The following is a 72,089-nucleotide window of genomic DNA, read 5'->3' as shown; positions in this document are numbered from 1 at the left end:
ACCTGCTATTCGCCAGCACAATGAGAGCAATGGGTTTAACAGTCGGCATGCTAAGAGAATCCGACACAGGGTTCCACGGCATTATACCGACTCGACCCGCTTACTCGCTAGGCAAAACATCATTGGACGTAGTCTTCGGCACGCCCAGTAATTTCAGGAAAGAAAAAATCGAGTTCGAGGTAGTCGACTGGGAATCTCAGTACCACGCCATCCTCGGCAGGCCTGCGTTTGCCAAATTCATGGCCGTGCCTCATTATGCGTACCTGAAACTAAAGATGCCAGGCAACAACGGGACCCCAATAACCGTTCACGGCAGCTTCGCTCGGTCAGACAACTGCGACAGGGAGTTCCAGAAGATCGCCTCGAAGTTTGGAGCCAAGGAAGAACTCAACGCGATCGATACCGTTACAGACCATACACAACCACCAGCCGATAATCGAAACGTAAGATCCGATGAGTTCGATACTGCAAAGGAAACCAAGAAGCTGCAGGTGCACCCTACTGACCCAAAGAAGACGGTCAATACCTCGGCTGATCTCACTGTCGCATAGGAAAGCACGCTCATCGAGTTCCTCCGTGAGCGCTGGGAGATATTTGCATGGGAACCATCCGACATGCCAGGTATCCCCAGGGAACTCGCTGAGCACGCCCTAAATGTTGACCCGACGGCCAAACCAGTACAACAGTCAATGCGACGATTTTCCGAACCAAAAAGAAGAGCAATCGGCGAAGAAGTTAATCGACTCCGCAAGGCGGGATTTATTCGAGAGCTTAAGGAATCTGAGTGGGTGGCCAATCCCGTCATGGTGCCGAAGAAGGACACAACCGCCCTCCGCATGTGCATCGATTACACCAGCCTTAACAAACACTGCCCGAAAGATCATTTCCCGCTGCCTCGAATAGACCAAATAGTCGACTCCACGGCCGGATGCGACCGTCTCTCTTTCCTCGATGCATACTCCGGGTACAATCAGATCAAACTGAAGAAGGAAGACCAGGAGCTAACCGCGTTCATCACTCCACACGGCGTTTTCTGTTACAACGTCATGACCTTCGGGTTGAAAAATGCAGGAGCTACTTACCAACGCTGCATGCAAGCCTGCTTCGCGGAGCAGATTGGAAGAAACATTGAAGTTTACATCGACGACATCGTGGTGAAAACGAAGCACGCAGCCACACTCATCGATGACTTGCGGGAAACCTTCGACAATCTGGACAGATACAAAATCAAGTTGAATCCCAAGAAATGCTTCTTCGGAGTGCCAGGAGGACAAGTACTTGGGTACTTCATATCAGCCAGAGGAATCGAAGCCAATCCCTTGAAGATCAAAGCTATTCTCGATATGGAGCTGCCAAAGAATCTGCACCAAGTGCAGCAGTTGGCAGGCCGGCTAGCAGCGCTCAGCAGGTTCATTGCAATGCTAGGGGAGAAAGCTTTGCCCTTCTACAACTTGATGAAAAAGTCAGAAAAGTTCGAGTGGACAAAGGAGGCACAGGAATCCTTCGACAACTTGAAGAAGATCTTATCGACCTCCCCGGTGCTTGTGACTCCGCGCGAAAAGGAGACGTTGCTCATGTACATAGCGGCAACAGCACAAGTCTTCAGCAGCGTTTTGGTCGTCGAACGAGAGGAAGCAGGGAGAGTTCATGGTGTGCATAGGCCCGTTTACTACCTCAGTGAAGTGCTCACTCCTGCAAGGCAGAGGTATCCCCATCACCAGAAGCTGGCATATGCAGTATGGAGGTCAGCTCGCAAGTTGCGGCACTACTTCACGGAGCACCCGATTAAAGTTGTAAGTGAAGCACCCCTGAAGAGCATAATAACCAATCCTGAAGCCACAGGTCGAGTGTCCCAATGGGCTATCGAACTAGCACCACATGACATAACTTACGTTAATCGAACGGCGATAAAATCCCAAATCCTCCCAGATTTCGTGGCAGATTGGATCCAATCACAGACGCCGGCAGCACCCGATATGTCGGGGTCATGGATAATGTACTTCGATGGGTCAAAACGGAGTACAGGTGCAGGAGCAGGAGTGGTGCTGATATCACCGCAGGGAGATAAGATGAAGTATATACTACGCATGAATTTCTCTCTACCGACAAACAACGAAGCAGAATACGAAGCGCTGTTACACGGAATGAAAATGGCAAAGGCGTGTGGTGCTACTCGCCTAGAAATCTACGGAGACTCAAACTTGGTGGTGCAGCAGTCGATGAACCTGTGTGATGCAGTCAGCGACAACATGATCGCCTATCGGCAGCTGTATCAGAATATGGAAGCTAAATTCGAAGGATGCGAGCTCAAACATATCGGCAGAGCCAGTAATGAGGAAGCCGACACTTTGGCGAACATCGGGTCTACATGCTCCCCCATCCCAGACGGAGTGTTTTACGAAGTGATCACTCAATGATCAATAAAAGAAAAGACGTCGGCACCTCCAAAATCATCGGTTGATGAATTAGAGGCAAGCTCACAGCAAACTTTGATGTCTACGGGTGCTTCTATTCTTGTAGACAGTGTTGGGCCTCCAAGAGCAGAGGTTTGTAGAACAGCAGCAAGTTTCCCTTAAGTGGATCACCCAAGGTTTATCGATCTCAGGGAGGAAGAGGTCAAAGATATCCCTCTCATGCAACCCTGCAACCAAAAAGCAAGAAGTCTCTTGTGTCCCCAACACACCTAATAGGTGCACTAGTTCGGCGAAGAGATAGTGAAATACAGGTGGTATGAATAAGTATGAGCAGTAGTAATAGCGCCAGAAAAGTGCTTTGCTACCCAGGACTGGCGTGTGGTTGATGGTGGTAATATTGCGGACAGTACAGATGCAGTAGAACAGTAAACAAGCAGCGATAGCAGTATTTAGGAACAAGGCCTAGGGATTATACTTTCACTAGTGGACACTCTCAACATTGATCACATAACAGAATAAATAGATAGATGCTAGACTCTACACCCTCTTGTTGGATGATGAACACCTCTAACTGTGTAGGATTACACGAACCCTCAATGCCGGAGTTAACAAGCTCCACAATATTCGATGTTCATATTTAAATAACCTTAGAGTGCATGACAGATCAACACAACCAAACCAAGTACTAACATAGCATGCACACTGTCACCTTCACGCTACGAAAGGAGGCATAGATCACATCAATACTATCATAGCAATAGTTAACTTCATAATCTACAAGAGATCACAATCATAGCCTACGCCAAGTACTACACGATGCACACACTGTCACCATTACACCATGCAGGAGGAATAAACTACTTTAATAACATCACTAGAGTAGCACACAGATAAATTGTGATACAAAACACATTGCAATCATAAAGAGATATAAATAAGCACTTCACTATGCCATTCATAACAGTGAATAAGTATTCTGTGAAATATAGCCTAAGAGACCCACACGGTGCACACACTGTCACCTTTACACACGTGGGACAAGGAGTCTCCGGAGATCACATAAGTAAAATCCACTTGACTAGCATAATGACATATAGATTACAAGCATCATCATATGAATCTCAATCATGTAAGGCAGCTCATGAGATTATTGTATTGAAGTACATAGGGAGAGAGATTAACCACATAGCTACCGGTACAGCCCTTAGCCTCGATGGAGAACTACTCCCTCCTCATGGGAGACAGCAGCGGTGATGAAGATGGCGGTGGTGTTGATGGAGGAGCCTTCGAGGGGCACTTCCCCGTCCCGGCGGCGTGCCGGAACAGAGACTCTTGTCCCCCAGATCTTGGCTTCGCGATGGCGGCGGCTCTGGATGGTTTCTCGTACCGTGGCTTTTCCGTATCGAGGTTTTAGGTCGAGGGGCTTCTTATAGGTGAAGAGGCGGCATCAGAAGGTCAACGAGGCGACGACACGCTAGGGGGGGCGCGGGCCACCCCCAGGCCGCGCCGGCCTACCATCTGGTAGGCCTGTGGCCCCCCTCTGGCCTCTCTCGGGTGTTTTGGATGTTTCCGGGGATTCTAAGATGCTGGGCGTTGATTTCGTCCGATTCCGAGAATATTTCCTTACTAGGATTTCTTAAACCAAAAACAGCAGAAAACAGCAACTGGCCCTTCGGCATCTCGTCAATAGGTTAGTTCCGGAAAACGCATAAATATGACATAAAGTATGCATAAAACATGTAGATATCATCAATAATGTGGCATGGAACATAAAAAATTATCGATACGTCGGAGACGTATCAGCATCCCCAAGCTTAGTTTCTGCTCGTCCCGAGCAGGTAAACGATAACAAAGATAATTTCTGGAGTGACATGCCATCATAACCTTGATCATACTATTGTAAGCATATGTAATGAATGCAACGATCAAAACAATGTAAATGACATGAGTAAACAAATGAATCATATAGCAAAGACTTTTCATGAATAGTACTTCAAGACAAGCATCAATAAGTCTTGCATAAGAGTTAACTCATAAAGCAATAATTCAAAGTAGAGGTATTGAAGCAAGACAAAGGAAGATGAAGTTTCAGCGGTTGCTTTCAACTTATAACATGTATATCTCATGGATAGTTGTCAATGCAAAGCAATATAACAAGTGCAATATGCAAGTATGTAAGAATCAATGCACAGTTCACACAAGTGTTTGCTTCTTGAGATGGAGAGAAATAGGTGAACTGACTCAACAATAAAAGTAAAAGAATGGCCCTTCAAAGAGGAAAGCATCGATTGCTATATTTGTGCTAGAGCTTTGATTTTGAAAACATATAGAGATCATAAAAGTAAAATTTTGAGAGGTATTTGTTGTTATCAACGAATGGTAGTGGGTACTCTAACCCCCTTGCCAGACAAACCTTCAAAGAACGGCTCCCATTTTATTTTTATTTTTGGGTGGCACACCTTCCAACCTTTCTTTCACAAACCATGGCTAACCGAATCCTTCGGGTGCCTGCCAACAATCTCATACCATGAAGGAGTGCCCTTTTTATTTTAGTTTTATTATGATGACACTCCTCCCCACCTTTGCTTTCTCAAGCCATGGCTAACCGAATCCTTCGGGTGCCGTCCAACAATCACATACCATGGAGGAGTGTCTATTTTTGTTAATTAATTTGGGACTGGGAATCCCATTGTCAGCTCTTTTTGCAAAATTATTGGATAAGCGGATGAAGCCACTAGTCCATTGGTGAAAGTTGCCCAACAAGATTGAAAGATAAACACCACATACTTCCTCATGAGCTATAAAACATTGACACAAATAAGAGGTAATAACTTTTGAAGTGTTTAAAGATAGCACTCAAGCAATTTACTTTGGAATGGCGGAGAAATACCATGTAGTAGGTAGGTATGGTGGACACAAATGGCATAGTGGTTGGCTCAAGGATTTTGGATGCATGAGAAGTATTCCCTCTCGATACAAGGCTTAGGCTAGCAAGGTTATTTGAAACGAACACAAGGATGAACCGGTGCAACAAAACTCACATAAAAGACATATTGTAAACATTATAAGACTCTACACCGTCTTCCTTGTTGTTCAAATTCAATACTAGAAATTATCCAGACCTTAGAGAGACCAATTATGCAAACCAAATTTTAGCATGCTCTATGTATTTCTTCATTAATAGGTGCAAAGTATATGATGCAAGAGCTTAAACATGAGCACAACAATTGCCAAGTATCACATTATCCAAGACATTATAGCAAATTACTACATGTATCATTTTCCAATTCCAACCATATAACAATTTAACGAAGAAGAAACTTCGCCATGAATATTATGAGTAAAGCCTAACGACATATTTGTCCATATGCAACAGCGGAGCGTGTCTCTCTCCCACACAAAGAATGCTAGGATCCATTTTATTCAAACAAAACAAAAACAAAAACAAACCGACGCTTCAAGTAAAGCACATAAGATGTGATGGAATAAAAATATAGTTTCAGGGGAGGAACCTGATAATGTTGTCGATGAAGAAGGGGATGCCTTGGGCATCCCCAAGCTTAGACGCTTGAGTCTTCTTGATATATGCAGGGGTGAACCACCGGGGCATCCCCAAGCTTAGAGCTTTCACTCTCCTTGATCATGTTGTATCATCTCCCTCTCTTGACCCTTGAAAACTTCCTTCACACCAAACTCGAAACAAACTCATTAGAGGGTTAGTGCGTAATCAAAAACTCACATGTTCAGAGGTGACACAATCATTCTTAACACTTCTGGACATTGCCCAAAGCTACTGGAAGTCAATGGAACAAAGAAATCCATCCAACATAGCAAAAGAAGCAATGCGAAATAAAAGGCAGAATCTATCAAAACAGAACAGTCCGTAAAGACGAATTTCTAAGAGGCACCAGACTTGCTCAAATGAAAATTCTCAAATTTAATGAAAGTTGCGTACATATCTTAGGATCACTCACGTAAATTGGCATAATTTGCTGAGTTACCTACAGAGAATTAGGCCCGGATTTGTGACAGCAAGAAATCTGTTTCTGCGCAGTAATCCAAATCTAGTATGAACCTTACTATCGAAGACTTTACATGGCACAACAATGCAATAAAAATAAGATAAGGAGAGGTTGCTACAGTAGTAACAACTTCCAAGACACAAATATAAAACCAAGTACTGTAGCAAAATAACACATGGGTTATCTCCCAAGAAGTTCTTTCTTTATAGCCATTAAGATGGGCTCAGTAGTTTTAATGATGCACTCGCAAGAAATAGTATTTAGAGCGAAAGAGAGCATCAAGAGGCAAATTCAAAACACATTTAAGTCTAACATGCTTCCTATTCATAGGAATCTTGTAAATAAACAAGTTCATGAAGAGCAAAGTAACAAGCATAGGAAGATAGAATAAGTGTAGCTTCAAAAATTTCAGCACATAGAGAGGCATTTTAGTAACATGAAAATTTCTACAACCATATTTTCCTCTCTCATAATAACTTTCAGTAGCATCATGAGCAAACTCAACAATATAACTATCACATAAAGCATTCTTATCATGAGTCTCATGCACAAAAGTATTACTCTCCGCATAAGCATAATCAATTTTATTAGTTGTAGTGGGAGCAAATTCAACAAAGTAGCTATCATTATTATTCTCATCAAGTGTAGGAGGCATAGTATAATCATAATAAAATGTACTCTCCATAGTAGGTGGCACCAAAAGACCACTATCATTATAATCATCATAAATAGGAGGCAAAGTATCATCAAAGAAAATTTTCTCCTCCATGCTTGGTGGACTAAAAAGATCATGCTCATCAAAGCCAGCTTCCCCAAGCTTAGAATTTTCCATATCATTAGCAACAATGGTGTTCAAAGTGTTCATACTAATATGTTCCATGGGTTTTTTAATTTTCGGATCAAACCATCCATGTCTTAAATCAGGAAATAGAATAAGAAGCTCATTGTTGTCCATTATGCCTTACTAGTGTAAACAAGAAACAAAAAGATGCAATTGCAGGATCTAAAGGAAATAGCTTCGAGCACACACACAATGGCGCCAGAAAAGTATTGTTACCTGGAACCGGAGTATGAGTGCCTTTTACCTTTCCTCCCCGGCAACGGCGCCAGAAAAGTGCTTGATGTCTACGGGTGCTTCTATTCTTGTAGACAGTGTTGGGCCTCCAAGAGCAGAGGTTTGTAGAACAGCAGCAAGTTTCCCTTAAGTGGATCACCCAAGGTTTATCGATCTCAGGGAGGAAGAGGTCAAAGATATCCCTCTCATGCAACCCTGCAACCACAAAGCAAGAAGTTTCTTGTGTCCCCAACACACCTAATAGGTGCACTAGTTCGGCGAAGAGATAGTGAAATACAGGTGGTATGAATAAGTATGAGCAGTAGTAACAGCGCCAGAAAAGTGTTTTGCTGCCCAGGATTGGCGTGTGGTTGATGGTGGTAATATTGCGGACAGTACAGATGCAGTAGAACAGTAAACAAGCAGCGATAGCAGTATTTAGGAACAAGGCCTAGGGATTATACTTTCACTAGTGGACACTCTCAACATTGATCACATAACAGAATAAATAGATAGATGCTAGACTCTACACCCTCTTGTTGGATGATGAACACCTCTAACTGTGTAGGATTACACGAACCCTCAATGCCGGAGTTAACAAGCTCCACAATATTCGATGTTCATATTTAAATAACCTTAGAGTGCATGACAGATCAACACAACCAAACCAAGTACTAACATAGCATGCACACTGTCACCTTCACGCTACGAAAGGAGGCATAGATCACATCAATACTATCATAGCAATAGTTAACTTCATAATCTACAAGAGATCACAATCATAGCCTACGCCAAGTACTACACGATGCACACACTGTCACCATTACACCGTGCAGGAGGAATAAACTACTTTAATAACATCACTAGAGTAGCACACAGATAAATTGTGATACAAAACACATTGCAATCATAAAGAGATATAAATAAGCACTTCACTATGCCATTCATAACAGTGAATAAGTATTCTGTGAAATATAGCCTAAGAGACCCACACGGTGCACACACTGTCACCTTTACACACGTGGGACAAGGAGTCTCCGGAGATCACATAAGTAAAATCCACTTGACTAGCATAATGACATCTAGATTACAAGCATCATCATATGAATCTCAATCATGTAAGGCAGCTCATGAGATTATTGTATTGAAGTACATAGGGAGAGAGATTAACCACATAGCTACCGGTACAGCCCTTTGCCTCGCTGGAGAACTACTCCCTCCTCATGGGAGACATCAGCGGTGATGAAGATGGCGGTGGTGTTGATGGAGGAGCCTTCCGGGGGCACTTCCCCGTCCCGGCGGCGTGCCGGAACAGAGACTCCTGTCCCCCAGATCTTGGCTTCGCGATGGCGGTGGCTCTGGATGGTTTCTCGTACCGTGGCTTTTCCGTATCGAGGTTTTAGGTCGAGTGGCTTCTTATAGGCGAAGAGGCGGCGTCAGAAGGTCAACGAGGCGACGACACGCTAGGGGGGCGCGGACCACCCCCAGGCCGCACCGGCCTACCATCTGGTGGGCCTGTGGCCCCCCTCTGGCCTCTCTCGGGTGTTCTGGATGCTTCCGGGGATTCTAAGATGCTGGGCGTTGATTTCGTCCGATTCCGAGAATATTTCCTTACTAGGATTTCTGAAACCAAAAACAGCAGAAAACAGCAACTGGCCCTTCGGCATCTCGTCAATAGGTTAGTTCCGGAAAACGCATAAATATGACATAAAGTATGCATAAAACATGTAGATATCATCAATAATGTGGCATGGAACATAAGAAATTATCGATACGTCGGAGACGTATCAAACTCCTTCGACTGAAGAATCTCCAGCTCCTCCTGCCGAACAAGTCCTCCTCCTCGAGCCACTATGGACCAAACCGCTCCTAGCGTATCTGACAAAACAAGAGCTGCCAGAGGACTCTGTGGAAGCTAGGCGAATCGTCAGACGTTCAAAGGCCTTCACCATGATAAATGGTGAGCTTTACAAGCGTAGCATCTCAGGGATCTTCCAAAGGTGCATCGCCATTGACGATGGAAAAGCACTGTTGCGCGAGATACACGAAGGAACCTGCGGGCATCATACAGGGAGCAGGGCCCTTGTGGCAAAAGCCTTTAGGGCAGGATTTTACTGGCCAACGTTTTTCACCAAAACCACACGCTCCGGCAACGGACCTAATGACAATACCCTTGGCATGGCCTTTCGCTCAATGGGGACTCGATCAAGTTGGACCGCTGCCAAGATCGTCACCCGGAGGACACACGTACTTATTGGTTGCAGTCGACAAATTCACTAAGTGGATCGAGGCAGTACCTGTGCGAAACCAAAAAGCTGAAATAGCGGTTCAATTCTTCAAGGGAATAACTTGTCGATTCGGTATGCCCCACAGCATCGTCACAGACAACGGCTCCAACTTTGATTCCGAGGAGTTCAGGAAATTCTGTGATGATGGAGGAATCAAATTGAAATTCGCATCAGTCTCTCACCCCCAGACCAACGGCCAGGTGGAAAGGATCAATGGTCTAATAGGAGATGGCCTCAAGAAACGCCTTAAAGGCGCAGCCGGAGCCTGGGTCGAAGAGTTACCATCTGTACTCTGGAGTTTGCGTACCACACCCAACATGTCGACTCAATACACTCCATTCTTCTTGGTGTACGGAGCCGAAGCAGTCCTACCAGCCGACGTCCGATTTGAAGCTCCTCGAGTGACAGTGATACGTCTCCAACGTATCTATAATTTCTGATGTTCCATGCTTGTTTTATGACAATACCGACATGTTTTGTTCACATTTTATGTCATATTTATGCGTTTTCCGGAACTAACATATTGACGAGATGCCGAAAGGCCTCTGCTGTTTTTGGTTTCAGAAATCCTAGTAAGGAAATATTTTCGGAATCGGACGAAATCAACACCGAAAGTCTTAGAATTCCCGGAAGCTTCCGGAACACCGAAGGAGAGTCGGAGGCGGGCAGCAGGGGGCCCACACCATAAGGCAGCGCGGGTGGCCCCCTGGCCGCGCCAGCCTATGGTGTGGGGGCCCCAGCCGCCTCCTTGCACCGCCTCTCCGCCTATATATTCGTCCCTGACCTAAAAACATCGACCAGCTCGACGGAAACAGAGAAAACCATCCAGAGCCGCCGCCATCGCGAAAGTCCAATTCGGGGGACAGAAGTCGCTGTTCCGGCACCCTGCCGGGACGGGGAATTGCCCCCGGAGCCATCTCCACCGCCATCTTCACCGCCATCGCTGCCTCCATGATGAGGAGGGAGTAATCCACCCCCGAGGCTGAGGGCTCCGCTGTAACTATGTGGTTCATCTCTCTCCCATGTACCTCAATACAATAATCTCATGAGCTGCCTTACATGATTGAGATTCATATGAGTTTTGTATCACAATTAATCTATGTGCTACTCTAGTGATGTTATTAAAGTAGTCTATTCCTCCTCCATGATGTAATGTTGGCAGTGTGTGCATCATGAAGTACTTGGTTTATGCTATGATTGTGATCTCTTGTAGATTATGAAGTTAACTATTACTATGATGGTATTGATGTGATCTATTCCTCCTTTCATAGTGTGATGGTAGTAGTGTGCACGCTATGTTAGTACTTGGTTTAGTCGTGTTGATCTATCTTGCACTCTAAGGTTATTTAAATATGAACATTGCATTGTGGAGCTTGTTAACTCCGGCATTGAGGGTTCGTGTAATCCTACGCAATGGTGTTCATCATCCAACAAGAGTGCAGAGTATGCATTTATCTATTCTGTTATGTGATCAATGTTGAGAGTGTCCACTAGTGAAAGTATGATCCCTAGGCCTTGTTCCTAAATACTGCTATCGCTACTTGTTTACTGTTTTACTGCGTTACTACTGCTTGTTTACTGTCCTGGGCAAAGCACTTTTCTGGTGCCGTTGCTATTGCTCATATATATTCATACCACCTGTATTTTACTATCTCTTCGCCGAACTAGTGCACCTATTAGGTGTGTTGGGGATACAAGAGACTTCTTGCTTTGTGGTTGCAGGGTTGCATGAGAGGGATATCTTTGACCTCTTCCTCCCTGAGTTCGATAAACCTTGGGTGATCCACTTAAGGGAAAACTTGCTGTTGTTCTACAAACCTCTGCTCTTGGAGGCCCAACACTGTCTACAAGAATAGAAGCTCCCGTAGACATCAAGCTATTTTCTGGCGCCGTTGCCGGGGAGGAAAGGTAAAAGGCACTCATACTCCGGTTCAAGGTAAAGTACTTTTCTGGCGCCATTGTGTTTGTGCTTGAAGCTATTTCCTTTAGATCCTGCAATTGCATCTTTTTGTTTCTTGTTTACACTAGTTAGGCACAATGGAAAACAACAAAAAAATTGGTGAGCTTTTTAATCTTTTTCCTGATTTAGAATTGTTTGATGCGAAAATTAAAAAACCTATGGAACCTTATTTGCATGCTAGTAGCGATGTTATTAGTATGAATGCAATTACTGCTAATGCTATGGAGAAGTCTAAGCTTGGGGAAGCTAGTTTTTGTGATCTTTTTAGCTTCCCATCTTTAGGGGAGAAAATTTGCTCTGATAATACTTTATCTCCCATATGCAATAACTCTAATGATGCTTGTGATATTTTAAATCCACCTGCTGAAAGTATTCCGTATAAAATACCTATGAAAATTATTGAACGTGTTATGGATAACCACTATAAAGGGGATGGAACTGTCCACCCTAGAGATCATTTACTGTTTTTGCATTAATTATGCGGGTTATTCAAGTGTGCAGGTATCTCTATGGATGAAGTGAGGAAGAAGCTATTCTCTGTTTCGCTGTCTGGTAAAGCGGCGCATTGGTATAAATTGTTGGAGAATAGTCAATCTGTTGGTTGGGAGGAAATTGCATCTCTCTTTTATTCTAAATTTTATCCTCCTCATGAAGTGCATATTGATAGGAATTATATTTATAACTTTTATCCTCGTGATGGAGAGAGTATTTCTCAAGCGTGGGGGAGATTGAAATCACTAATGCTCAAATGTCCCATTCATGAGCTCCCCCGTAATGTTATTGTTAACAATTTTTATGCGTGGCTTTCAGGACAACATAAGGACTATCTGGACGCATGTTCGGAGGGATCTTTCACAAGCAAGGAGGTTGAAGCTAGGTGGGATCTTCTTGATCGGATTGAGGACAACGCTGAAGGATGGGAGAACGACAAAGGTAAAGAGTCAGGTATAAATTATGATTATGAATGCATTGAAGCTTTTATGGATACCGATAAATTTCGAAATATGAGTGCTACTTATGGTCTTGACTCTCAAGTTGCTGCAAAATCTTTATAAAGCCTTTGCTTCTCATTTTGAATTACCTAAAAAGAATTTTGATAAATATCATGAACCTTTTAAAGAGGCTTGCATGAAGAATGAAATTGTTGTTAATTATTGCAATAAGCATGCTCAAACTCCTAAGAATGCTATTTCCTATAAGCATGTTAATTTTTGTGGAATACATAGACCTTGTGGAATTAATCAAATCAAAGATGAATATTGTATCCATCATGCTAATGAAAAAACTAGAAAGTGGTTTAGGGCTCTAGATGATCTTGGTAAAAAAGTTTGTGCCCTCTATCCTTTTATTTGTGAAGTTTGCGATGAAGTGGGTCATTTTAATTTTCAATGCTCCTCCAATGATAATTTGAACCCAATAAGTGCTGCAAATTTGTATTGTGATGATGAAATTACTCCTAATCAGCATGATGAACTTACTTTATTTTTGGGGTGTGAAGAACTGTCGAGAAAAATCTCTTTGTTACATATGAGTGATTTTGATATTGATGATGTCCTGCATGGGTGTTTTTCTTATTGCATTGATAATAGCCATACAAATACTTACATACAAAATATTTTAGAAGATGACACCTTGCCAAAATATGATAGGACCGCTGTGTGTTTTCAACTAATTAATGAAAAGGAGGGATCCTCCCAAGTTTCTTCTATTGTTTCTGAAAGTAAATCAGGTTATGCGGACAAGCCACCCTTCAAGCCTCTTACTCCTAAAGAAGGGAACGAGGAGAAGGAAGAGAAGAAGAAGAAGAAGAAGAAGAAGAAGAAGAAGAAGAAGAAGAAGAAGAAGAAGAAGAAGAAGAAGAAGAAGAAGAAGAAGAAGAAGAAGAAGAAGAAGAAGAAGGGAACGAAGAAGAAGAAGAAGAAGAAGAAGAAGAAGAAAAAGGAGAATAAAAAGAAAGAGGTAACGGCGTATCCCCGTGTGAATGAGATAACGCTAGGTAACCGTAAGTATGTTGCTCCTAACGATTATTGTGATAATGAATCTGAATATGATGATCTTCCTATGCCCTTTACATACATTAGCAATCATGATTTGAATGAGCACACTACTTTTGATATTGCAAATCTCTGGGAAACTAATTCTGAAAATGATGATGATAATAATTGCCATAGTGTCAGCACTATCCATGCTTCCTCCCATAATGATATAGAAAGCTCTAAGCTTGGGGAAGAGGTGTTTGCAAATCCTTTAGCTACTGGTCATTATGTTCTTGATACATCTCCTTCCAATAACAATAATGGTGTGGACACAGATAAACCGATTGTGAAAGATAACTATTCTATTTCTTATGATGACACTGTGCCTCCGATCTCTAATGATTATTATAAAGAATGCTATGATGTAGGTTCTAACTATCCTTATGAAACTTGTCATAGTCATGATTGGATTACCAAAAACAATTCCCTTAATATGCAATTTGTTTACAATGTTCAAATTCTTGATAATAATCTTGCTCCAATTACTATTAATGAGAATAACTCTTCTTATGCCAAATTTAATGATACTTCTATGCATATGAACCATGATAACAATGTTTTAAGTGATGGGTATATTGTGGATTTCATCAATGATGCTACTGAAAGTTATTATGAGAGAGGGAAATATGGTGGTTATATGCATCTTAATAATATTAAGTTTCCCCTCTTTATGTTGAGAATCTTAAAGTTACTCGTGTTTTATCCTCTTATGCTTGTCACTTTGTTCTTCATGAATTCATTTGTGTATAAGATTCCTTTGCATAGGAAGTGGGTTAGGCTTAAAGTTGTTTTGAATTTGCTTCTTGATGCTCTCTTTTGCTTCAAATACTATTTCCCGCGAATGGATCATTAAAACTGCTGAACCCATCTTAATGGCTATAAAGAAAGAACTTCTTGGGAGATAACCCATGTGTTATTTTGCTACAGTACTTTGTTTTATATTTATATCTTGGAAGTTGTTTACTACTGTAGCAACCTCTCCTTATCTTAGTTTTGTGTTTTGTTGTGCCAAGTAAAGTCGTTGATAGAAAAGTTCATACTAGATTTGGATTACTGCGCAGAAACAGATTTCTTTGCTGTCACGAATCTGGGCAAAATTCTCTGTAGGAAACTCAAAAAATTATGCCAATTTACGTGAGTGATCCTCAGATATGTACGCAACTTTCATTCAATTTGAGCATTTTCATCTGAGCAAGTCTGGTGCCATTTTAAAATTCGTCTTTACGGACTGTTCTGTTTTGACAGATTCTGCCTTTTATTTCGCATTGCTTCTTTCGCTGTGTTGGGTGGATTTCTTTGTTCCATTACCTTCCAGCAGCTTTGGGCAATGTCCAGAAGTGTTAAGAATGATTGTGTCACCTCTGAACATGTGAGTTTTTGATTATGCACTAACCCTCTAATGAGTTTGCTTTGAGTTTGGTGTGGAGGAAGTTTTCAAGGGTCAAGAGAGGAGGATGATATACTACGATCAAGAAGAGTGAAAAGTCTAAGCTTGGGGATGCCCCGGTGGTTCATCCCTGCATATTTCAAGAAGACTCAAGCATCTAAGCTTGGGGATGCCCAAGGCATCCCCTTCTTCATCGACAAATTATCAGGTTCCTTCTCTTGAAACTATATTTTTATTCGGTCACATCTTATGTGCTTTACTTGGAGCGTCTGTGTGCTTTTGTTTTTGTTTTTGTTTGAATAAATGCTTGTGTGGGAGAGAGACACGCTCCGCTGGTTCGTATGAACACATGTGTTCTTAGCTTTTAATTTTCATGGCGAAGGTTGAAACTGCTTCGTTAATTGTTATATGGTTGGAAGCGGAAAATGCTACATGTAGTAATTGGTATGATGTCTTGAATAACTTGATATTTGGCAATTGTTGTGCTCTTGTTTAAGCTCTTGCATCATATACTTTGCACCTATTAGTGAAGAAATACATAGAGCTTGTTAAAATTTGGTTTGCATGAGTGGTTTCTCTAGAGTCTAGATATTTTCTAGTGAGGTGTTTGAATAACAAGGAAGACGATGTATAGTCTTATAATGCTTGTAATATGTCTTTTATGTGAGTTTTGCTGTACTAGTTTGTGCTTGTGTTAGCTTCAAACAACCTTGCTAGCCTAAACCTTGTATCGAGAGGGAATACTTCTCATGCATCCAAATCCTTGAGCCAAACAACACTATGCCATTTGTGTCCACCATACCTACCTACTACATGGTATTTCCTGCCATTCCAAAGTAAATTGCTTGAGTGCTACCTTTAAACAATTCAAAATTTATCACCTCTGATTTGTGTCAATGTTTTATAGCTCATGAGGAAGTATGTGGTGTTTATCTTTCAATCTTGTTGGGCAACTTTCACCAATGGACTAGTGGCTTCATCCGCTTATCCAATAATTTTGCAAAAAGAGCTGGCAATGGGATTCCCAGTCCCAAATTAATTAACAAAAATAGACACTCCTCCATGGTATGTGATTGTTGGACGGCACCCGAAGGATTCGGTTAGCCATGGCTTGTGTAAGCAAAGGTTGGGAGGAGTGTCATCATAATAAAACTAAAATAAAAAGGCACTCCTTCATGGTATGAGATTGTTGGCAGGCACCCGAGGATTCGGTTAGCCATGGTTTGTGAGAGAAAGGTTGGAAGGAGTGCCATCCAAAAATAAAATAAAATGGGAGCCGCTCTTTGAAGGTTTGTCTGGCAAGGGGGTTAGAGTACCCGCTACCATTCGTTGACAACAACATACACCTCTCAAAACTTTATTTTTATGCTCTCTTTATATTTTCAAAATAAAAGCTCTAGCACAAATATAGCAATCGATGCTTTCCTCTTTGAAGGGCCATTCTTTTACTTTTATTGTTGAGTCAGTTCACCTATCTCTCTCTACCTCAAGAAGCAAACATTTGCGTGAACTGTGCATTGATTCTTACATACTTGCTTATTGCATTTGTTATATTGCTTTGCATTGACAACTATCCATGAGATATACATGTTACAAGTTGAAAGCAACCGCTGAAACTTAATCTTCCATTGTGTTGCTTCAATGTCTCTACTATGAATTTATTGCTTTATGAGTTAACCCTTATGCAAGACTTATTGATGCTTGTCTTGAAAGTACTATTCATGAAAAGTCTTTGCTATATGATTCAATTGTTTACTCATTGCATTTACGTTGTTTCTAATCGCTGCATTCATCTCATATGCTTTACAATAGTATGATTAAGATTATGTTGGTAGCATGTCACCTCAGAAATTATCTTTTATCGTTTACCTACTCGAGGACGAGTAGGAACTAAGCTTGGGGATGCTGATACGTCTCCAACGTATCTATAATTTCTGATGTTCCATGCTTGTTTTATGACAATACCGACATGTTTTGTTCACATTTTATGTCATATTTATGCGTTTTCCGGAACTAACCTATTGACGAGATGCCGAAAGGCCAGTTGCTGTTTTCTGCTGTTTTTGGTTTCAGAAATCCTAGTAAGGAAATATTTTCGGAATCGGACGAAATCAACACCGAAAGTCTTAGAATTCCCGGAAGCTTCCGGAACACCGAAGGAGAGTCGGAGGCGGGCAGCAGGGGGCCCACACCATAAGGCGGCGCGGGTGGCCCCCTGGCCACGCCAGCCTATGGTGTGGGGGCCCCAGCCGCCTCCTTGCGCCGCCTCTCCGCCTATATATTCGTCCCTGACCTAAAAACATCGACCAGTTCGACGGAAACAGAGAAAACCATCCAGAGCCACCGCCATCGCGAAAGTCCAATTCGGGGGACAGAAGTCGCTGTTCCGGCACCCTGCCGGGACGGGGAATTGCCCCCGGAGCCATCTCCACCGCCGTCTTCACCGCCATCTTCACCGCCATCGCTGCCTCCATGATGAGGAGGGAGTAATCCACCCCCGAGGCTGAGGGCTCCGCTGTAGCTATGTGGTTCATCTCTCTCCCATGAACCTCAATACAATAATCTCATGAGCTGCCTTACATGATTCATATGAGTTTTGTATCACAATTAATCTATGTGCTACTCTAGTGATGTTATTAAAGTAGTATATTCCTCCTCCATGATGTAATGTTGGCAGTGTGTGCTGATGTCTACGCCCCCTCCTTTTCCTGTAGACAGTGTTGGGCCTCCAAGAGCAGAGGTTTGTAGAACAGCAGCAAGTTTTCCCTTAAGTGGATCACCCAAGGTTTATCGAACTCAGGGAGGAAGAGGTCAAAGATATCCCTCTCATGCAACCCTGCAACCACAAAGCAAGAAGTCTCTTGTGTCTCCAACACACCAAATAGGTGCACTAGTTCGGCGAAGAGATAGTGAAATACAGGTGGTATGAATATATATGAGCAGTAGCAACGGTGCCAGAAAATAGCTTGCTGGCGTGTAGTTGATGGTGGTGGTATTGCAGCAGTGGTAACACTGTAAAACAGTAAACAAACAGCGATAGCAGTATTTAGGAACAAGGCCTAGGGATTACACTTTCACTAGTGGACACTCTCAACATTGATCACATAACAGAATAGATAAATGCATACTCTACACTCTTGTTGGATGATGAACACATTGCATAGGATTACACGAACCCTCAATGCCGGAGTTAACAAGCTCCACAATTCAATGTTCATATTTAAATAACCTTAGAGTGCATGAAAGATCAATTCGACTAAACCAAGTACTAGCATAGCATGCACACTGTCACCTTCATGCTATGTAGGAGGAATAATACACATCAATACTATCATAGCAATAGTTAACTTCATAATCTACAAGAGATCATAATCATAGCATAAACCAAGTACTAACACGGATGCACACACTGTCACCATTACACCGTGCAGGAGGAATAAAACTACTTTAATAACATTGCTAGAGTAGCACATAGATAAATTGTGATACAAAATACATTGCAATCATAAAGGGATATAAATAAGCACTTCACTATGCCATTCATAACAGTGAATAAGTATTCTGTGAAATATAGCCTAAGAGACCCACACGGTGCACACACTGTCACCTTTACACACGTGGGACAAGGAGTCTCTGGAGATCACATAAGTAAAATTCACTTGACTAGCATAACGACATCTAGATTACAAGCATCATCATATGAATCTCAATCATGTAAGGCAGCTCATGAGATTATTGTATTGAAGTACATAGGAGAGAGATGAACCACATAGCTACCGGTACAGCCCCGAGCCTCGATGGAGAACTACTCCCACCTCATGGGAGCAGCAGCGGTGATGAAGATGGCGGTGGAGATGGCAGCGGTGTCGATGGAGAAGCCTTCCGGGGGCACTTCCCCGTTCCGGCGGCGTGCCGAAACAGAGACTCCTGTCCCCCAGATCTTGGCTTCGCGATGGCGGCGGCTCTGGAAGGTTTCTGTGGGTTTCGTCGAACGTGATAGGGTTTTCGCGACGGAGGCTTTAAATAGACGGAAGGGCAGCCTCGGAGGGGCACAGGGCCACCACACCATAGGGCGGCGCGGCCCCCCCTCTGGCCGCGCCAGGGTGTGGTGTGGGGCCCCCAGGGCTCCCCTCTGGCGGCTCTCGGGTGTTCTGGATGCTTCCGGGCAAAATAGGAACCTGGGCGTTGATTTCGTCCGATTCCGAGAATATTTCGTTACTAGGATTTCTGAAACCAAAAACAGCAGAAACAAAGAATCGGCACTTCGGCATCTTGTTAATAGGTTAGTTCCAGAAAATGCACAAATATGACATAAAGTGTGCATAAAACATGTAGATAACATCAATAATGTGGCATGGAACATAAGAAATTATCGATACGTTGGAGACGTATCAGCATCCCCAAGCTTAGTTCTGCTTGTCCCGAGCAGGTAAAACGATAACAAAGATAATTTCTGGAGTGACATGCCATCATAACCTTGATCATACTATTTGTAAAGCATATGTAGTGAATGCAGCGATCAAAACAATGTATATGACATGAGTAAACAAGTGAATCATATAGCAAATACTTTTCATGAATAGTACTTCAAGACAAGCATCAATAAGTCTTGCATAAGAGTTAACTCATAAAGCAATAATTCAAAGTAAAAGCATTGAAGCAACACAAAGGAAGATGAAGTTTCAGCGGTTGCTTTCAACTTGTAACATGTATATCTCATGGATATTGTCAACATAGAGTAATATAATAAGTGCAATATGCAAGTATGTAGGAATCAATGCACAGTTCACACAAGTGTTTGCTTCTTGAGGTGGAGAGAAATAGGTGAACTGACTCAACAATGAAAGTAAAAGAATGGTCCTCCATAGAGGAAAAGCATCGATTGCTATATTTGTGCTAGAGCTTTGATTTTGAAAACATGAAACAATTTTGTCAACGGTAGTAATAAAGCATATGTATCATGTAAATTATATCTTACAAGTTGCAAGCCTCATGCATAGTATACTAATAGTGCCCGCACCTTGTCCTAATTAGCTTGGACTACCGGATCATCACAATGCACATGTTTTAACCAAGTGTCACAAAGGGGTACCTCTATGCCGCCTGTACAAAGGTCTAAGGAGAAAGCTCGCATTGGATTTCTCGCTATTGATTATTCTCAACTTAGACATCCATACCGGGACAACATAGACAACAGATAATGGACTCCTCTTTAATGCATAAGCAAGTGGCAACAATTAATAATTTTCTCATATGAGATTGAGGATGTTGTCCAAAACTGAAACTTCCACCATGGATCATGGCTTTAGTTAGCGGCCCAATGTTCTTCTCTAACAATATGCATGCTTAACCATAAGGTGGTAGATCTCTCTTACTTCCGACAAGACGAACATGCATAGCAACTCACATGAAATTCAACAAGGAGTAGTTGATGGCGTCCCCAGTGAACATGGTTATCGCACAACAAGCAACTTAATAAGAGATAAAGTGCATAAGTACATATTCAATACCACAATAGTTTTTAAGCTATTTGTCCCATGAGCTATATATTGCAAAGGTGAATGATGGAATTTTAAAGGTAGCACTCAAGCAATTTACTTTGGAATGGCGGAAAATACCATGTAGTAGGTAGGTATGGTGGACACAAATGGCATAGTGGTTGGCTCAAGTATTTTGGATGCATGAAAAGTATTCCCTCTCAATACAAGGCTTAGGCTAGCAAGGTTATTTGAAACAAACACAAGGATGAAGCGGTGCAGCAAAACTCACATAAAAGACATATTAAAAACATTATAAGACTCTACACCGTCTTCCTTGTTGTTCAAACTCAATACTAGAAATTATCTAGACCTTAGAGAAACCAAATATGCAAACCAAATTTTAACAGGCTCTATGTATTTCTTCATTAATAGGTGCAAAGCATATGATGCAAGAGCTTAAACATGAGCACAACAATTGCCAAGTATTACATTACCCAAGACATTTATAGCAATTACTACATGTATCATTTTCCAATTCCAACCATATAACAATTTAACGAAGAAGAAACTTCGCCATGAATACTATGAGTAGAAACTAAGGACATACTTGTCCATATGCTACAGCGGAGCGTGTCTCTCTCCCATAAAGTGAATGCTAGGATCCATTTTATTCAAACAAAACAAAAACAAAAACAAACCGACGCTCCAAGCAAAGCACATAAGATGTGATGGAATAAAAATATAGTTTCAGGGGAGGAACCTGATAATGTTGTCGATGAAGAAGGGGATGCCTTGGGCATCCCCAAGCTTAGACGCTTGAGTCTTCTTGAAATATGCAGGGGTGAACCACCGGGGCATCCCCAAGCTTAGAGCTTTCACTCTTCTTGATCATAGTATATCATCCTCCTCTCTTGACCCTTGAAAACTTCCTTCACACCAAACTTCTCATAAACTTCATTAGAGGGGTTAGTACATAATCAAAAACTCCCATGTTCAGAGGTGACACAATCATTCTTAACACTTCTGGACATTGCTCAAAGCTACTGGAAGGTAATGGAACAAAGAAATCCACCCAACACAGCGAAAGAAGCAATGCGAAATAAAAGGCAGAATCTGTCAAAACAGAACAGTCCGTAAAGACGAATTTTTAATAAATACTTCCGTTGCTCAGATCAGAAAATGCAAAACTAATGAAAGTTGCGTACATATCTGAGGAACACGCACGTAAATTGGCATATTTTTCTGATTTTTCTACAGGGAAAATAGCCCAGATTCGTGACAGATAGAAATCTGTTTCTGCGCAGAAATCCAAATCTAGTATCAACCTTCGATTAGAGGCTTCACTTGGCACAACAAAACACAAAACTAAGATAAGGAGAGGTTGCTACAGTAGTAAACAACTTCCAAGACACAAATGTAAAACAAATTACTGTAGCAAAATAACACATGGGTTATCTCCCAAGAAGTTCTTTCTTTATAGCCATTAAGATGGGCTCAGCAGTTTTAATGATGCACTCATAAGAAATAGTAGTTGAAGCGAAAGAGAGCATCAAGAAGCAAATTCAAAACACATTTAAGTCTAACCCACTTCCTATGCATAGGAATCTTGTAAATAAACAAGTTCATGAAGAGCAAAGTAACAAGCATAGGAAGATAAAACAAGTGTAGCTTGAAAAATTTCAGCACATAGAGAGGTGTTTTAGTAACATGAAAATTTCTACAACCATATTTTCCTCTCTCATAATAAATTTCAGTAGCAACATGAGCAAACTCAACAATATAACTATCACATAAAGCATTCTTATCATGAGTCTCATGCATAAAATTATTACTCTCCACATAAGCATAATCAATTTTATTAGTTGCAGTGGGAGCAAATTCAACAAAGTAGCTATCATTATTATTCTCATCGAGTGTTGGAGGCATAGTATAATCACAACAAAATTTACTCTCCATAGTAGGTGGCACCAAAAGACCACTATCATTATAATCATCATATATGGGAGGCAAAGTATCATCAAAGAAAATTTTCTCCTCAATGCTTGGGGGACTAAAAAGATCATGAAAACCAGCTTCCCCAAGCTTAGAACTTTCTATATCATTATCAACAATGGTGTTCAAAGCGTTCATACTAATATTACTACCAGCATGCAAATAAGATTCCATAGGTTTTTTAATTTTCGCATCAAACAATCCATGTTTTAAATCAGGAAATAGCATAAGAAGCTCATTCTTGTCCATTATGCCAAACTAGTGTAAACAAGAAACAAAAAGTTGCAATTGCAGGATCTAAAGGAAATAGCTTCGAGTACTTACAACGGCGAAAATAGCTTAGTAGCCGAGATCCGGAGTGTGAGTACCTTTTACCTTTCCTCCCCGGCAACGGCGCCAGAAAATAGCTTGATGTCTACGCCCCCCTCCTTTTCCTGTAGACAGTGTTGGGCCTCCAAGAGCAGAGGTTTGTAGAACAGCAGCAAGTTTTCCCTTAAGTGGATCACCCAAGGTTTATCGAACTCAGGGAGGAAGAGGTCAAAGATATCCCTCTCATGCAACCCTGCAACCACAAAGCAAGAAGTCTCTTGTGTCCCCAACACACCAAATAGGTGCACTAGTTCGGCGAAGAGATAGTGAAATACAGGTGGTATGAATATATATGAGCAGTAGCAACGGTGCCAGAAAATAGCTTGCTGGCGTGTAGTTGATGGTGGTGGTATTGCAGCAGTGGTAACACAAGAAACAAAGAAACAAACAGCGATAGCGATATTTAGGAACAAGGCCTAGGGATTACACTTTCACTAGTGGACACTCTCAACATTGATCACATAACAGAATAGATAAATGCATACTCTACACTCTTGTTGGATGATGAACACATTGCGTAGGATTACACGAACCCTCAATGCCGGAGTTAACAAGCTCCACAATTCAATGTTCATATTTAAATAACCTTAGAGTGCATGAAAGATCAATTCGACTAAACCAAGTACTAGCATAGCATGCACACTGTCACCTTCATGCTATGTAGGAGGAATAATACACATCAATACTATCATAGCAATAGTTAACTTCATAATCTACAAGAGATCATAATCATAGCATAAACCAAGTACTAACACGGATGCACACACTGTCACCATTACACCGTGCAGGAGGAATAAAACTACTTTAATAACATTGCTAGAGTAGCACATAGATAAATTGTGATACAAAATACATTGCAATCATAAAGGGATATAAATAAGCACTTCACTATGCCATTCATAACAGTGAATAAGTATTCTGTGAAATATAGCCTAAGAGACCCACACGGTGCACACACTGTCACCTTTACACACGTGGGACAAGGAGTCTCCGGAGATCACATAAGTAAAATTCACTTGACTAGCATAACGACATCTAGATTACAAGCATCATCATATGAATCTCAATCATGTAAGGCAGCTCATGAGATTATTGTATTGAAGTACATAGGAGAGAGATGAACCACATAGCTACCGGTACAGCCCCGAGCCTCGATGGAGAACTACTCCCTCCTCATGGGAGCAGCAGCGGTGATGAAGATGGCGGTGGAGATGGCAGCGGTGTCGATGGAGAAGCCTTCCGGGGGCACTTCCCCGTTTCGGCGGCGTGCTGGAACAGAGACTCCTGTCCCCCAGATCTTGGCTTCGCGATGGCGGCGGCTCTGGAAGGTTTCTGTGGGTTTCGTCGAACGTGATAGGGTTTTCGCGACGGAGGCTTTAAATAGGCGGAAGGGCAGCCTCGGAGGGGGCCTGGGGCCACCACACCATAGGGCGGCACGGCCCCCCCTCTGGCCGCGCCAGGGTGTGGTGTGGGGCCCCCAGGGCTCCCCTCTGGCGGCTCTCGGGTGTTCTGGATGCTTCCGGGCAAAATAGGAACCTGGGCGTTGATTTCGTCCGATTCCGAGAATATTTTGTTACTAGGATTTCTGAAACCAAAAACAGCAGAAAACGACAGAATCGGCACTTCGGCATCTTGTTAATAGGTTAGTTCCAGAAAATGCACAAATATGACATAAAGTGTGCATAAAACATGTAGATAACATCAATAATGTGGCATGGAACATAAGAAATTATCGATACGTTGGAGACGTATCAGCATCCCCAAGCTTAGTTCTGCTCGTCCCGAGCAGGTAAAACGATAACAAAGATAATTTCTGGAGTGACATGCCATCATAACCTTGATCATACTATTTGTAAAGCATATGTAGTGAATGCAGCGATCAAAACAATGTATATGACATGAGTAAACAAGTGAATCGTATAGCAAAGACTTTTCATGAATAGTACTTCAAGACAAGCATCAATAAGTCTTGCATAAGAGTTAACTCATAAAGCAATAATTCAAAGTAAAAGCATTGAAGCAACACAAAGGAAGATGAAGTTTCAGCGGTTGCTTTCAACTTGTAACATGTATATCTCATGGATATTGTCAACATAGAGTAATATAATAAGTCCAATATGCAAGTATGTAGGAATCAATGCACAGTTCACACAAGTGTTTGCTTCTTGAGGTGGAGAGAAATAGGTGAACTGACTCAACAATGAAAGTAAAAGAATGGTCCTCCATAGAGGAAAAGCATCGATTGCTATATTTGTGCTAGAGCTTTGATTTTGAAAACATGAAACAATTTTGTCAACGGTAGTAATAAAGCATATGTATCATGTAAATTATATCTTACAAGTTGCAAGCCTCATGCATAGTATACTAATAGTGCCCGCACCTTGTCCTAATTAGCTTGGACTACCGGATCATCACAATGCACATGTTTTAACCAAGTGTCACAAAGGGGTACCTCTATGCCGCCTGTACAAAGGTCTAAGGAGAAAGCTCGCATTGGATTTCTCGCTATTGATTATTCTCAACTTAGACATCCATACCGGGACAACATAGACAACAGATAATGGACTCCTCTTTAATGCATAAGCATGTGGCAACAATTAATAATTTTCTCATATGAGATTGAGGATGTTGTCCAAAACTGAAACTTCCACCATGGATCATGGCTTTAGTTAGCGGCCCAATGTTCTTCTCTAACAATATGCATGCTTAACCATAAGGTGGTAGATCTCTCCTACTTCAGACAAGACGAACATGCATAGCAACTCACATGAAATTCAACAAGGAGTAGTTGATGGCGTCCCCAGTGAACATGGTTATCGCACAACAAGCAACTTAATAAGAGATAAAGTGCATAAGTACATATTCAATACCACAATAGTTTTTAAGCTATTTGTCCCATGAGCTATATATTGCAAAGGTGAATGATGGAATTTTAAAGGTAGCACTCAAGCAATTTACTTTGGAATGGCGGAAAATACCATGTAGTAGGTAGGTATGGTGGACACAAATGGCATAGTGGTTGGCTCAAGTATTTTGGATGCATGAGAAGTATTCCCTCTCAATACAAGGCTTAGGCTAGCAAGGTTATTTGAAACAAACACAAGGATGAAGCGGTGCAGCAAAACTCACATAAAAGACATATTGAAAACATTATAAGACTCTACACCGTCTTCCTTGTTGTTCAAACTCAATACTAGAAAGAGAGTGCATTTGGTGACCGGGTGTATACGTGAGCACGCCCTAGCTGTCGTTGGATCAACCTTGAGATTCGTTTTTTGCTAACGGCAACCATACGGCGTTAATCCTTTCCACGCTCCCTTCCCTTCGTACCCGCACCTTATCCCCTCGTTCTTTCCTGAATCACACTTTTCTCTCACCCCCTCTCCAGACCACCACAAAAACGACCGCCAGCGCTGCTCCCTCGTCTCCCGCCGCTGGCTGGCCGCCGAGGCTGCCTCGCGCTCGACGCGCGGGCCCCGCTCCTCCCGGCCGCTCCCGGGATCCTCCGCCGCTTCTCCGCCGTCTCCAAGCTCGCGCTCAAGTGCGACCGCCGCGCCGACAGCGTCGGCGACCCGGCCCTAGTCCTCGTCGCGCGCCGCCTCGGCCCGGGCCTGCGCCACCTCAAGCTGCGCTCCCTCCGCGCCGTCACCGACGACGGGGTCCACGCGCTCGCCTCCGCCGCCGTCAACCTCCGCAAGCTCCCCGTTGGCTCCTGCGCCTTCGGCGCCCGCGGCATCGAGGCGGCCCTCCGCTCCTGCACCCAGCTCGAGGAGCTCTCCGTCAAGCGCCTCCGGGGCCTCGCCAGCTCGGACCCCATCACCGTCCCCGGCCCGCGCCCCTCCAGTCCCTGTCCATGATGTATGCATTAATTTGAGATTTTGTCTTCTCTTTCTTTTTCATTTTTTCCGTTTCCCCTTTTGGCCCAAGATTGGATGCGTTAATTGTGAGATTGATGGAGTATGGATGCGTTAATTGTGAGATTGATGCGTTAATTGTCCATGATGAGGCTGATAGGGAGCACCGGGGCCACTGCGTCCGTCTTTGCCCCACCCGCGGCGGAAAATGGGCAGGAGCAGGTGCTCATGCCGAGCTGCACGACGAGCTCCAATGCCGCAAGCGGAGTCAATCAGCTCCAGCTCTCCTGTACCACCTTTCTTTCGCTTTCTAATTCCGCTCGTGCCAGTTCTGCTCGATGGCGCGATGTGTTGGTTCAATTAAACATGTTATCTCTCTTTGGATTCCAATCGGGAAGTGTAGAAAATATCGTGTACGATGAAACATGGTTGTTCTTGCTCGCCGGAGACAGGGCCTGGTGTTCCGCGATGGATATCATGGAGATGGGAGAGAGATGATAAGCGATGGGGTTGGGTTGGGATTAGTCTGCTTTTTGTTCATATACGCCATCCAATGGATAGCCCACGGTGGAGTCCCAGAATCATCATTGCATACGCCAAATATTCGCACAGTAACGGCAAACTAACACCGTCGGACACGTGTCAGTCTCTCACCGCGTGCTCACGTATACACCCGGTCACCAGGCTTCATCCGATACTAGAAATTATCTAGACCTTAGAGAAACCAAATATGCAAACCAAATTTTAACATGCTCTATGTATTTCTTCATTAATAGGTGCAAAGCATATGATGCAAGAGCTTAAACATGAGCACAACAATTGCCAAGTATCACATTACCCAAGACATTTATAGCAATTACTACATGTATCATTTTCCAATTCCAACCATATAACAATTTAACGAAGAAGAAACTTCGCCATGAATACTATGAGTAGAAACTAAGGACATACTTGTCCATATGCTACAGTGGAGCGTGTCTCTCTCCCATAAAGTGAATGCTAGGATCCATTTTATTCAAACAAAACAAAAACAAAAACAAACCGACGCTCCAAGCAAAGCACATAAGATGTGATGGAATAAAAATATAGTTTCAGGGGAGGAACCTGATAATGTTGTCGATGAAGAAGGGGATGCCTTGGGCATCCCCAAGCTTAGACGCTTGAGTCTTCTTGAAATATGCAGGGGTGAACCACCGGGGCATCCCCAAGCTTAGAGCTTTCACTCTTCTTGATCATAGTATATCATCCTCCTCTCTTGACCCTTGAAAACTTCCTTCACACCAAACTTCTCATAAACTTCATTAGAGGGGTTAGTACATAATCAAAAACTCCCATGTTCAGAGGTGACACAATCATTCTTAACACTTCTGGACATTGCTCAAAGCTACTGGAAGGTAATGGAACAAAGAAATCCACCCAACACAGCGAAAGAAGCAATGCGAAATAAAAGGCAGAATCTGTCAAAACAGAACAGTCTGTAAAGACGAATTTTTAATAAATACTTCCGTTGCTCAGATCAGAAAACTCAAAACTAATGAAAGTTGCGTACATATCTGAGGAACACGCACGTAAATTGGCATATTTTTATGATTTTTCTACAGAGAAAACAGCCCAGATTCGTGACAGATAGAAATCTGTTTCTGCGCAGAAATCCAAATCTAGTATCAACCTTCGATTAGAGGCTTCACTTGGCACAACAAAACACAAAACTAAGATAAGGAGAGGTTGCTACAGTAGTAAACAACTTCCAAGACACAAATATAAAACAAAGTACTGTAGCAAAATAACACATGGGTTATCTCCCAAGAAGTTCTTTCTTTATAGCCATTAAGATGGGCTCAGCAGTTTTAATGATGCACTCATAAGAAATAGTAGTTGAAGCGAAAGAGAGGATCAAGAAGCAAATTCAAAACACATTTAAGTCTAACCCACTTCCTATGCATAGGAATCTTGTAAATAAACAAGTTCATGAAGAGCAAAGTAACAAGCATAGGAAGATAAAACAAGTGTAGCTTGAAAAATTTCAGCACATAGAGAGGTGTTTTAGTAACATGAAAATTTCTACAACCATATTTTCCTCTCTCATAATAACTTTCAGTAGCAACATGAGCAAACTCAACAATATAACTATCACATAAAGCATTCTTATCATGAGTCTCATGCATAAAATTATTACTCTCCACATAAGCATAATCAATTTTATTAGTTGCAGTGGGAGCAAATTCAACAAAGTAGCTATCATTATTATTCTCATCGAGTGTTGGAGGCATAGTATAATCACAACAAAATTTACTCTCCATAGTAGGTGGCACCAAAAGACCACTATCATTATAATCATCATATATGGGAGGCAAAGTATCATCAAAGAAAATTTTCTCCTCAATGCTTGGGGGACTAAAAAGATCATGAAAACCAGCTTCCCCAAGCTTAGAACTTTCCATATCATTATCAACAATGGTGTTCAAAGCGTTCATACTAATATTACTACCAGCATGCAAATAAGATTCCATAGGTTTTTTAATTTTCGCATCAAACAATCCATGTTTTAAATCAGGAAATAGCATAAGAAGCTCATTCTTGTCCATTATGCCAAACTAGTGTAAACAAGAAACAAAAAGTTGCAATTGCAGGATCTAAAGGAAATAGCTTCGAGTACTTACAACGGCGAAAACAGCTTAGTAGCCGAGATCCGGAGTGTGAGTACCTTTTACCTTTCCTCCCCGGCAACGGCGCCAGAAAATAGCTTGATGTCTACGCCCCCTCCTTTTCCTGTAGACAGTGTTGGGCCTCCAAGAGCAGAGGTTTGTAGAACAGCAGCAAGTTTTCCCTTAAGTGGATCACCCAAGGTTTATCGAACTCAGGGAGGAAGAGGTCAAAGATATCCCTCTCATGCAACCCTGCAACCACAAAGCAAGAAGTCTCTTGTGTCCCCAACACACCAAATAGGTGCACTAGTTCGGCGAAGAGATAGTGAAATACAGGTGGTATGAATATATATGAGCAGTAGCAACGGTGCCAGAAAATAGCTTGCTGGCGTGTAGTTGATGGTGGTGGTATTGCAGCAGTGGTAACACAGTAAAACAGTAAACAAACAGCGATAGCAGTATTTAGGAACAAGGCCTAGGGATTACACTTTCACTAGTGGACACTCTCAACATTGATCACATAACAGAATAGATAAATGCATACTCTACACTCTTGTTGGATGATGAACACATTGCGTAGGATTACACGAACCCTCAATGCCGGAGTTAACAAGCTCCACAATTCAATGTTCATATTTAAATAACCTTAGAGTGCATGAAAGATCAATTCGACTAAACCAAGTACTAGCATAGCATGCACACTGTCACCTTCATGCTATGTAGGAGGAATAATACACATCAATACTATCATAGCAATAGTTAACTTCATAATCTACAAGAGATCATAATCATAGCATAAACCAAGTACTAACACGGATGCACACACTGTCACCATTACACCGTACAGGAGGAATAAAACTACTTTAATAACATTGCTAGAGTAGCACATAGATAAATTGTGATACAAAATACATTGCAATCATAAAGGGATATAAATAAGCACTTCACTATGCCATTCATAACAGTGAATAAGTATTCTGTGAAATATATCCTAAGAGACCCACACGGTGCACACACTGTCACCTTTACACACGTGGGACAAGGAGTCTCCGGAGATCACATAAGTAAAATTCACTTGACTAGCATAACGACATCTAGATTACAAGCGTCATCATATGAATCTCAATCATGTAAGGCAGCTCATGAGATTATTGTATTGAAGTACATAGGAGAGAGATGAACCACATAGCTACCGGTACAGCCCCGAGCCTCGATGGAGAACTACTCCCTCCTCATGGGAGCAGCAGCGGTGATGAAGATGGCGGTGGAGATGGCAGCGGTGTCGATGGAGAAGCCTTCCGGGGGCACTTCCCCGTTCCGGCGGCGTGCCGGAACAGAGACTCCTGTCCCCCAGATCTTGGCTTCGCGATGGCGGCGGCTCTGGAAGGTTTCTGTGGGTTTCGTCGAACGTGATAGGGTTTTCGCGACGGAGGCTTTAAATAGGCGGAAGGGCAGCCTCGGAGGGGGCCTGGGGCCACCACACCCTAGGGCGGCGCGGCCCCCCCTCTGGCCGCGCCAGGGTGTGGTGTGGGGGCCCCAGGGCTCCCCTCTGGCGGCTCTCGGGTGTTCTGGATGCTTCCGGGCAAAATAGGAACCTGGGCGTTGATTTCGTCCGATTCCGAGAATATTTCGTTACTAGGATTTCTGAAACCAAAAACAGCAGAAACAAAGAATCGGCACTTCGGCATCTTGTTAATAGGTTAGTTCCAGAAAATGCACAAATATGACATAAAGTGTGCATAAAACATGTAGATAACATCAATAATGTGGCATGGAACATAAGAAATTATCGATACGTTGGAGACGTATCATGTGCATCATGAAGTACTTGGTTTATGCTATGATTGTGATCTCTTGTAGATTATGAAGTTAACTATTACTATGATGGTATTGATGTGATCTATTCCTCCTTTCATAGTGTGATGGTAGTAGTGTGCACGCTATGTTAGTACTTGGTTTAGTCGTGTTGATCTATCTTGCACTCTAAGGTTATTTAAATATGAACATTGCATTGTGGAGCTTGTTAACTCCGGCATTGAGGGTTCGTGTAATCCTACGCAATGGTGTTCATCATCCAACAAGAGTGTAGAGTATGCATTTATCTATTCTGTTATGTGATCAATGTTGAGAGTGTCCACTAGTGAAAGTATGATCCCTAGGCCTTGTTCCTAAATACTGCTATCGCTACTTGTTTACTGTTTTACTGCGTTACTACTGCTTGTTTACTGTCCTGGGCAAAGCACTTTTCTGGTGCCGTTGCCATTGCTCATATATATTCATACCACCTGTATTTCACTATCTCTTCGCCGAACTAGTGCACCTATTAGGTGTGTTGGGGATACAAGAGACTTCTTGCTTTGTGGTTGCAGGGTTGCATGAGAGGGATATCTTTGACCTCTTCCTCCCTGAGTTCGATAAACCTTGGGTGATCCACTTAAGGGAAAACTTGCTGCTGTTCTACAAACCTCTGCTCTTGGAGGCCCAACACTGTCTACAAGAATAGAAGCTCCCGTAGACATCAGACAGCATACACAGAGTCCTCCTCCAACATCGCGCTACAAGATGCTGTCGACCTCCTTGACGAAGCACGAGATATCTCCTTGGCAAGAACAACGGTATACCAGCAAGCGCTGAGAAACTACCACAGCCGACGAATACGCAGTCGAAGTTTCAATGTTGGGGATATGGTACTTCGGCTGAAGCAAAAAAGACCCTTGAAGCTAGAATCTCCATGGGAAGGACCATACATCATCACCGAAGTGATACCAGGAGGAGCCTATCGGCTCAAAAATCCAGCTTCAGGAAAAGACGTCGAGAATCCGTGGAACATCGCGCAGTTGCGACGGTTCTATACATAGGACACGATTGTTTTTAATCATTCAACGGCCTATAAGGTTTCTTTTACATTATGAATAAAGATCTAATCAGATTTTCTAACCTTTTTCTTGCTTCAGGCTTTGGCACCCGAACATAACGTTTGGAGCCCCTACCATCGGCTCTAACTCCCATCGGGAGCGTTGGCCCAAAAGAAGTACGCTTACACAGTGTCATTAATTAAATACTCTCAGCGAGAGCTAAGATTAATGACACACAAAAACAACCAATCCAAGCCTCGAAAAATACGCGAGTGCTGCAGTCGATGGTTACATTATCACAAGATAAGGCTCAAACCGGTGCACCGCGTGACGAAGCCAAGCTCTCGAATGAATTACATATCGACTTCGCAATAACATTGCATAAAATTCAACGAAGTCGTCGAGGAAGCAGGTTGAACTGATCACTCAGCCGCACTCGACAATAAAATATCAATTAAACTAACATAGCGTGCAGCGTACGCAGTAAACAATCTTATACAAGGATATTACATTTATAATTGGGTTCCTCGGTCCCAGTGGACCTTCAGCTCCTTTTCAAGGCATGATTCCATCCGAGAAACGACGGTGTGAGCAGGACCTTTAGCAACATCATAATACTGGCTTAAATCCCTCTCAGTATTTGCTACGGCTCTCAAGTCTAAAGATGGATGGCACGCCAATATTGAAGCAAAGGCAAGCTCAGCACCAGCCAGAAGCTCTTTTCGCACCAACTGTCGAATCCTCCCAGGAGACGAATCGGGTGAACAGGCCAGACAAGGTTTCGGGTGCTCTGTCCAGAGGAAACAAGGTGTTCCAAACCATCGTGAGATGAGCATAGTACTTATCAAAGTAGTAATGCGCCTTCATCACCCGGTACTTAAACTTCGCCATGACGACAGCCATTGGACGATGCAGCCATAAACCATGCGTCGGATGCGCAACATCGGTCATCGCCTCAACCTCTTCATGAATCTTCTTGTTCTCTTCAGCCACATCCGAAGCTACGACTGGAAAAATAACGAATGTCAGATAAAAGAACATTCAAGTTATGCCAGAAATCAGAAGATAGGCTAACACTTACAGCCCAAGCTTTCGGTAGCAACATGAAGACCATCGAGAGTGTATTGTTCGACAGCAATCGCTATCTCTCCCTTTTTCTTCACCAAGGCAGCCATCGCACGAAGAGAAGTGATGTCTTTATTTAGACAAGACACCTGATCACGTAAGCGACGAACAAGGCCTGACTCGTCATTACTCGAAGGGTTCGGAAAGAGCTCGGCATGGGAAGAAGATGAAGGAATCTGCAGTATAGTCCTCAGTTCAAACCAAGCATTAATATAAAAACTCCCATCGGGAGCATTGAGCACACATCTTACAGACAAAAGGATGTTTAAATTGGCAACAGAGCCGAATTTTTCGAGTTACGGATGATCTTATGTACAACAAGTCAAATAACAGTTCAAGGGTTCGCCGACGATGAACCAGGGGCAGACTCAGGAACAGGTTCGGCTTGTGCTTCATCCACCAGCTTCAGAAGTCGGTTGGCGCAAGTTATTGCCGATCTCTTGAAAGGCTCAAGATCGACCAGATGGCTTTCATCATCAACCGGCAGTGCCTTAGAAAACTCCTCCAATTCTGACCCCATCCCATGGCCCATAAGCAACTGAAAAGTAAGAACCGCTCCAATCAAGCGGCTGCGGCGTTTCAGTACCTCCACAGGCTCGGAAGGGTCGACAAGGAAAGCTTCCGCCATCTCGTCGAGAGTCCTGTCCAGCTTCATCTTAGGGAAGATCATCGAGTATAGCTTCGACAGTGCTCCCTTGGTCTTTTGCAGTAGTCCAAGGACCTGGATATTAGACTCAGCGGCAAGTGACAAAGCATTGGCTGTGGAGTCCTCCCGAAGCTGATGGCGTCGGCTGATAGTTATATTGGCGGCCTCTGAAAGAGAGACATATCAGTAATCAATGAAGAAACACCAAAAAAGAAGCGAAATACCATGAGGATTTTTACCCAATAAATTCTTGACGGATTCATGGAGGACACCTTCCTTCTCATCGACTGCAGCCGCCGCTGCACGCCTGGCATCTTGATCATCCTTCGTCTGACGCTTCTGCCTCTTCACTTCTTCCTTCAACAAGGCGTTCTCATTCTTGGCATCGGTAGCAAGCCCGTTGGCCTCAACCACCTGATCAGCCGAAGATTTGACGGCCTTCCGAAGTTGGGAGTTTTCGGCCTCAAGGCGAGTGAATTGCTCAGCAAAGTCTGCCACAGCGTCGACTGTAGCGTAAATCGGCTGCAGCCAGAAAAAATCAAGAGGAGTCAATCGATAGAAACTCGGCAAAGCCAGATAGATTAAGTACTTACATGATCACGGCCAGCCGACGGGGTGGGAGCATCATCAGGAGGAATAACTCTCGATACTGGTACCTTCTCCACACCCGTTCGTGAAGGAGGTGTTGACTTGGCGGGAGAAGGATTTGACTCCTTAGCCGATGCTGCTCTCTCAGAGGCTAGCTTGGCCCTCTTCGCGAGAGGAACATCGTCATCATCAGAGCTATTTAAGTACAGTGCACAGTTAGCATGCAGGATGACAAGAAATAAATTAAAAATAAAAAGACTATAGATGCTCACAGGTCCAGATCATCTTCGTCCACGAAGAAACTTGTTGAACTCTTCTTAGCAGGAGGAGGCGAAGCAGCTTCGTCGGCATCATTATCTCCTCCTCTAGGACTTGATTCAGCCGATGTGATAAGGTCATCATGTACCTGCTTACGACGCCTGCTCCTGAGGAAGGCGTCATCTTCGGCAGCTTCCTCCTCTTGGACATCGCTGTCCTCAAGAACGTGCTGAACGTCCTCGGTTCCCTCAGAATCATCATCGTCATCCTCCAGTACCACGCCGCTCTCGGGTGAGGGAGGATAACATTGGGCAACAGTGGGAGCCTATGGAAGGAGAGAAACTTGTAAGGCACAAACAGAAAAAAGAAGTAATAACAGTAAACGAAAAGCAGTAAGGTTACCTCGGACGGGAGATGTTTGAGATCATAGGGAGGACGGGCCGATGTCAAGACAATAGTGTCCTTGGTACTAAGGCATGTTAGGCGACGAACTTCATCCCGAAGCTCATCTGCCGATAGGTCGGCAGAGTTGATCCTTGACTTGTCGCCTTTGCCAGTATAAAGCCACAACTGGTGAGGGCGGGACATCAGCGGCTGCACTCGATGTTGTAGGAACACTGAAACTACTTCAGTGCCGCACATCGTCAGGCCTCCTGTATTCTTCAAAGTGACTATCTGCTCAAATAGTTCATCGGCTGTCGCCTTTTCTTCGGGAGAAAGGGCGTTTTGCCAAGACTTCTTCTTATGAGCTACCAAGACGTCATCAAAAAGAGGGAGATTTGAACGCCGCCCAGAAACGGCGGGATCTCGCAGGTAGAACCACTTGTTGCGCCAGCCCTGGACGGATTCCTTCATCGGATAGTCGAAGTAGTCGACCTCCTTCCTGACGACGAAGCCGACGCCACCGACAACGGGGGGGGGGCATTACTGTCGTTGTGACGCTTCACATAGAAGATCTTCCTCCAAAGGCCCCAGTGAGGCTCAATGCCGAGGAAGGCTTCGCAAACGGTAATAAAAATGGAAAGATGAAGGATGGAATTTGGGGTCAGCTACCAGAGCTGAATCCCATAGAAGAAAAGGAGGGAGCGAAGGAACTCGTGGGCCGGAAGAGAGAGGCCACGAAACAGGAAAGCAGCGAACATGACAGTGAAGCCCTTCGGGGTCTTTGGGCGAGAAACCGAACCTGGGAGACGAATGTCATCCTCAGATGCGGAGATGAAGCCGAGAGCGCGAAGTTTGCTAATGTCGCGGTTGGAAATGGCGGAGGCGCTCCAATCGCGGCTAACTTTGCTCGCCTCTGAGGTACTGCCGCTCTTCTTCTTGCCCATGGTGAACGGAGCTTCTGGTGAAGAGGCAGAGGAACAGGGAGGCTTGAGGGAGAAGATGAGCAGTAAACGGGGTAAAAGATAAAAAGAGAAGAGGCCCCCTATTTATCCCGTAAGAATTTGTGTTCAATCGTGGCCATAACTCCACAAAGCATCGTGGGGAGTGGAGCAGATCTGACTGTACACGTGGCGCTTGAAGAAGGATTGGAACCAGCGGCCCATTATTCCCACGTCGTGCGAAAATCAAGGAGACGCCTCGATCGCCACGCGTGCATTAATCAAGCCCTAAAAACTGCCCGCGCAGAGCTAGGGTGGGCCCGTCAGGACAAGTCCTGTCAATCGGCCCACAGCAGTTACACGTCAACAGTGACGTCATAAAAAACCTTGAAGCATTCGAAGGAAAAATGAAAAGTTATCGGATGAAGGACTTGAGTCTAAGCCCGGCTGCAGACATCCGTACCTAGACTCGGGGGCTACTCCCATCGGGAGCGCTGACGCGCACCCGATAAAATGAAGACTCGACAGAATAAGCAGTCGAAGGAAGAAGGTTTGAGTCTACACTCGATTACAAGCACTCGCACCCAGACTCGAGAGCTACTCCCATCGGGAGAGCGCGGCGCGCACCCGATAGAAGTTTTTTGCACTCCAAGATCATGCCCGGGGACTTGATTCTGTGTAGGGTAACGTTGTTTTGCCATCGGCAGTTAACCAACAAAAGTTGGGCACGTTACTCATTATCCTTTGCATAAAAAAAAAATTTATCGGATGGCCTATGAAGACCTGTGGAAAACATCGGCAGAGGAGAATATACGAGTAGTACAACTTGAGTCTACGCACGGATTGCAAGCATCCGTACCTAGACTCGGGGGCTACTCCCATCGGGAGCGCTGACGCGCACCCAATAAAATGAAGACAGAGCAGATTCAAGATGAACAAGGACAATGAAGGAGAAGAACATCAGGAGAAGACATGTTTTAGTCTCTACCCGAACTATCTTCGGCTAGACACTCGGGGGCTACTGACGTGGGCATTACCCTTCGGGTAACCAACATTGCTCTATCATGTATTGACTAATTGGAGGCCCATGAAGACACCCGAAGGCGAGATGGGCCACCTGGACGGCGCACCAGAGGAATCCTTGGCGAGCAAGACAAGGAAGCAGCCGAACAAGGAAAGATTAGATCTAAAACTACTGTAAACCTAGTCGTACTCGTTAAGACTCTTGAGACCTGGCCTCCTATATAAAGGCCAGGAGAGGGGCTGCCGAGGGACACGATGAATCTTAGCAATCTTAGCCAGAAAAAGCTTAGAGTTAGGTCACCTTAGCAATAGCCATCTCAACGAGATCTCAACCGAACTATTGTAACCCATTATCATCATAATCAAGAACAGACGGGCAGGACGTAAGGGTTTTACCTCATCGAGGACCCCGAACCTGGGTAAATCGCTCTCCCCGCTTGTCTGTGAACCGATGTCTCGTGTCAGTCTACAGGATTCCATCAACCCTAAGCCCCTATCGGAGGGCATTGGCGAGGAGTACCCTCGACACCTCCCGCCGCCCAGGGCCTCCGCGCCCGACCTCCACCTCCCGCCGCGCTAGGGATGCCGCCGCGCCAGGGCCGACCCGCCCGACCTCCCCATGTCTCGCCGCGCCATGGCCACGGGCTGCACCTGGAGAGCCACGGGATGAACACGCGGACGAGCTGCTTCTGCTGGCCGCAGTTCCAAGGCCTCGCCGGAGCAAGCTCACCGGAGTTGATTTTTAGTTGATTTAGTTCATCTAGTTGATTTTTTTAGATTTATTTGTGACATGTTTGATCTTGTTTGTTGTATGTAGGTAGAAGAAACTAGTTTGTGGAGCTCTATTTTACAGCCTCTGGGGAAGGGCTAGTTTTTGGCTTATTAGTTGGGTTGTAAAAAAGAGCCTCCGGCGAAGCTCGCGTTGGCACGGCGCGCTATATCTAGATCGAGCGCGCTGGAAATGACTTTTACAGCGTCAAATTTTAGAGGCTCTTTAAGATTAATTGGAATCATTCATCAATTGTTCCTTCAACAATAAAACCCCAACAACCAACAACCACACATGCCCTGCGTGGTAAAAAACGATTAACCCACACATGCCCCGTCTTCCTCCATACTTCTTTTTTTTTTTTGAAAGAATTCCTCCATACTTCTGGTCGAGCCGTCCTTCGGTCCTTGTCCGCTCTGGTGATCTGTTCGAGCTAGACCTCTTCTCTACCACTTTCATATTATGATACCACTTTCATCTCTCACCTTATTAATTGGTGTGCCACATCAGATTTTTGCCAACATGGCATGCATGATACTACTTATGATACTCCCATTGTAGCTAGTCTTACTCGCGTGGAGTGGAACGGCACCTTGAATTGTGCGTCACGACTCACGAGACAGATGGACGGATAAAACAAGGAAGGAATGCGCATTTGACGCATGCATGCTGTTTCTCATGACAGACCCATATGGATCCGATCCGAGTAAATGCCCGCCCCGCGCCAGAGTACATCCATGCATGGTGCGTGAAAAACTTCAAATCGGTGGCCCATCCTTAATTCCTCTTTTCTTTCTTCTGACAACGATCGAGCTGAAATCGCAGTTAAATCCCGTCCATGTGAGAGGAACAAAATTCACATCGCTTCGTCAACGCAGGTAAGTACACGGCGCGCTCTGACTCTGTCATTTTTTTCTGTTATTCCTTCGCTTCGTCAACGCTAGTTTGAGTCGGGCCTCACACGCGAATTTGGCCGTCAGGCTACAATTGTTTGTTTGTGTCTGACGTGTTTCAAGCGGTCCAACGTATTTTTTTAGTTACTTAAGATACATTGTTGATATGGTGTCTATTTAGCATCAAAAAAACATAGGATAATCCAAAAATATAGGGAAAATTATAGGAAAATCTACTTGACGTCTAGTCGTCGCTGGTGAGATCGATGATCTCTATCATCTCCCATGACTAGTGCGGCACCCGCGGCGGCATGCGATATACATGCGGGAGGTGGAGGAATGGTAGCCAACGCTGTCGGCTAAGGTCATAGATTACACGCTAGGGGAAGAGCAGCAGACGTGCCGCGTGCCTCGCGCTCTGCACCACCATCGTCGAAGAACTTGTCGCCGTCCACATCGTCGTCATCCTCATCGTCATCCGTTTGGCTGTTCACGAGTTTCCGCTTGGAGAATCCGGCGTCGCTGGCATGTCTACGACCGGCTACGGCGGACAGGGTGGGAGAGATCGGAGAGGGAACAAATCGAGCGATAGGAGGGAGAAATAAAAGAAGCGGCGGGAGGGCCAAAAGAGTAGTCACGCGGCGAGAGGGAATGGCGGGAGGGACGAAAGTGTTTTCTGCCGCTGACAATGCTGGCCCGCCACTCGTAACGCAGGTTTTCGTTTTGTCTTATGTAGAGGGGACAAGCTCAGGGCGCCGGACACCGTATTGATCCGCAATGAACTGAAAAAGTCTTTGTGACGCACAGCTAGGGGAGGTGAAACGTCTAGTGCGTCTCTAATCCCTATATGCGACACGAATGGAGATGTTCTAAAGCTAGTCATGGTGCGAAGTAATATATATGTTATTATTTCATAATGGAGAGTAACATATGTGTGATATCATATAAACTTTTTTTCCTCACATATGGTATCATATAAACTTATATATGCGATGTTATGATAGCATAGCTAGTTGCTATTTCACTTTTTTCTTCATTTATTATTACCCACGTCACCAAAATATGTTGGGGTTGTCGCGCATCTGCCTTGCCCCCAATTCAAGCATTTAATCACACCGTAACAAATTTGGGCTGTTTTTTTTTATTTTTACCGAGCTTTTATTAGAATCAAGCCAAATCCAGCGCTGCTAGTCACAGGCTGCAGTGAAGACGTTGTCGTTGAGTCAGTATATAAAGAGGACCACTTTGCCTGTCGGCCTGCCTCTGCTTCGAATAACTACCGATCTATAAACCTCTCCCAGTCTGTTTACTGGTTAGTGAGCAGTACGATTCAGTAACATCGTCTTCTGGCTTTTACAAAGCAAATTGAGGCCGCTGCAACCACACAGATGGTCAACATCATCTAACTCCATCTCTAACAGTGAACCGCGAGGAAATTCGAACTGCCAAACAGTATGTTTGAGTGTATTTATTAAGGTGGTATGCGGACAGTGAGAAGCTTCAGATCCGTCAGCGGATTGCCAATGGTCCCAAAAAAAAGTTTACTCGAACTAAAATTAAACTTAATTTACCTATATTCGGGCCACCAAAATTCCACATTTAACATTAAAAAAATAAGAAGAAATTAACAATGCGGCAGTTGGTGCTGCCAGCCGGTCCTAGTCATCGTCACCGAGGCTGACGAAAACCTGCGGCAACGGCCACACATTGGCTGCCGGACGAGGTGGCGGTAGCCAGTGGCGGACCCAGAGAAGATGCTGAAATTCGGGGCATATCATTTGAGTGGGGGCATTTCTTCTCTAAATTTGCAAATTTTAGTAAATTTCTTTCAAAATATGTAAAAATATCAAGGAAATTCAATCTTTTGAGTGGGGGCCTATACCTGGGTCCGCACATGGCGGTAACTGCTGCACTGCTGATGGTGCGACGGCACTTGGATGGCCCCATCAAGGCCAAGACACTTGGAACACTCCTAACGAGATAGCCATGGCGCGTGCGGCGGCATCCTCCTTCGTGAGCTCCGCCTCCTCCATGGGTTCGTAGTTGCCGTCATCGTCCTCCAGCGAGTCCATGGTCTCGTAATCGCCGTCAACTATGGGAGTGGCTCCTTATACTGTACACCCCGTTTAAGTCGTGGCGCTCTGGCCGCAGCGTGGGGAAGATGTACCTCGTCGCGTCATCCTCCTCCACGGGAGACATCATGGACGGTGGTGTCTGGGGCGGCACCGCCAGCTGCACCTCGTAGTCGAGCCCCTCGAGGTAAACCTTGATGCTCTGTCTCTGAGCGTCGTTCTCGGCCTCGAATCACCGCGTCCAGAGCTGCGAGTCCACGGCGTAGGCCGGGTCTTGCCGCAGATCCGGTGACTCGAAAGCTCGACGCCACATAATCTCGTTGCAGCAAGCATGGCCTCGCATGCGGATCGCCGCGATGGGCAATCACGCGTGGTTGAGATGCAAACAGTGAGGCGGGTTGACATCTGGCCATGTCAGGTCGCTCCTGCCACGGTATACAGTCGTGCCGTCTCCACCTCCACATAGAAGCGGCGCCCCGATCCGCAAAAAAAATGGCGCCCTCCATTGCTGCGCCCGCGGCTATCGCCGCAAGCCTCGTGGTCATTACGGCCAGGCCATAACTAAACGCTGCCCTTCACCATAGAAGTTGCGAGCTAGGGTTTGGGTCGGTAGACTGTTCGGCGTAGTGGACTCGAGGGGTAGGGCCCTAGGAGAACAACAAATGGCCACGACGACTTATCGAGGGGACATGCCCCGATGTGTGTGATGTCCGCGGCAACCACAAAGCCATCCCAAATTTGGGCTGAAAATGCGGGTCAAACGGACAAAATCGATGGTCATTGAGATCCGGTGGATGATGTTGACGCTTTGGCGTCGTTACCATTTGGAAAAACGCTTGGGATGCTTCGATGGAAACCTTAAATCCAGGTCTCGAGAATTGGAAGATTGTGACACTCGAGATCGTTCTCCCTACTAACGGCATGGTTTTGGAGCAACTTCTAGTTCAACGGGTGTGGAGCGGCGTTACTTCTACCGCGTCGACGGGTCTCGGTGGCATGGTGCTGCATGTTGATATATGTGTGCAGGACAATGAAGGACGTTGATGGCGTGACTAGCAAGGTCAATGCCTTGATCCTTGTAATGAAGATGGTCAACAGAAGAAGGCGGCAAGGACTTCTAGAGTGTGTACAGCGGTGCGTCGTGGTCTGCAGGACCAGTTTGTGCTCCCGGCTAGCCGAAGAGCGGTTTGGTGAGACCTCCGATGTTAAGATGATGTGGGCCGGTGTGAAGTCAAGGTACACATCCCAACTTAGCCCGACAAGTTTGTAGGTGTTGCGACAACTGTAGTATGGTGAGGTGGCTTCCGGTTTATCTTTATATTTTCTTTGTAAACTTTTGAATAATTTAAATAAACAAGTTTCTGTGCGCAGAGGCCGGCGGTTGAACCACCATTCCGAAAAAAAATCACCCGAAAATGTTTTAAGCTTTAATCCATGCAACTCCTTGTTACAAAATTCGAAACAGAGCATGCAGTGAAAGGTACTAAGGTAAAAACAAGCATAAGGTATTTAACACAATGTTAGAAACTAATAACAGATTACTGAGATTATTTTGGACTGTAAAGTAAAAGCTGGCCGATAAACTGGTTCAGGAAACTCCTGAGTCCTGATCATGTTTTAGAAGATGAAGGTGCTTCTATTCCTTAGCTATACTGTTTCTTTTCTTTGCAGTTGTTGATTGGGCTCTCCAGCCCTATATCACGGGATGGAACCCGGCAGATTGCAAGAGAACTGCCTTGATTTCCTCGGGCCGAAGACCAGGGCCGTCATTGCATTGCTGATGTGAAAAACGAAAGACGAGTGAGTAATCGTCAACTACAGTTGACTGTATTTCTTTTCACTCTCTGCAAAACTTGGCAGTAGATCTGTGCATTACCTCAGCCTTGAAAACATCCAAGGCAAAGCCATTGAAGCAACTGATCACAGCTTGCTGCACATCCAGACCGAGGGATTCGATTGCCTTCATGGCAGATAGCAGAAGACCAGGCCTGCGAGCGCATAACATGTGGATGTTGACGACACGACCTTCACGAAGCCTAACCTCGACCTTCATCACACAAAAAAAGAACACAAGTGATATGCATGAGATTTAGCTCATCTGAAGAAACATACTGCTTAAATGAGATTCAGAGATACTTACACTTGGTTGCTGACCAGTAGGGCTTGGCAGTGCACTCGGGCAAAGCTCTTCCTTGACGCGGGATGGCAGTGTGGGTAGTGTAGGAGTCAGAGGGTGGAAGCTTGTAGGTGTTGGAGGCAGTGAGGATGTGGAAGGAGATGCCTCCAGCTCATTCTGAAGATCATTGATCTTTTGTAGGAGCTCCTTCAGGTACTCGATTGCATCACCAAGAATCGAAGCCCTGTCCATCTATCAACGAGAACCATACAAATCAGGTCATTAGCCAGTCTCCCAGTCATGACACAAAGGATATTTAATATATTTCCTTTATCGAAAAAATGAAACAAAGTATAATTGGTTAATTGTGCACACATAGTGAGAGAAGCACACCATGATTCATGCTCTTTTTCGGCTCACAAAAATTCGTGCATATTTTTTTAGATAACACGAAAATAAAAGGCTCCTTTTGGAACTATACAACAGGTGATAAAGAAGATATATCTTATATTATTATTATAAATGAATTTCATTGATTTGTTTTGAAGTGCCTCATGATAGTAGCTCCAATAGTTTTGTTTGCATTTTTATGAGGGCGCGAAAGTACTGCAGTAATCACAATTTATAACTCTGTTTTTTGCAATCTGTCTACACCACTGGCAATTGACTAGAAACTGAATAAAATGCAGTAGAAAAAGACAGAAATTTGTCTTTAGTACAACTCATGGACAACAATCGTATTGACTCGTATAGCAAACAACAACCACGAAATAAATTTATGGTAATTATTAACTACGAGAAACGTAAATTCAGTAGCCTTCATGAAAAGCTAAAACTAAATTTTCAAGAAAAAAGTTAAAATTATGGCCATGCCATATAGATAGAGATAACATCTTTAGAAGCTAAATAAAATAGCTGAGGTTGTATTGATACTAAATCACCAAACTGGACAGACCAATGACTCTGCCAACAATTAACAAAAGGTTAAAATGAATGCTAATATAAGAAATTCATGAAACTGGTGTGCGTCCACAACTCTACATGAATAACCTATGAATATAGTTCTTATATAGGGCATTAATTTTATTATGTAATTATTTACAACCCTTCTGCCAAGAACTATGACACCAATTTGAGGGACATTGATTTACCTTTAGCACAACGCAAGCACAGCGATTGCATTTACCAGTATGCTGATTTGTTTGCTAATACTAGTATGCTGATTTAATTAGTCCCAGAATTAGGAATCCGTATGTCAAGCAAAAATTAATGAACAAATTAAACTAATTAATTGCTCCAAGAAATAGGAATTCATACGCCTAGCAATACCAGTAAAAAATTACAGCATTTTAAATCCTTTGGGAATTATAAATACGATAGGGTTCCTATAAAAAGTAGAATTAAAGTCATGCTTAAGTAGGGAATATCTAGTCCTCTAGAGATAACATGAGTTGAAGGTAAACAGAAGATGTGGTCCTCTAATGGACGTGTATGGCCAACAACAAACTAGGAGCTACAGTTTCTGTACATGGGACACCAACGTTTTTCAAAGACTGCATTGATCCACAATCTCCATGTAGAATTGCATCTGAGATGCAGTAATCGACTTTGACAAACAGTACAACGGAACCTATACTCAAGCTTATAAGTCCAGATGCAATTGAAAAAAAAACTAATATATCCTTTAACACTGATTTCAACTAGCCATGCTACTCCAGATGCTAACTCCAGATTTTCATCTTTCCACCCTTCAAGACAAGCAAGCACACACAATTCATCACTATTAGGCGATGTAGTCATTTCAATCATTGGTATGGATGTTTCAAAATTGCCTCAACCCGCTAAACCCAAGCACAGGAAAGAAATAGTACTGCAGCACTGTTAAATTCTATATACTCTGGTTCGCAAAAAAAAAATTCTATATACTCTAATACAGGTGGCGAGGAAGAATTTCTCACCTTGCTGATCTTGGGCACGACAGACCGGAGCATGTAGAGCCGGTCATTGAGCTTCTTGCGACGACGGCGCTCCGCCATGAGGTTCTTGGCCGGCATTCCCTTCCTCTTCCCCTTCCCTTCCGCCGTGCCGCCGCCGACGGTCACCGTGCTGTTGGCGTTCGATTCCTTCCTAGCGCTCTCCTCGACGCCCCTCCCGTCCTCCTGCTCCGAGTCGTAATTCATTCCGGACGCGTCAATGCTCACGACGTCCTCATCGACGTCGTCGAGTACTGTGTCACGCCCAGCGGACAAGCCACTCCCGGCCGACACCACCATACGCTTCTTCTCGAAGTCCTCTTCGCCGGCATTACGCCGGAGCGCGCGTTTCTGGAAGAGCGTCGGCTGCGCGCCCACCGGCGGGAAGGTCTCCAGCGGCTGCAGCATAGCCGCTTTCCCGCGCCCCGAGAAGGGAGCGGTCAAGGACGTTGGAGCAGCAGGCGCCTCCGAGGAGGAGCCGCTCCCGTCCCCGGCGCCGGTGTCGAACAAATCGAAACCGGCGAGGCCTCCGAACTCCGTCATCTGTGGCGGCGCGGGGCCGAAGCCACCGAAGGAGCCAAGGAATCCTGTGTTCCCATGCGTCAGCAGGGAAACCGGGGCGGTGTTCGAAGCTTTCCCGGCGCCAAGAAACGCAGCGAAATCGCCGCCAACATTTCCGGAGCGGCCAAGGCCGAATCCAGAGACGTCGAACGGTCCGGTGCCTCCTAGGTTGAGGAGCGGGAACATCTGCGAGCCTGCCCCGAAGCCGGGGTCGGAACCCGATGCTCCCATAGACGCCGGCACAATGGCCATGGACCCGCGCGCGGCGGCGTCGCCACCCGCGTGCGCGCCGGCGTCGAAGTACCAGTCCTCATCAAGCATCGCCGGAGCGCGGAAATCCCCTCCTCCCACCGAGGCCATAGCCAGGAGGTGCTGGTCATGGTGGGGACCCGCCTCGTGCCCCATCATCGGCAGCATCCCGGTCGCCGCCGGCTGGTGGTGGCTGAGGCCCTGTTCTTGGCCAGCCTCTTCCTGCATCCAGAGCGAATTGTCATACCGCGATTGCATGGCCGCGCAAACTGCGGCGGGGCGTGAGGGTTCTGTGGGTGCGGCAACGGCCGGAGGAGTTGAGATGCAGCAGAGATGGCAGAGCAGAAGGACAGAGAGAGGAGAGCAGATGAGAGCGGAGGAGTGTGAGTCGTCTGAGTTATCTTTCTAGCAGCGCAGTGTGTGTATATGTACTGCTGGGCCGCCATTGAGAGAGATACGACAAATTACCGAAATAACCACCCAGAAAAAGGACACTGCTAGCCAGCCTCTACAGCCTGGTTAGAGCATCTCCAACAGTAGTGCCAAAATACGGGCGCCTCGGCCGCTCTCGGTGGTCCATCAACTTTCCCGACGTCTAGATGCGGCAATAGGCGGAAGCCCTCGCGCCACCGCCGCCGGCCGTCACGCGGGAGGCGAGGCAGCGGCAGCGCGAGCTCGAACAATGCCTCGTCGTCGCCGAACGGGACGAGCGTATGCGCCTCGAGTGGGTGCGGTACTTCCCGGAAGGCGTGGCCGCTGAGGTCGCCTTCTACGCCGAGAAGGAAGAGCAGAACATGGCGCAGAAGGGGGAGAAGAAGCGCGATCGGTAGGCGAGGAGGGCTAAGAAGGAGGCCAAGAAGAAGGAGAAGGAGGAGGAGAAGAATGGTGCCGGTCCGTGGACCATCACCGTCGACTCTTCCTCCTCGGAGTTCGAGTGGACGTCGACTCGGGTGTCGTCTAGAACACCGAACTCCTCCGACTTCGACTAGGAGTCTGATTAGTTTTTTTAGTGTAGTCTAGTTTTATATTCTGTTGTAGCAAATGTGGGTTAAACTATGCAATAGATTTATATTATTTTCAGTCTATTTTTACATTTCGTTTGATCTATTTACATGTGCAATTGTGTGAAAATGTTATTTTTGGGCTGCATTTTAGCGCATCTCCAAGATGACCAATTCAGCGTTGCATTTTGGTGCGGTGGTTTACAACGCCCAGTGAAGCTCTCGTCGGCGCTGCGCACTGCTTCTGCATAGCGCGCGTTGTAAACCCGAATATACAACGCCTGATATGGCGCGCCTGTTGGAGATGCTCTTAGTCCATTCTAAGAGGATCTCTAGCGGGGAAATCTGAAATGGCGAACTTAGAGCATCTCCAGTCGCGTCGCGTCTCGGACGGCGTCGGATTTAGCGTTTGGATGGACTTTGTTTCTCCGTGCTGTGTTTCGGGCGTCGCTGCCCAGTAGCACCGCAAAACAGACATTTAGATTTTTTAAATTAATCGAAAACAGTCGAATTCATTCAAAGTTGCTATATATTACATGGATTTGAATGACATTTGATGAAATTTAAACCTAAACCCTAATCTAGCAGTACTTGCGGCGCCCAGAGGGGTCTTAGTACTGGTGGAAGTTGTACATTGTGTCATCGATGACATCTTTCTTGTCGCGCTTGTCGGGCGCGTTGGCGGGCTCGTCATTCACCACGCCACTGGGCCCAGCCTCGCCGTTGTTGGTGAGGTCGACGAGTGACATCCCAGCATCGCGGATGGACATGGCGATCTCCACGTAGATGTTGTCAAACACCCGGATTTGTAAGTCCAGATGCCTATTATGCCGTACATCGCAATCCCAGGAATAATGTTTTTGCGAGACATAATAGTAAGTAGCATAGAGTCATCATTTATTACAACACATATTGTCTTACAACCATAGATCACATGATCCCATATTACACGAATATATTGTTCAACATCACAAATAGTAGCGGAAGCGAAGTAGTAGTGGACTATCTATTCCACAGGCAACGCTTGACGTTAGAAGACGATCCTAGTTATCGTAGACGTCCTGTTGTCCGTCATCCTGATACTGGTGCTCTCCTTCATAGTCTGGCATTTGAATAGCCAGGGCAAAGCCATGAGTACTTTTAAAGTACTCGCAAACTAACTCTAAGATAAATACTCATTAAGTGTAAGGGGGTGCTAAGCTCTAGGTTCATTTGCATAAAGCCAAGTTTTAGTTTCATAAATCTTTGGTAAAAGCCTAATTCATGTGCTAGACTAACTCAAGTGGGAACATTAGTGTCATTCCCACAACTCATTACGGTTCACCATAATGTCACCTTTCAATCCACCATTCATTTCTAGAATCAAAACATTTTAATGATAACGGAGATAGTATGGCCTTTCCAATCGTCCGTAACCGTGGACACGGCTATTCGAATAGGTTTAACACTCTGCAGAGGTTGTACTCTTGTGCCACAACTTTTGATTTCATCCGTCGAGGATAACCCCGAATCATCGTAACATAGTACACGGATCATCAATCGAAACCTTTCACTTATATATGCTAGTATGAGCACCTCTCCCCATGAGCTTGGCCTCCCGGTGGAAACCGCAGTTAACCCGGGAACTGCACAGGGCTTGGGCCGTACATTCACCTTATTTCAACATCAATCCACACTTAACGGAGGCAGCCGCAGCGTAACCCCTATGATGTTTGTTCAGAGGGAACCCATACTAAAATACACAAGTTTCTAGTTAAGCCCTACCCATAATCAGGTATTGTGGGGGTACTTGTATAATTGGAAGGGTATCGCATTCAAACCCAATCATAAATTTTATCAAAAATCACCATATTCTCTTGTTCAAATCCACCTCCACTTTACTTTCTTTCAAAGTCATTTCACTTCACCATGTTCCCATCTAGAGTAGTCAATTTTAATTGATTAGCACTAGCAACTATATGAGGGGTGCTATCTAGCTTTGAGTGGTGCTAATCTATTCCAAGTATTTTTCTACTCTAGCCCAAGTGAATCATAAATCAAAAAGGTACTTTGAAATAAATAAGCAAAAGTAAATGTAAGTAAAAACATGGGATAGGTAATACATAAAAGTAAAGTGTGATGGTGCATGCCTTTGCTCTTGTAGAGCTAAGCACTTGTGTTTAGCAAGGGTTAGCTTGCCTTGAGCTGGGTAGTTATCGAAGTTCTCTTCTTCTTCCTGAGAGTAGCCCTCCTCCTCTTGGTATTCCTCGTTACTAGCGTCTATATACGAATACGAGGTATAAATACTAAACCAAGCTCACATACTAAACTAGAAACACTCAAAAGAGTTCACACCCTAGTCCTATCATCAATCAAACATGGCATGGTGGATTATTTGAATTGCCTTTATTTGAAAGAAAATAATTTCCTCTCATTATTCCTATTTCTTAAATTTGGTATGTAGATCCTTAAAAGAATTCATTTCTTCTCATTACCTCTTATTAAGATTTAATCCCTTCATATAATAATAGGGTATGAAATATAGGTTGACCCAAAGTCAACATTTCATATCTATTATATGTGAGTTCAATTTTATTGAAGTGCTACACTTCACATAGTTTTAAAACTTAGCATTTAAATGAATTAAAATCTCTAAGTAATAATTCTCAAGGGTTCATTAGCCTAAGTCATTCCCCCTGGTTATTAGTACTTAGGATCAAAATTTAAATGAGAGGTAGCTCTCATATTAGGGTTGAGTTTGAATTCCACTTTAAAATGCTCTAGAAATGACTACATAGCCATTTTATTTGATCTAGTCCATGATCATACGAACAACATGGCTATGTTATTGCATAATCAATTAGAGGACATCATTTGTGATTTATTAGAATTGGAAACACTTCAAAATCTATTCTGGTTGAATTTTAAATAAAGTTTGAATGTTCAAAAGTCCCTGTCTTGTCTTTTTTATCAAATTAAATCTACAATGAATTTGGAGATGGGGCCAGTGGCATTGGATAGATAAATTCATGGGCTTTCCAACGGTATAAAGTTTGCTCAATTTGGTTTGGCAGAATTTAAACTATTCAAAATTTGCTAAACCTTCAGCAGGGCAATTTGAATAAAGATTAAAACTAGATTTGAATTCATGGGCTCGGCGGGAAACGTTACTGGGCCGAAACGAAATTTAAAAGCACTTCGCAGCCCAACAAGCAACCGGTGCGGGTGGGCTGCCCTGACGAGGTGGGGGCCACCTGTCAGCGGCTCTTAACTCAGCGAAGCGGTACGCGGGATCTAAGCCGTAGGATTAAAACGGGATCCGACGGCGTGTGAACGTCGTCGTCTCCGACGAGCGGCGAGCTCCCTGGCGGCGAGCCTAGGGGGTCGGAGGGAGTACCAGGCCGTTGCAGGGGTCTGGCAGAGTGCGCGGAGAAGATGTAGTAGATGAGGAAGCCCTGGTAGCAGCGGCGGCGCTCGGGGAGACGCCAATCGAAGCAGAGCTTCCGCGGGCTCCGGCGGACTTGAGCTTGCGATTCGAGCAGCTCCGGCGAGGTGGTGCTCAATTGATGTGGGGAGATTGTTCAGTGAAGGGAGGGGAGCAGATGGTGTGAAGGAGTTGTGGGCTGAGGAGCTCTATTTATAGCAGGCGATGGAGGCCGTGAGGTGCTGCGGAGGAGCGTCGACGGCGTGGCCTCTCCGTCGATCGAAAGGGCAAGGCGAGGACGGCATCTTGTAGGCGTCATCCTGGCGATGCTCAACGGCTAGCTGGCGCAGAGAAAAGATGAAGGGATGGCTCGGGAGCTTGCAGGGTTTGCGGCAGGGCGTGCGGCATCATTCGGTCGAGGACGACGGCGACGGTGCAGGGGCAGGCCTGGGCTTGTGTCTAGCGTGTAGAGGGCGGGGAGTAGCTGCTCAACGTCGCGGTAGGGATGCAGGGCGAGGAGTAGGCTGCTCGAGCGCGCGACGTACCGGCGTGTCCAGGGCGCGCTCACCGCGTCGACTGGCACGCTCTGGCACGGTTTGGACATGTGTGTTCCGGCCAATGCCGAGCCTTGGCGAGCATGGGCGGTGTACCATTCGATTCCTTGAGTGACAGGGAGGCTCCAGGACAAGGGCATGGGTTGAAATGGTGGCTAGTGGTGGAGATGCCAAAGGTGGCCGGCATGGCCACGGTATGCATTAGTCTAGGGTTTCTTTTCCCTCTCCTCTCACTTTAATCGACCAGGGCATGTACTAGGGTGAAGCAGGGATTGTAAGGGAGTGTAATGATCAAGGATTAAAGGGGTTTAGTGAAGAAACCAGTGGACAATAGTGTGTAGCTTAATTTGGAAATGATGCCTGCCACCTGTTCGACATAATGGCCGCAAGAGAATTTTATTTGAATTTTGGAAATCTTTTTGGTGAATCTCATTTATATAATTAATGTGATGTATTGGTGGTGGTGGCACTCAATTTGGAGTTGTTTTGCAAAATGTCAAAAGTGACATAATCTTCACTTTATTTCAGCATCCCTTCTTGTCACTATTATTCTGGTCAACCTAGTCAACTCTAGCCATGATGGTCAACATCAAAGTTGCTCACCTTGACATGGTCTTGGATGACATGGCTTTGGTTGACCAAGTTTAGTTCAAGAATTGAGAAAACCAGGGGGGTAAAGAGGTGAAGAAAATATTTTGGGGAGAAGTGACCATTATCATATGTATGTGAGATTTTTGATTTCCTTGTATTTGATTCTTGATCCAAGGATGCAAATGGGTTAGTTTATCACATTGAAGTATTGTAGAAGCAAGGGAGCAAGCAAATATGGCCTTGGTTGAGGATTTGCTATTTTGCATAATGTGTATGTAAGTGGGAAATGGGTTTTTCCCATTTTCTCCAATTCCCCTCAAATTAGGGTTTGGTGATTATGGTTAGGGTTCACAAAGCAAGGGTTACTCATACTAACACTCATCATGGCAATTGCACAAAAGAATTTCACTCAAATGCATAGATCTATATGTGGCACTATATGCATAGAAAAAGTTTTTGTTAATTGCAAATTTTGGGTTTGGGGAAATTATCTTTCTTGTGTATTATTGTTGAAACTTGGGATGTTACAAACCCTTCCCCCTTACAAAAGATCTCGTCCCTAGATCTGAGAAACTAGGTACTAAAGAGATCTGGGTACTCAGTCCTCATAAAGTCTTCTCTCTCCCAAGTGGCTTCTTCTTCGGTGTGATTACTCCATTGGATCTTCAGAAACTTGATACTTCGGGTACGGGTGCTTCTGAAAGCTTCTTCCAGGATGCGAATAGGTACTTCGCGGTATGTCAGATCTGAGTTGATATCCACAGCTCGATGGTCGATGTTCTTGAAAACCTCGGTCTTCTCAGGTACTTCTAAACACTTCCGGAGTAGCGAGATGTGAAACACATTGTGCACCGCTGACATTTCTTCCGGTAACTCCAGCTGATAGGATACTTCTCCTCGGCGACTCAGGACTTTGAAAGGTCCGACATATCGGGGTGCGAGCTTTCCTCTAAGCTGGAATCTCTGCATTCCTTTAAGAGGGGACACTTTGAGGTATACGAAATCTCCGATCTCGAAGGTCATCTCTCGGCGTCTCTTGTCAGCGTAGCTCTTCTGTCTTGATTGGGCTGTCCTGAGATACTCGCGAATCTTGTGAACCTTCTCTTCGGCTTCTCGGAGAATATCTGGTCCAAAGATTTGACTCTCTCCTACTTCCGACCAATTCAGAGGGGTACGGCACTTCCTTCCGTACAGGGCTTCGAAGGGGGCCATCTGCAAGCTGGCTTGGTAGCTGTTGTTGTATGAGAATTCTGCATACGGCAAGCAGTCTTCCCACTTAGATCCATACTCTAGCACACATGCTCTCAACATATCTTCTAGTATCTGGTTGACTCTTTCAGTCTGTCCATCTGTCTGCGGGTGATAGGCGGTGCTGAAATTCAGACGAGTTCCGAGTCCTTCATGTACTTTCTGCCAGAATCAGGAGGTGAATTGGGATCCTCTGTCGGATACTATCGACTTCGGGGTTCCGTGCAGGCTGACTATCCTTGAGATATAAAGCTCTGCGAGTCTCGGTCCTTGATAGGTTGTCTTGACGGGGATGAAGTGGGCGACTTTGGTTAGTCTGTCGACCACTACCCAGATGGAATCATTTCCTTTACTAGACTTGGGTAGTCCGGTGATGAAGTCCATTCCTTCGGAATCCCACTTCCATTCGGGAATCTGTAGGGGTTGTAACAGTCCTGCGGGGCGTTGGTGTTCTGCTTTGACTCTTTGACAGATGTCACACTTGGCGATGTAGCTTCCAATTTCTCTCTTCATTCCATGCCACCAGAATTGTTCCTTCAAATCCTGGTACATCTTGGTTCCTCCGGGGTGAATGGAGTACAGGGTGTCGTGAGCTTCTTTCAGGATAACTTGCTTCAACTCAGAGTCTGATGGCACGCAAAGGCGCTTGTTATACCATAGCACTCCTTCTTCATCTACGGTGAATCCCGGTGCTTTTCCGGCGGCTATTTGGTTCTTGATTCCGTCAATGCTAGCATTTCCTTTCTGAGCTTCCTTGATCTGACTAATCAGGGTGGGTTGGAGTTCAATGCTGGCGAGGTATCCTTCGCTAACCAGTTCCAGTCTAAACTGTTCAAACTCTTCAAACAGTGGGTTGCTCAATTGCTAACATGGAGTTCAACCGACACGGCGGTCTACTCAGAGCATCTGCTACCACATTGGCCCTGCCGGGGTGATAGTGGATTTCCATGTCGTAATCCTTGATTAACTCTATCCATCTGCGCTGTCTCATATTCAGCTCCTTCTGCGTGAAGATATACTTCAGGCTCTTGTGATCCGAGTAAACCTCGCATCGATGACCCATGAGGTAATGACGCCATACTTTCAGTGCTAACACCACCGCTGCTAGCTCTAAGTCATGGGTTGGATAGTTCTGTTCATGCTGCTTCAGCTGTCTTGATAGGTAAGATATCACTTTGCCTTCTTGCATCAGCACACATCCAAGACCAATCTTGGAGGCGTCGCAGTACACATCAAAGGGCTTGGTAATGTCCGGTGTAACCAGTATTGGGGCTGTTGTCAATCTTAGCTTGAGCTGTTGAAAGCTCTCTTCACACTTGTTGGTCCATTCGAACTTCCGGTCCTTCTTCAACAATTGGGTCATCGGTCTTGCTATGCTCGAGAATCCTTCAACGAATCGGCGGTAATATCCCGCCAATCCGAGAAATGCACGGACTTCGGTCTGAGTGGTTGGGGCTTTCCATTCTTCAACAGTCTTGATTTTTACGGGGTCAACGGCAATTCCTCCGGCTGACAAGATATGACCCAAGAATCCTACTTCCTTCAACCAGAACTCACACTTGCTGAACTTGGCATACAACTGATGTTCCCGAAGGGTATCTAGGACCACTTCCAAATATTGCTCATGTTCTTCTTCGGACTTGGAGTATATGAGGATGTCGTCGATGAAGACAACCACAAACTTGTCCAGGAAGTTCATAAAGATCTTATTCATGAGATTCATGAAGTAAGCGGGGGCATTGGTCAATCCAAATGACATGACATTGTACTCATACAATCCATATCTGGTGGTAAAGGCAGTTTTGGGGATGTCGGTGGCACGAATCTTCAACTGATGGTATCCTGTCCGCAGATCAATCTTCGAGAATACTTGGGCTCCGGTCAGCTGATCAAACAGATCTTCTATCTTGGGCAATGGATACTTGTTCTTAATGGTGACATCGTTGAGCTTACGGTAGTCCGTAACCAAACGAGTGGCACCGTCCTTCTTGTCCACAAACAAAACTGGGGATCTCCAAGGTGACGCACTTGGTTGAATCAGACCTTTGAATAGCATATCATCCAGTTGCTTCTTCAGTTCCACTAACTCTGCCTGGTTCATGCTGTAGGCTCTCTGGGCTATAGGTCCGGTTCCGGGAATTAGCTCGATGATGAACTCGATATCCCGATCTGGGGGCATACCGGGTAGATCATCCGGAAACACATCAGGATATCGACAAACGACCCTGATCTGATCCAAGGTGGGTTTGGCTAGGTTTTGGTTACAAGTGAACTTTCGGGGCATCTTTTTAGATATGTGTTCGACTATTATTCCGGTGCTACTAGTCATGGTGATGGCCTTCTTGGCACAATCAATCAGTCCATGATGTTTCGCCATCCAGTCCATTCCCAGGACTACTTCCAAACCCTGGGCTCCCAGAACAATCAAATTTGCATAGAATTCTATTTCATGTATTCTGATTGGCACATCTTTGCATATTTTTCTAGCTTTAGTGGTTGATCCAGGTATTTGAACTATCATGACATGCTTCAAACTGATGGGTTGAATCTTACTAGTGCATGCAAAATCTTCGGTAATGAATGAATGCGATGCTCCAGAATCAAACAGCACTCTTGCGGGTATTGAGTTAACAGAGAACATACCCAGCACAACGTCTGGGGCTTCCTGAGCTTCTTCTGCATTCATGTGGTAGAGGCGGCCGTTGCGGTTGTTCGGGTTGTTGGGGGCGAACTTCTTGTTGGTGGTGACACGACGCTGCTGCTGCGCAGGGCCCGAGGTGTTGGCAGCAGTCTTGGCGAGCTTCTTGGGGCACTCATAGGAGAAGTGCCCAGCTACTCCGCACTCGTAGCAGTTGTAGGTGGACTTGTCCTTGGGGGTGATGGGAACAGCGTTGCTCCCAGTCCTTGGAGCAGTGTTGGAGTTATTGGGGGTGCGGGGTGGAGCGCGGTTGAAGTTGTTGCTGTGGTGGTTGTTGTTGTTGTAGTTGTTGTGTCCTCCTGACCTGGGGTTTCCTCCACTCCGGTTCTGATAACTCGGACGTGGATTCTGCATCGGGGGCTTGTTGTTTCTTGGGACGAACCCTCCGCTTGAGCTGGGGCGATACTTGTGGTTGTTGTTGGGCCCACTCTGGTTCATCATACGGCGCTTGCGGTTCTCATTGGCTTGGTGTATCTTCCCCTCCATCTGAATGGCGGAGTCAACAAGGGCTTCTAAGTCAGCAAAGGGGATGTTGATCAGTACAGTCTGCATCTCATCATGCAGTCCATTCAGAAACCTCTCCTTCCTCTTCTCGACGGTGTCCGTCTCATCCGGGGCGTACCTTGACAAAGTGAGGAACTTGTCGCGGTATTCTACCACGGTCATTCTGCCTTGCTTCAGTTCCCTGAACTCATCCCTCATCTTCTTAATCAAACCCGGGGGTACGTGATACTTGCTAAACTTGAGTTTGAAGTCTTCCCAAGTCATCATGTTCCCCGCATGTAATGCGCGGGTACTTGTCCACCAGGCACGTGCAGGTCCAGCCAGATAGTGGGTGGCGAACAACACCTTCTCGTTGTCCTCCACTCCGGCAACCTCGAGATTGTTCTCCATAGTTTGGAGCCAATCATCAGCATCGAGGGGTTCCTCTGTCTTGTTGAACACCGGTGGGTTGGTGTTTTGGAAGTTTTTCAGCCTTGACCCTGGATGGTCGTGGTTTCCGTGGCCTTGATTGCCCTGAGCAAGCTGTTGAAGTGCAGCTAGGTTGGCTTGATGGTCAACTCTCTCAGCTTCTCTTTCTGCCATCATCTGTTGCAACATTTGCATCATTACGGTTTCGCTGCAAGTTGGGGGTGCCATCTGAACAGGGATAGGGATCATGAGATGAGAGGGAAATTTCTATGGCTTATTTTGGGATAAAATATCACACAACTTAAAACTTGATTCATAATAATAATATTACACACACACAAACATAGTCATGGAGGTAGCAAATATTACAAGCCAAATGTTCAGGAGGGTTTTAAGAACCCTTGCAACAAACTACGATACATGGGGCGGGTACAAAGGACCGATACATAACACGGGACGCAAGTGCTTCGACGGGACTACTCACCATCGACGTTGATAGGGTAGACATTGTCTACCCCGGCATCGAGGTGCTCGTGGCCATCCTCGTAAGGGTGGAACTCCAGGTCGTCGTCTTCCTCCTCCTCGTAGTCATCGTCGTTGCTGACGTAGGAGTAGCCATCTCCCTGGATGTTCTCCCCTTCACCTTCGCCTTCCAGCTCCTGGATCTGCTCAGCTTGGGCAGCGATGGTCGCCTTCAGAGTGGCGATCCTGGCCTTCAGGCGGTTGATGGCGTGATCCTTCTTCTGGTTGGCACGGCGGAGTGCCCTGCGTTCTCCGGCGATCACCCTGATGGTGTCCGCCTGCTGCGCCAACTGGATGTGAGTGTGGTTGGCGTATTCGCGGGAGTTGTCGAGGTCGATGCGGGTCTCGCTCAGCATGAAGTCAAGATGATCAACATGGTGGCGAAGCTGCGGGTGCGACGGCAGGTTCATTGGCACTCCGAGGGAGTTGTGCCTTGCATAGTGCACAAAGAGACTATCCGTGAAGTCCATGAAGTTTTGCCCGCACAGACGTGCGAGTCCTTCCTGAAGTCCCCTTGCGAGACCATCCGCCCAGTTGTTCTCCCTGAAGGAGAACTGGATCCTTGCGCTCATTGGGAGCGTGAACCTTCCACGAAGGTCCACCATGATCACCCACTGAAGTTGACCACCGGGCTGGTCGTTGACCATTCCGCCAAAGACTTCCGGTGGTGGGCGCCCGAGGAACTCTGAGAGGGAGAAGAGGTCCCTCTCGAAGATGATCTCTCCACCGTTCCCCAGCTGATAGAACTCAGTCTGGAGAAAGGGCTGCGCGTCCACGACGTGATCCATCTGTAGAGAGATGAGATGATTAAGTTAGAGAAGTGCAAGTGTTCCAAATTTTAATTCACTTAGAAGAAGGGCATGAATTTAAAGTTTGTAATAGACTCTTCAGGGTAAGAAAATGAATAAGGTTTTCATAACTAGTCAAATCATGGAGTTTGATACTAAGTTTTTGAGCGTCCATGCTAACTAGGGTCTCCTAAGGTCAAACAATGGCTCTGATACCAACTTGTCAAACGCCCGGATTTGTAAGTCCAGATGCCTATTATGCCGTACATCGCAATCCCAGGAATAATGTTTTTGCGAGACATAATAGTAAGTAGCATAGAGTCAGCATTTATTACAACACATATTGTCTTACAACCATAGATCACATGATCCCATATTACACGAATATATTGTTCAACATCACAAATAGTAGCGGAAGCGAAGTAGTAGTGGACTATCTATTCCACAGGCAACGCTTGACGTTAGAAGACGATCGTAGTTATCGTAGACGTCCTGTTGTCCGTCATCCTGATACTGGTGCTCTCCTTCATAGTCTGGCATTTGAATAGCCAGGGCAAAGCCATGAGTACTTTTAAAGTACTCGCAAACAAACTCTAAGATAAATACTCATTAAGTGTAAGGGGGTGCTAAGCTCTAGGTTCATTTGCATAAAGCCAAGTTTTAGTTTCATAAATCTTTGGTAAAAGCCTAATTCATGTGCTAGACTAACTCAAGTGGGAACATTAGTGTCATTCCCACAACTCATTACGGTTCACCATAATGTCACCTTTCAATCCACCATTCATTTCTAGAATCAAAACATTTTAATGATAACGGAGATAGTATGGCCTTTCCAATCGTCCGTAACCGTGGACACGGCTATTCGAATAGGTTTAACACTCTGCAGAGGTTGTACTCTTGTGCCACAACTTTTGATTTCATCCGTCGAGGATAACCCCGAATCATCGTAACACAGTATGCGGATCATCAATCGAAACCTTTCACTTATATATGCTAGTATGAGCACCTCTCCCCATGAGCTTGGCCTCCCGGTGGAAACCGCAGTTAACCCGGGAACTGCACAGGGCTTGGGCCGTACATTCACCTTATTTCAACATCAATCCACACTTAACGGAGGCAGCCGCAGCGTAACCCCTATGATGTTTGTTCAGAGGGAACCCATACTAAAATACACAAGTTTCTAGTTAAGCCCTACCCATAATCAGGTATTGTGGGGGTACTTGTATAATTGGAAGGGTATCGCATTCAAACCCAATCATAAATTTTATCAAAAATCACCATCTTCTCTTGTTCAAATCCACCTCCACTTTACTTTCTTTCAAAGTCATTTCACTTCACCATGTTCCCATCTAGAGTAGTCAATTTTAATTGATTAGCACTAGCAACTATATGAGGGGTGTTATCTAGCTTTGAGTGGTGCTAATCTATTCCAAGTATTTTTCTACTCTAGCCCAAGTGAATCATAAATCAAAAAGGTACTTTGAAATAAATAAGCAAAAGTAAATGTAAGTAAAAACATGGGATAGGTAATACATAAAAGTAAAGTGTGATGGTGCCTTTGCTCTTGTAGAGCTAAGCACTTGTGTTTAGCAAGGGTTAGCTTGCCTTGAGCTGGGTAGTTATCGAAGTTCTCTTCTTCTTCCTGAGAGTAGCCCTCCTCCTCTTGGTATTCCTCGTTACTAGCGTCTATATACGAATACGAGGTATAAATACTAAACCAAGCTCACATACTAAACTAGAAACACTCAAAAGAGTTCACACCCTAGTCCTATCATCAATCAAACATGGCATGGTGGATTATTTGAATTGCCTTTATTTGAAAGAAAATAATTTCCTCTCATTATTCCTATTTCTTAAATTTGGTATGTAGATCCTTAAAAGAATTCATTTCTTCTCATTACCTCTTATTAAGATTTAATCCCTTCATATAATAATAGGGTATGAAATATAGGTTGACCCAAAGTCAACATTTCATATCTATTATATGTGAGTTCAATTTTATTGAAGTGCTACACTTCACATAGTTTTAAAACTTAGCATTTAAATGAATTAAAATCTCTAAGTAATAATTCTCAAGGGTTCATTAGCTGAAGTCATTCCCCCTGGTTATTAGTACTTAGGATCAAAATTTAAATGAGAGGTAGCTCTCATATTAGGCTTGAGTTTGAATTCCACTTTAAAATGCTCTAGAAATGACTACATAGCCATTTTATTTGATCTAGTCCATGATCATACGAACAACATGGCTATGTTATTGCATAATCAATTAGAGGACATCATTTGTGATTTATTAGAATTGGAAACACTTCAAAATCTATTCTGGTTGAATTTTAAATAAAGTTTGAATGTTCAAAAGTCCCTGTCTTGTCTTTTTTATCAAATTAAATCTACAATGAATTTGGAGATGGGGCCAGTGGCATTGGATATATAAATTCATGGGCTTTCCAACGGTATAAAGTTTGCTAAATTTGGTTTGGCAGAATTTAAACTATTCAAAATTTGCTAAACCTTCAGCAGGGCAATTTGAATAAAGATTAAAACTAGATTTGAATTCATGGGCTCGGCGGGAAACGTTACTGGGCCGAAACGAAATTTAAAAGCACTTCGCAGCCCAACAAGCAACCGGTGCGGGTGGGCTGCCCTGACGAGGTGGGGGCCACCTGTCAGCGGCTCTTAACTCAGCGAAGCGGTACGCGGGATCTAAGCCGTAGGATTAAAACGGGATCCGACGGCGTGTGAACATCGTCGTCTCCGACGAGCGGCGAGCTCCCTGGCGGCGAGCCTAGGGGGTCGGAGGGAGTACCAGGCCGTTGCAGGGGTCTGGCAGAGTGCGCGGAGAAGATGTAGTAGATGAGGAAGCCCTGGGAGCAGCGGCGGCGCTCGGGGAGACGCCAATCGAAGCAGAGCTTCCGCGGGCTCCGGCGGACTTGAGCTTGCGATTCGAGCAGCTCCGGCGAGGTGGTGCTCAATTGATGTGGGGAGATTGTTCAGTGAAGGGAGGGGAGCAGATGGTGTGAAGGAGTTGTGGGCTGAGGAGCTCTATTTATAGCAGGCGATGGAGGCCGTGAGGTGCTGCGGAGGAGCGTCGACGGCGTGGCCTCTCCGTCGATCGAAAGGGCAAGGCGAAGACGGCATCTTGTAGGCGTCGTCCTGGCGATGCTCAACGGCTAGCTGGCGCAGAGAAAAGATGAAGGGATGGCTCGGGAGCTTGCAGGGTTTGCGGCAGGGCGTGCGGCATCATTCGGTCGAGGACGATGGCGACGGTGCAGGGGCAGGCCTGGGCTTGTGTCTAGCGTGTAGAGGGCGGGGAGTAGCTGCTCAACGTCGCGGTAGGGATGCAGGGCGAGGAGTAGGCTGCTCGAGCGCGCGACGTACCGGCGTGTCCAGGGCGCGCTCACCGCGTCGACTGGCACGCTCTGGCACGGTTTGGACACGCGTGTTCCGGCCAATGCCGAGCCTTGGCGAGCATGGGCGGTGTACCATTCGATTCCTTGAGTGACAGGGAGGCTCCAGGACAAGGGCATGGGTTGAAATGGTGGCTAGTGGTGGAGATGCCAAAGGTGGCCGGCATGGCCACGGTATGCATTAGTCTAGGGTTTCTTTTCCCTCTCCTCTCACTTTAATCGACCAGGGCATGTACTAGGGTGAAGCAGGGGTTGTAAGGGAGTGTAATGATCAAGGATTAAAGGGGTTTAGTGAAGAAACCAGTGGACAATAGTGTGTAGCTTAATTTGGAAATGATGCCTGCCACCTGTTCGACATAATGGCCGCAAGAGAATTTTATTTGAATTTTGGAAATCTTTTTGGTGAATCTCATTTATATAATTAATGTGATGTATTGGTGGTGGTGGCACTCAATTTGGAGTTGTTTTGCAAAATGTCAAAAGTGACATAATCTTCACTTTATTTCAGCATCCCTTCTTGTCACTATTATTCTGGTCAACCTAGTCAACTCTAGCCATGATGGTCAACATCAAAGTTGCTCACCTTGACATGGTCTTGGATGACATGGCTTTGGTTGACCAAGTTTAGTTCAAGAATTGAGAAAACCAGGGGGGTAAAGAGGTGAAGAAAATATTTTGGGGAGAAGTGACCATTATCATATGTATGTGAGATTTTTGATTTCCTTGTATTTGATTCTTGATCCAAGGATGCAAATGGGTTAGTTTATCACATTGAAGTATTGTAGAAGCAAGGGAGCAAGCAAATATGGCCTTGGTTGAGGATTTGCTATTTTGCATAATGTGTATGTAAGTGGGAAATGGGTTTTTCCCATTTTCTCCAATTCCCCTCAAATTAGGGTTTGGTGATTATGGTTAGGGTTCACAAAGCAAGGGTTACTCATACTAACACTCATCATGGCAATTGCACAAAAGAATTTCACTCAAATGCATAGATCTATATGTGGCACTATATGCATAGAAAAAGTTTTTGTTAATTGCAAATTTTGGGTTTGGGGAAATTATCTTTCTTGTGTATTATTGTTGAAACTTGGGATGTTACAGATGTCGCCCCTCCAAGCGTCATTGTCATTCAAGGACACCATGTACAACCTTAGGGAGTCCTCGGGGTCGTCACTGCTGGCGATGAGGCGCTGCCACCTCTCGTACCTCGCCATCGTCGCGGCCTTCGTGGCTTCCTCGTCGTCTTGCACCTCTTTCACCTCTGGCTTTGGAATGAGGAGTGCATCGCCGGCGCGCCTCTACTATTGTCGCGCTAATTCGCGGATGGTGATGTTGTTGTCACACCTCCGAATCGCGGGTGGCGTCACGTACTCGGGCTCCTCCTTCACCTCGCGCTTCGGCACGATGTACAGCGTGGTGCGGTGCGAGGAAGGTGCCGATCGTGCTGGCTCCGAAGAAGAAGACTTCAAGGAGGACGAGTACATCCTCCTCAGCTGCCAGCGCGCCGAAGCCCGAGGAGATGGCGGTGGAGAAAGTGACATCCCTAACCTTGGGGTGCCTTATGGATGCCATCGATGACATCCGAGAGGGTGCGCCTAGGAACGCCCCAGAAACGGAGGGGGTCCCTCCTTATTCCACCTGTTCCTCCGGCCGAGACGAGGCCATCGGTGCTGGCCATGTCGGTGTCGTACTGTGCCTGAAAGAGGTCGGCCCATCAGTCACTGTAATGGGCCGCGCCTGGAGGGGGTCGGGCTCGGGGCGCTGGATAGCGTATTGGGCCACGCTGGGTAGAAGGGGATTTGGGGCGCTGATACGTTGCAAACGTATCTATAAGTTTTGATGCTCCATTCTTGTTTTACACCAATATTTATAAGTTTTGTTTACACTTCGTTGCACTTTTATACATTTTCTGGAACTAACCTATTGACAAGATGTCACAGTGCCAGTTCCCTATTTTCTGTTGTTTTGTATTTCAGAAAAGTTGTACATGAAATATTCTCGGAATTGGACACAACAAAAGTTGAAGTTTCTATTTTAATATAAAAAATACGGAGTCCGGAGGGGAGACGAAGATGTGCCAGGAGGCGACCACACCATGCCTATGTGCGCCCCCCTCCATGGTCGCGCCTAGGGGTGGTGTGGGCCCTTTGGGCGCCCACCGACCTCTCCCTTCCGCCTATATATTGCCTTCAACGCAAAACACCCAAAATACTAGAGTCACATTCCCCGAAAAGTTCCGCAGCTCTGCCGCCATCGAAGACATGTTTCGGGGGTCAGAAGTTTCTGTTCCGGCACCCTGCCGGGATGGGATTGACCACCGGAGCCATCTCCCTCGACTCCACCGCCTCCACTTCGACTCCATGATGGTTTGTGTGTAGTTCCCCCATGGACTACGAGTTCTTGCTTGTAGCTAGTTGGTACTCTCTCTCCCATGTACTTCAATACAATGATCTCATGAGCTGCCTTACATGATTGAGATTCATGTGATGTAATTGGTGTCGTGTTTGTTGGGATCCGATAAATTATGGAATTGTGATCATATTATTCACCATATTATCATACTATTGTTTATTTAAGATCTTGCATGCTCTCCGGTACTTGTGATTATCCTGATCAAGTAGTTGTCTTTATCTCCAAGAGGGAGTATTTATGCTCGATAGTGGGTTCATGCCTCTAGTAATCTGGGAGAGTGACAATAACTTCTAAGGTTGTAGATGTGTTGTTGCTACTAGGGAGGAAACAACAATACTTTATCTAAGGATAATTCTATTGTTTACTTTACACACTTTGCTTAATGCAATAATCTGTTGCTTGCAACTTAATACTAAAAGGGGTGCAGGCGCTAACCGAAAGGTGGATTATTACTCATAGACGCAGTTGCATTATGGTCTATGTATCTTGTTGTAATGCCCAATTAAATACTACAATAAACTTTATCTCATCATAGCATGTATTTTCATGCCCTCATAATTACAAATTCCCCAACTCTAATTTGTTCCCCCAACACATGTTATTTGTTTAGAGAGTTCCCACTAGTGTAGATAGCAGGGAACCCTGTTCTTTTTGTCATCATCATTGCTCTACAGTCAACTACGCACTGGAATATTTTCTGGTGTCATTGCCTCTGTGTTGTTGCTACTGCTGCTGTGTTACTATTACTATCGCTCTCATATTACTGCTGCTTTCACATCACCCATGTTACTAGTGCTTTTCCAGGTGCAGCTGAATTGAGAACTCTGCTGTTAAGGCATATAAGTATTCTTTGTCTCCCTTGTGTCAAATCAATAAATTTGGATTTTACTTCCCTCGAAGATTGTTGTGATCTCGTATACTTGTGGGTTATCAACACTATTTTCTGGTGCCTTTGCCGGGGAGCATATCTCTACTCGTAAGTTCATCTGGGAAGTACACTTTACATGTCTCTCTATTTTTATTTTATTTTTCCTTGTACAGTTTATTTGTTCTTAGTTTATTTCTGTTTACTTGTGTTTTTTTTAGTGTACTTTTGTCTAGTTTATTTTCGTCTTGTTTATTTTCTTATACACAAAAATCCATAAAAAATTGAAAAACTGAAAATCTAAAAAATTGTTGTAATGGAAGAACATGCTAGACCCTCTATAGAACTATTTATAGAGTATAGAGAATCATATAAGGGTAAAGTCATGAGAGGCGTGTTAAAACAGTTGAATCAAATTGCTGAAATTTTGCTTATACGCCATGATATAAATTGTTGCTCTGAACAGGATACTAAACATCTTAAATTCAAACGTGGCTTTAGTAAAGAAGTTTTAATTATGAACTATCATTGGAATAACTATATTCATCTTGTATTTGAAGAAGTAGAACAATTTGTTTTATTTATGGGAGCTTCTGAAACAGAATCCTTCATGTATGAAAATTATAAAATTTGTGTTGCCTGTAATAAACTTAAAGATACGGTCTCTTCTATCCTTGACTATTGCATAGAAAATTTCAGCAATAATTGTTATATCATTGATTATAAAGAGAGACTCAATCATGCACAAGAATGTATCCATAATTTGCAGGAACCTATGGAAGAAGAAATTGATGAACCTAAAAGCTCATTAGATGAAAAAGAGGAGGAGAGTGATGAACAAAAGGGGTGTTGAGCGCGAAGTTGATGAAGGAGAATTTATGCGCAACGTTGAGTGAAACCCCAAGAGGAAGGTATGATGAGCACAGCAGGAAGTTTTCCCTCAGTAAGAAACCAAGATTTATTGACCAGTAGGAGAAAAACGTTCTCTCCCGAGGTGTTGCAAACCAACTCGTGGCAGGGCGCACTGCCGGCGTCAGCTGCAACGTGGAAACCTGCACACAAACAACCAACTACTTTGTCCCCAACTTTCAGCGAGGTTGTCAAGCTCAATGGTTTTGCTGAAAACAAAGGATTAAACAAACTATGTGGAAGAAGAATTGTTTTTGCAGAGAACAGAACAGGAAAAATATTGTAGAAGATTGCAATTAAAAGAAGAATGACCGGGGTCCATAGTTCACTAAAGGCGCCTCCCCAATAAAATAAATATGCTGGGTAAACAAATTACATATGGGCAATTGACAAACATAGATTCTACGCTAATGGTTGGTGCAGAATACCTGATATGAACGTATGTGGGCATTACAACAATATACATAGACCGTAATCCAACTGCATCTATGACTATTAATCCACATTCAGGATTGTATCCGCGACACCCTGCAGTATTAAGTTGCAAGCAACGGACTATCGCTTTAAGCAATGTGTGTAAAGTAAATGATGAAACTACCCTTGAATAGAACACCAATGTTTTCTCCCTAGTAGCAATAGCACATCTACAACCGTAGAGAACAAGGTCACTTCCCATGGTTAAATAGAGGTATGAACCCACTATCGACCATAAATGCTCCCTCTTGGAGTCGCTAGCATCTACTTGGCCAGAGCAACTACTAGAAACGGAGAGCTTGCAAGATCATAATAACATAATACATAATCTCAACCAAAGCAATCTCTCTATAAATTGGATCCACATCAAATCAACATGTAGCGATTACAAATAGATGATCTTGATCATGTTATAAGATCTATACATGAAGCACAACAAGGAGAGGAAAGTCATCTAGCTACTGCTATGGACCCATGGCCCCGTGGAGGACTACTCACGCATCACCTCAGATGAAGGCATGGTGATGTAGAGGCCTCCAGCGGTGATTTCCATCTCCGGTAGGGTGCCGAGATGGACTATGGAACCCTCCCGAACTAGGGTTTCGGTTGACAGATGTGTCAGAACTTTTCGTGGATGGAGGCTCGGGTCCCCGGGGTTTTCCCGATACGAGGAATAAATAGGCGGAAGGGCGGAGCAAACGAGGCGACGAGGCGCCAGTACATGGGCCAGGCGCGGCTAAGGGTGGGGCCACACCTGCCCTATGTACTGCCACGTGGCAGCTCTCCTGCGCGTGTCCTTCTGGCTCCGTCTTCGTCCCGGAAAAATAAGACTCTGGGCTTTTGTTTCGTCCAATTCCGAGAAACTTTCATGTACAAAATTTCTGAAACACAAAAACAGCAGAAAACAGGAACTGACACTACATTAATAGGTTAGTCCTAGAAAATGCTAAAAAGTGTGGAAAAGTGCACATAAAACATATAAGAATTGTAACAAAACAAGCATGGAGCATCAAAAATTATAGATACGTTTGGGACGTATCAACATCCCCAAGCTTAACTCCTGCTTGTTGATACGTCTCCAACGTATCTATAATTTCCGATGTTCCATGCTTGTTTTATGACAATACCAACATGTTTTGTTCACACTTTATATCATTTTCATGCATTTTCCGGAACTAACCTATTAACAAGATGCCACAGTGCCAGTTCCTGTTTTCTGCTGTTTTTGGTTCCAGAAAGGCTGTTCGGGCAATATTCTCGGAATTCGACGAAATCAACGCCAAACCTCCTATTTTTCCCGGAAGCGTCCAGAACACCGAAGAAGAGTCGGAGAGGGGCCAGGGGGCCACCACACCACATGGCGGCGCGGGCCAGGCCTAGGCCGCGCCGGCCTAGGGTGTGGCGCCCCCAGGTGCCCCCTGCGCCGCCTCTTCGCCTATAAAAGCCCTTTCGACCTAAAAACGCAGTACCAATTGACGAAACTCCAGAAAGACTCCAGGGGCGCCGCCGCCATCGCGAAACTCCAATTCGGGGGACAGAACTCTCTGTTCCGGCACCCTGCCGGACGGGGAATTGCCCCCGGAGCCATCTCCACCGCCGTCTTCACCGCCATCTTCACCGCCATCGCTGCTTCCATGATGAGGAGGGAGTAATCCACCTCCGAGGGTGAGGGGCTCCGTTTGTAGCTATGTGGTTCATCTCTCTCCCATGTACCTCAATACAATAATCTCATGAGCTGCTTTACATGATTGAGATTCATATGAGTTTGTATCACAATTTATCTATGTGCTACTCTAGCAAAGTTATTAAAGTAGTTCTATTCCTCCTGCACGTGTGTAAAGGTGACAGTGTGTGCACCGTGTTAGTACTTGGTTTATGCTATGATCATGATCTCTTGTAGATTGCGAAGTTAACTATTGCTATGATAATATTGATGTGATCTATTCCTCCTACATATGCATGAAGGTGACAGTGTGCATGCTATGTTAGTACTTGGTTTAGTCTGTTGATCTATCTTACACTATAAGGTTACTTAAATATGAGCATTATTGTGGAGCTTGTTAACTCCGGCATTGAGGGTTCGTGTAATCCTACGCAATGTGTTCATCATCCAACAAAAGTGTAGAGTATGCATTTATCTATTCTGTTATGTGATCAATGTTGAGAGTGTCCACTAGTGAAAATGTAATCCCTAGGCCTTGTTCCTAAATACTGCTGCGTTACTCTTTGCTTGTTTCTTGTTTCTTTGCGTTACTACTGCTGCAATACTACCACCATCAACTACACGCTAGCAAGCTATTTTCTCAGCACCGTTGCTACTGCTCATATATATTCATACCACCTGTATTTCACTATCTCTTCGCCGAACTAGTGCACCTATTAGGTGTGTTGGGGACACAAGAGACTTCTTGCTTTGTGGTTGCAGGGTTGCATGAGAGGGATATCTTTGACCTCTTCCTCCCTGAGTTTGATAAACCTTGGGTGATCCACTTAAGGGAAAACTTGCTGCTGTTCTACAAACCTCTGCTCTTGGAGGCCCAACACTGTCTACAGGAAAGGAGGGGGAACGTAGACATCAAGCACTTTTCTGGCGCCGTTGCCGGGGAGGAAAGGTAAAAGGCACTCATACTTCGGTTCCAGGTAAAGTACTTTTAAAGGCGCCATTGTGTTTGTGCTCGAAGCTATTTCCTTTAGATCCTGCAATTGCATCTTTTTGTTTCTTGTTTACACTAGTTAGGCATAATGGAAAACAACAAAAAAATTGGTGAGCTTTTTAATCTTTTTCCTGATTTAGAATTGTTTGATGCGAAAATTAAAAAACCTATGGAACCTTATTTGCATGCTAGTAGCGATGTTATTAGTATGAATGCAATTACTGCTAATACTATGGATAAGTCTAAGCTTGGGGAAGCTAGTTTATATAAGAATACTCTTTTTTGCTCCTCAGCTTTGGAAGAAATATTTTGCTACGATAATGCTTTATCTCCCATATGCGATAACTCTAATGATGTTTACGATATTTTAAATCCACCTCGCTGAAAGTATTCCGTATAAAATACCTATGAAAATTATCGAATGTGTTATGGACAACCACTATAAAGGGGATGGAACTGTCCATCCTAGAGATCATTTACTGTTTTTGCACGAATTATGCGGGTTATTCAAGTGTGCAGGTATCTCTATGGATGAAGTGAAGAAGAAGCTATTCTCCGTTTCGCTGTCTGGTAAAGCGGTACATTGGTATAAATTGTTGGAGAATAGACATTCTCTTGGTTGGGAGGAAATTGCATCTCTCTTTTATTCTAAATTTTATCCTCCTCATGAAGTGCATATTGATAGGAATTATATTTATAACTTTTATCCTCGTGATGGAGAGAGTATTTCTCAAGCGTGGGGGAGATTGAAGTCACTAATGCTCAAATGTCCCATTCATGAGCTCCCCCGTAATGTTATTGTTAATAATTTTTATGCGAGGCTTTCAGGACAACACAAGGACTATCTGGACGCGTGTTCGGAGGGATCTTTCACAAGCAAGGAGGTTGAAGCTAGGTGGGATCTTCTTGATCGGATTGAGGACAACGCTGAAGGATGGGAGAACGACAAAGGTAAAGAGTTAGGTATAAATTATGATTATGAATGCATTGAAGCTTTTATGGATACCGATAAATTTCGAAATATGAGTGCTACTTATGGTCTTGACTCTCAAGTTGCTGCAAATCTTTATAAAGCCTTTGCTTCTCATTTTGAATTGCCTAAAAATAATTTTGATAAGTATCATGAACCTTTTAAAGAGGCTTGCATGAAGAATGAAATTGTTGTTAATTATTGCAATAAGCATGCTCAAACTCCTAAAAATGCTATTTCTTATAAGCATGTTAATTTTTGTGGAATGCATAGGCCTTGCGGAATTAATCAAGTTAAAGATGAATATTGCATCCATCATATTAATGAAAAAACTAGAAAGTGGTTTAGGGCTCTAGATGATCTTGGTAAAAAAGTTTGTGCCCTCTATCCTTTTATTTGTGAAGTTTGCCATGAAGTGGGTCATTTTAATTTTCAATGCTCCTCCAATGATAATTTGAACCCAATGAGTGCTGCAAATTTGTATTGTGATGATGAAATTACTCCTAATCAGCATGATGAACTTACTTTATTTTTGGGGTGTGAAGAACTGTCGAGAAAAATCTCTTTGTTACATATGAGTGATCTTGATATTGATGATGTCCTGCATGGGTGTTTTTCTTATTGCATTGATAATAGCCATACAAATACTTACATACAAAATATTTTAGAAGATGACACCTTGCCAAAATATGATAGGACCGCTGTGTGTTTTCAACTAATTAATGAAAAGGAGGGATCCTCCCAAGTTTCTTCTATTGTTTCTGAAAGTAAATCAGGTTATGCGGACAAGCCACCCTTCAAGCCTCTTCCTCCTAAAGAAGGGAACGAGGAGAAGGAAGAGAAGAAGAAGAAGAAGGGAACGAAGAAGAAGAAGAAGAAGGAGAATAAAAAGAAAGAGGTAACGGCGTATCCCCGCGTGAATGAGATAACGCTAGGTAAGCGTAAGTATGTTGCTCCTAATGATTATTGTGATAATGAATCTGAATACGATGATCTTCCTATGCCCTTTACATACATTAGCAATCATGATTTGAATGAACACACTACTTTTGATATTGCAAATCTACGGGAAACTAATTCTGAAAATGATGATAATAATTGCCATAGTGTCGATGCTATCCATGCTTCCTCCCATAATAATATAGAAAGCTGTAAGCTTGGGGAAGAGGTGTTTGAAAATCCTTTTGCTACTGATCATTATGTGTTTGATACATCTCCTTCTAATAACAATGATGGTATGGTTATAGATAAACCGACTGTGAAAGATAACTATTCTATTTCTTATGATGACACTGTGCCTCCGATCTTTGATGATTATTATAAAGAATGCTATGATATAGGTTATAATTATCCTTATGAAACTTGTCATAGTCATGATTGGATTACCAAAAACAATTCTTTTAATATGCAACTTGTTTACCATGTTCAAATTCTTGATAATAATCTTGCTCCAATTACTAATAATGAGAATAACTCTTCTTATGCCAAAATTAATGATACTTCTATGCATATGAACCATGATAAGAATGTTTTAAGTGATGGGTATATTGTGGATTTCATCAATGATGCTACTGAAAGTTATTATGAGAGAGGGAAATATGGTTATATGCATCTTAATAATATTAAGTTTCCCCTCTTTATGTTGAGAATCTTGAAGTTACTCGTGTTTTATCCTCTTATGCTTGTCACTTTGTTCTTCATGAATTCATTTGTGTACAAGATTCCTCTTCATAGGAAGCATGTTAGACTTAAATTTGTTTTGAATTTGCCTCTTGAAGCTCTCTTTTGCTTCAAATACTATTTCCCGCGAATGGATTATTAAAACTACTGAGCCCATCTTAATGGCTATAAAGAAAGAACTTCTTGGGAGATAATCCATGTGTTATTTTGCTACAGTACTTTGTTTTATATTTGTGTCTTGGAAGTTGTTTACTACTGTAGCAACCTCTCCTTATCTTAGTTTTGTGTTTTGTTGTGCCAAGTAAAGCCGTTGATAGAAAAGTAAGTACTAGATTTGGATTACTGCGCAGTTCCAGATTTCTTTGCTGTCACGAATATGGGTCCACCTCCCTGTAGGTAGCTCAGAACATTAAGCCAATTTACGTGCATGATCCTCAGATATGTACGCAACTTTCATTCAATTTGAGCATTTTCATTTGAGCAAGTCTGGTGCCATTTTAAAATTCGTCAATACGAACTGTTCTGTTTTGACAGATTCTGCCTTTTATTTCGCATTGCCTCTTTTGCTATGTTGGATGAATTTCTTTGATCCACTAATGTCCAGTAGCATTATGCAATGTCCAGAAGTGTTAAGAATGATTGTGTCACCTCTGAATATGTTAATTTTTATTGTGCACTAACCCTCTAATGAGTTGTTTCGAGTTTGGTGTGGAGGAAGTTTTCAAGGGTCAAGAAAGGAGGATGATATACTATGATCAAGAAGAGTGAAAGCTCTAAGCTTGGGGATGCCCCGGTGGTTCATCCCTGCATATTTCAAGAAGACTCAAGCGTCTAAGCTTGGGGATGCCCAAGGCATCCCCTTCTTCATCGACAAATTATCAGGTTCCTTCTCTTGAAACTATATTTTTTCGGTCACATCTTATGTGCTTTACTTGGAGCGTCTGTATGCTTTTGTTTTTGTTTGTGTTTGAATAAATGCTTGTGTGGGAGAGAGACACGCTCCGCTGGTTCGTATGAACACATGTGTTCTTAGCTCATAATATTCATGGCGAA

The 72,089-nt window shown here is 44.3% G+C and overlaps 1 protein-coding gene across 1 annotated transcript; it reads right to left on the bottom strand.

The window, feature by feature from the left end:
• Window positions 1–42,455: 42,455 nt before the first annotated feature.
• Window positions 42,456–46,357, bottom strand: LOC127292265 (transcription factor ICE1). The gene is made up of 4 exons (XM_051321629.2): window positions 45,127–46,357; window positions 43,193–43,420; window positions 42,929–43,099; window positions 42,456–42,829 (listed from the first exon to the last, which is right to left on the bottom strand). Exons 1-4 carry the CDS (start codon window positions 46,207–46,209, stop codon window positions 42,746–42,748), a joined length of 1,566 nt encoding a protein of 521 aa, XP_051177589.1. The 5' UTR covers window positions 46,210–46,357; the 3' UTR covers window positions 42,456–42,745.
• Between the last annotated feature and the right edge of the window lie 25,732 nt (window positions 46,358–72,089).

Source organism: Lolium perenne, chromosome 4 (genome assembly GCF_019359855.2).
Source record: "Lolium perenne isolate Kyuss_39 chromosome 4, Kyuss_2.0, whole genome shotgun sequence".
In the NCBI taxonomy this organism is placed as follows: Eukaryota; Viridiplantae; Streptophyta; class Magnoliopsida; order Poales; family Poaceae; genus Lolium; species Lolium perenne.
This window is presented reverse-complemented; position numbering and strand designations above follow the sequence as displayed.

Coding starts and splice junctions, on each gene's coding strand:
- LOC127292265 (XM_051321629.2), bottom strand. CDS start 46,209: ATGCAATCGCGGTATGACAATTCGCTCTGGATGCAGGAAGAGGCTGGC. Junction 43,100..43,192: donor CTACTGGTCAGCAACCAAGT/GTAAGTATCTCT, acceptor TGTGTGATGAAG/GTCGAGGTTAGGCTTCGTGA. Junction 42,830..42,928: donor TGGATGTTTTCAAGGCTGAG/GTAATGCACAGA, acceptor TTTTCACATCAG/CAATGCAATGACGGCCCTGG.